The sequence below is a fragment of the Equus caballus genome, chromosome 9 (assembly GCF_041296265.1).
Source record: "Equus caballus isolate H_3958 breed thoroughbred chromosome 9, TB-T2T, whole genome shotgun sequence".
Taxonomy (NCBI): domain Eukaryota; kingdom Metazoa; phylum Chordata; class Mammalia; order Perissodactyla; family Equidae; genus Equus; species Equus caballus.
In genome coordinates, this window is record NC_091692.1 from 52,082,762 (window position 1) to 52,154,850 (window position 72,089).

Genomic DNA, 72,089 nt, shown 5'->3' on the forward strand with positions numbered 1-72,089 from the left:
GGGAGGTATTGGTGTGATATAGTGACAAACGGAAGAGAAGGAAGCCATTAAAGGGTGTGTTAAGTCACCACAGTGAGCAGCTAAGGCTAAATCCCACGGGGAAATGTTGTGAAACCGTATAAAATACAAGCCACGTGTGATAGCTAATTTTATGTGTCATCTTGGATAGGAAATTGGGTCCAGTTGTTTGGTCAAACACTAGTCTAGTTGTTGCTATGAAGGTATTTTCTAGATGTGATTAACATTTACAATCAGTAGACTTTCAGTAAAGCAGATGACCCTCCATAATGGGCATGGGCCTTATCTAATCAGTTGAAGACCTTAAGAACAAAGATTGAGGTTTCCTGAAGACAGAGCTCTGCCTCAAGACTGCCACACAGAAACCCTGCCAGAGTTTCTAGCCTGGTCTGCCCTGCAGATTTCAGACTCAAGATTACAATGTCAGCTCACCTGAATTTCCAGCCTGCTGGCCTGCCTCATAAATTACACACTTGCCAGTCTCTACGTAAGTCAATTCTTTAAAAGAAATATCTCTCTCTCTTTCTCTCCACATATATGACACAAGATTAAAGATATTTCATTACAGACACACCAACTCTCTCTAATCATTGATTGGGAGCTGTGCCCAGAAGTAGTAAAGCCCTGGTACTTCTAGCCTGTTGCACACACAAGCAGAACATCCTTTTTTTTTTTTCTTGCATATATACTTCTTTCCAGCTTTATTGGAATATATTGGACATATAACACTGTGTAAGTATGAAGTGTACACTGTGCTGATTTGATACACATATGTATTGTGAAATGTTTACCACAATAAGGTTAGTTAACTCTTCCTTTGCCTCACATAATTACCATTTTGTTGTTATGGTGAGAACATTAAAACTCCAGTCTCCTAGCAACTTCCAACTGTACACCACACTTTGGAAAAAGATTGGAAAGTCTTTAAGCACAGAAATGAAAATATTGGGGATTAGAAGTGGGCTGGAGCACACCAAAGTGGTGGGGTCTGAGGGATGTGAGTAAAGCACTAATTTGCCTGCTCAGTCCACTCCTTGTACCTGTTTGCTCAAAGTGATAGCTTGTCACAATTTCTAAAACTAAAACAAAAACAAACAAGCAAAAAAATCGAGAAGGTTTAGTTGGTTAAATTGCAGCCAATGTTGTTACAATTTGTACCTTCCCACTATCTCCTCTATATTCTTTCTCCCTCAGCCTGCTAGTCTTGGTTGCTTGCTTTCTGGGGTAGCCCAGACCTTCATGCCTGAGGGGTCTCTGCCCCTAGTTGTCAGGCCCTTGTTGGGTCGTGGTTGCTGCAATTACCCACTTAGGGTTTTTACTGAATATAGGAAGCAGCAAGAGATGCCACAGTGAATCTCCTGAGTTTCAGACATGTTCTACCCTGCCTCTGTTATTAGAGGCAACCCTATCTCTTCCTAATAATCAGGGTCCTTTCTCTGTTTGCTGATCTACTGGCACAAGGCTCCCAAAATGACCATGCAGCAGTTATTACTTCAGGTTTACTAAGATCCTTGCCTTGTTTGCAGGTGATATGATCTTATATACAGAAAATCCTAAAGACTCCACCAGAAAAAACTTAGAACTTATCAGAGAATTAAGTACTGTTGCAAGATACAAAGTTAACATACAGAAATCAGTTGTATTTCTGTACGCTAATAACAAAACTTCTGAAAAAGAAATAAAGAAAACAATCGTATTTACAATAGCATCAAAAACAATAAAGTACTTAGAAATAAATTTAACCCAGAAGATGGAAGCTCTGTACACTGAAAACTATAATATTTTGATGAAAGAAATTGAAGAAGAAACAAATGGAAAAATATCCTGTATTCATGGATCAGAAGAAATAATATTGTTAAAATATCCATATTACCCAAAGCCATCCATAGAGTCAATGCAATCCTTATCAAAATTCCAATGGCATTTTTCAAAGAAATAGAAAATAAAATCCTAAAATTGTATGGAACCATAAAAGACCCAAATAGCCAAAGCAGTCCTGAGAAAGAAGAACAAATCTAGAGGTATGACAATTCCTGACTTCAAACTATGCTACAAAGCTATAGTAATCAAACTAGGATGATACTCACATAAAAATAGACACATTGATCAATGGAACAGAAGCAAGAGCCCAGAAATAAACCCATGCATATACTGTCAACAATATTTGACAAGGGAACCAAGAATACTCAATGAGAAAAGAATAATCTCTTCAATAAATGGTGTTGGGAAAACTGGATAACCACATGCAGAAGAATGAAATTGGACCCTTATCTTACACCACTCATAAAAATTAACTCAAAGTAGATTAAAGACTTAAATGTAAAAACTGAAACCATAAAACTCCTGGAAGAAAACAGAGGAAAAAGCTCCTTGTTATTATTCTCAGCAACATTTTTTTAGATATGACACCAAAAGCACAAGCAACAAAAGCAAAAATTAATCAGTGGGACTATATCACACTAAAAAGCTTCTGCCCAGCAAGAGAAATAATCAATAAAATGAAAAGACAGCCTATGGGATGAGAGAAAATATTTTCAAATAATATATTTGAGAAGCAGCTAACGTTCAAAATATATAAACAACTCATGCAACTCAATAGCAAAAAATATATATTTATATACAATCTAGTTGAAAAATGGACAGAGGAATTGAATAGACGTTTTTCCAAAGAAGACATACAAATGACCAGCAGGTATATACAAAGGTGTTCGACTTCACTAATCATTAGGGAAATACAAACCAAAACTACAACAAGATTCACTTCGCACCTGTTACAATGAATATTGTCAAAAAACAAGAGATAACAGTTGGTAAGGATGTGGAGAAAAGGTAACCCTTGTGCACTGTTGGTAGGAATGTAAATTAGTCCAGCCACTATGGAAAACAGAATGGAGGTTTCTCAAAAAATTAAAAATAGAACTACCATATGATCTAGCTATCTCACTTTTGGGTATATATCTTATTTTCTTATTTGAAAATAAGATCTCAAAAGACATATGCACCCCATATTCATTTCAGCATTGTTTACAACAGCTAAGATACAGAAACAACCTAAGTGTCCATCAGTGGATGAATGGATAAAGAAGAAGTGTTATATACAATGGAATATTATTCAGCCATGAGAAAGAAGAAAATCCTGCCATGAGCAACAATGTGGATGAAACTTGAGGGCATTATGCTAAGTGAAATAAGTCAGATCAAGAAAGACAAATACTGTATGACATCACTTATATGTGGAGTCTAAAAAAGCCAAACTAAGAGAAACAGAGAGTAGAGTGGTGGTTACCAGGGGCTGAGGAAAATGGGGAAATGTAGGTCAAAGGGTACAAACTTCTAGTTATAAGATGAATAAGTTCTGGGGATTTAATGAACAGCATGGTGATCATGCTTAATAATACTGTTTTATATACTTGAACATTGCTAAGAAAGTACATCTTAAATGTTGTCACCACAGAAAAGATACAGTAATTACGTGAGGTGATGGGAGTGTTGGCTAATGCTATGGTGGTGATCATTTTCAATATATACGTGTATTAAATCAACATGGTGTACACCTTAAACTTACACAATGTTATGTGCCAATTATATCTCAATACAGCTGGAAAAAAATTTGGAAAATCTATTTTAAAAAGGAAAATAAAGTTACTAAATGTTCTCACTACACGCCAAAAAAATAAATAAATAAAAATAAAATAAAATACTTGCTTTTTCCCCAATAGGAGGAATCCTCTCAGTAACCAGGAGCTCTAGACCATCAGAAAATAAAGTTGAGGGAACAGGAAACACAAAGTCACTACGAGAGTCACTGCCTGAGAGGGGCCACCCTTGCTTCCAGCCCTTGGTTCCTAGGTCCATGTATTCCACTGATCAGAGATAGAGCACCATATAATAGCTGTTGCTTCAACATATATATCACATCCTGAAGGACAGTATCCCAAATCATAGGGTATCATCGCCAAGTTGGTGCCTTAGCTGAGCCTTCATGAAGCCATTTCAGTGTTTCATCAGGCTGACAGCTTAAGCGTTTCTGCTGTATGTCTATATAGTAGAACTAGTGGATCCTGTGATCATGTGCCCATTGTTGCGTCTTCTTCACTATAAAGTGGTTTCCTTGCTCAGAGGGAACATTCTACCAGACCTCATGACAATAAATCAGACACTCTGTGCACCTTTGGGTATGGGTGCTGGCCAAAGCACTGTAGCTGTCAAGGCAAATCATGAGGTTGACTTACTCCCCCTCCAGGATAGAAGGACTGTGATATGAACGTGCCACCAGTGGCTAGTTGGTCTTCTTGAGAGCTTATATCACACCTCCACAGGGAAGATGGTCTGATATAATCAACTTGCCATCGCTGGATGGTTAGAGTCCTAAAGGGATGGTACTTCAGAGAAAAGACATAAATGTGAGCTACACGGGTATAGGAGAGGTCAGTGACTTGGGGCTCTGTGATACCTCTGTCTGTGATTTCTTTGTGCCCTCCAGGCCTGCATGGTCTCCATCCCAAAGGTACCATTTCCACTGTGCAGTAGATTACTGCTGTACTCACTTTACCTTGTGACTTTGTTAGTCTAACAATACTCAGGATATGAGAAGCAGTTCTAATAGTGTAGTCACTTGATGTTCCATAGTCAAACATTTAGTATTCTATAACTAGAGAAACAACAGATAATGACTATTGTTTCAATGTATACACCACATTTGTAAAGGACTTGCCCCAAATATGCAGGATATCCTCACCAAAATAGTGCCTTAGTTAAGCCTTTATGAGGCCATTGCTCACAGGATATGGTACGAATTCTGTTGATTCACTTAATATATTGGCTCCTGGGGAAGGGGTAGTTTCAGGGTCTTCCATTCGGTTTTTCCTGATATTATAGCTTTTATTCCACTAGTCTGGGAACTAATGTGAGTGAACTGTCTACTGCTAAGTATATCCATCCCAATTATGCTTAGAAGGAGTTATGAAAATGATCCTTGAACCAACAGTAAGGCGTACTTGAACCAAGACTCCATATTTGAGCCAAGACTTCCACATGCCACATCTTAACAGGGAGCCACGCTGGGACCAACCCATCACTGTATATTCAGTGAGTGAAGGAATGGGACATTTTTTAAAACTTACTTCTATTTATTTAAATGTTTTTTACTTATTTAAAATTTTTAAATTTACTTTTTATTTTTATTTTATTTACTTTTATTTAGACCACAAGGAGCCATATCTGACCCTTATGAGAAGACTGTACATCACCTTGACTTTGAACTAGATGGTTGGATGCAATTTGGGACTGTCTCCATTAGAGAGTGGGTGTATAAATGAAGGAGGAAAAGTGAATCAGATACATTGTAAGGAGAAGGGAAGATTCTGGAATCTAGTCCTAGTGCTAGATGGCCATCAATTACATTTGGTCTTTCTGGAGACCCAGGAAAATTACATCTCCCAGCAAAGCTTTGATTTAGGTTGGGGTCACCAGATTGGGTTCTAATCAATGAAATGTGTACCATTTCCTGGCCTAGGCATTAAATATGTTCGGGATCTTATCCTCCCTCACTTTGCTTATTAACCAGTGGAAAGCAGACTATCCAAGGTCTCTGAGGAGGCTTTAGGAGATGGCAGTACTACAACATGGAAGGAGCTGAAGTCCCTGTCATGATGTGAACAGAGATATGAGCAATAAAGAAATTTTTATTGTGTTAAGCCATTGAAATTTTGGGGAGGACATATGTTGTAGCAGATAACACCAATTATGTAACTATAAGCCCTTTTTTGGACTATTTCTATTCATTACTTGGTTGTCTGAAGTCCTTTGTCTAATAATTTATTCAAAAAAAGTTTCATTGAAACTATACTACTTGTTTCCTGATGTATTTAAAAAATTTTATCTGTGGCTTTTATGCTTAAGTAGTAGTTTTATTGGGTATAAAATTCTCTGTTTGTTTATACTTTCTTTCCCTGAGAACTTTGCAGGCAGTACTAATTCTGTTCTGGCACTTAATGTCACTAGGGAGAAATCTGAGGCCAGTTTGAATTTTTATGCTTTTTGGATGAGTTGGTTTTTCTTTTATACTACAGGCAAAGAGATTATTCTTTTTAAGAGATGTGCAATTGACATATAATCATTGTACATGTTTAGGGTATACAAGTTGATGTTTTGATACATGTGCATTGGGAAATGATTACCACAATCAAGCTAATTAATATATCCATCACCTCCAAAGTTGCCATTTTCTTTTTCTTTTTTTGTGTGTGTGTGGCGAGAAGACTTAATTTAAAATTATCCTTGGGGCTGGCCCCGTGGCTGAGTGATTAAGTTCAAGCACTCCACTCCAGGATTTTGCCAGTTCAGATCCTGGGTGTGGACATGGCACCACTCATCAGGCCACGCTGAGGTGGCATCCTACATAGCACAACCTGAAGGACGTACAACTAGAATATACAACTATGTACTGGGAGGCTTTGGGGAGAAGAAGAAAAAGAACCAAAAAGAAGATTGGTAACAGATGTTAGCTCAGGTGCCAATTTCTCAAAAAATAAAACTATCCTCTTAGCAAATTTCAAATATATAATACAGCAATGTTAATTATAGTCACCATGCTGTATGTTAGATCTCAAGAACTTACTCATCTTGGATAGCTGACACTTTGTACTCTTTGACTAGCATCATCTCATTTCCCCCTCTCTCCAGCCCTTGGCAACCACCATTCTGTTCTCTGCTTCTACGAGTTTGTCTGTTTTAGATTCCACATGTAAGTGAAATTATGTAGTATTTGTCTTTTTCTGTCTGACTTATTTCACTTCGCATAATGTCTTCAAGGTTCATCCATGTTGTCACAAATGGCAGGATTTACTTCTTTTAAGAGGCTGAACAATATGCTACATTGTCTTTATCCATTCATCCATCAATGAACATTTAGGTTTTCCATACCTTAGCTATTGTGGATAGTGATGCTCTTTTTTTTTTTTTTTTTTTTTTTTTAGATTTTATTTTTTCCTTTTTATCCCCAAAGCCCCCCGGTACATAGTTGTGTATTCTTCGTTGTGGGTTCTTCTAGTTGTGGCATGTGGGACGCTGCCTCAGCGTGGTCTGATGAGCAGTGCCATGTCCGCGCCCAGGATTCGAACTAACGAAACACTGGGCCGCCTGCAGCGGAGCGCGCAAACTTAACCACTCGGCCACGGGGCCAGCCCCCGATGCTCTTTTTTTTTTGAAGGCCAGTATATTTCTAAGTTTTATGTCAATTTTTGTCATTCTGCAATTATTTATTTATTTGCTTGCTGTTAAGACATTTTTTAGAGCAGGTTTAGGTTCACAGTAAAATTGAAGGGGAATTACAGGGATTTCAAATATATCCCTGCTCTCACACATGCATAGCCTCTCCCATTATTAACATCCCCCACAGGGTGGTACATTTGTTATACTTGATGAACCTACACTGACACATGATAATCACCATAGTTTACATTACCATTCACTCTTGGTATTGTACAATTATGGGTTTAGACAAATGTACAATGACACGTATACATTATTATGGTATCTGCATTTATTTTTAAGGACAGTATGCCCTTTGAAGCTATAGGTTTAGTTCTTACTTTATTTTGGAGAAATTTTCTATAGTTATGTTTTTGTGGTAGGTAGGATTCTAAAAATCACCGCCCAATATTCCACATTCTAATCTCTGGATCCTGTGACTATGATGAGTTCTCTCTCCCATGATTATGTTACATTAAATGGCGTAGTTGATCTTACAATAAAGAGTTTATCTGACTAGGTCAAATCTAATCACATGAGCCCTTTTAAAAGTAGAGAGTTTTCTCAGATTAATAGCAGAAGAAGTTAGAGAAATTAGAAGCACAAGAATTTGATATGCTGTTGCTAGCTTTGAAGAGGGATGGGGCTACATGACAAGCAATTCTGACAGCCCATAAAAGGTGAGAATGACCCAAAGTTAACAGCCAGGAAACAGGGACCTCAGTCCTACAGCTGCAAAAAACTGAATTTTGCCATCAACCTGAATAAGCTTGGGAGCCGATTCTTTTCCAAATCATTCAGATAAGAGAACAGTAGTTCAACTGCTTGACTTCAGCCTTGTGAAACCCTAAGCAGAGAACCCAGTTGAGCCATACTGAATTTCTAATCTGCAGAACTATGAGATAACAAATGAGTGCTGTTTTAAGCTGCGAAGTTTGTGGAATTTGTTATGAAGCAATAGAAAATGATGACAATTTTAAAGTATTCCTCCTATGTTTTATAACCACCTATTACACTTGGGTTAAGTTTTCTTTGTGCCTAATATCTATCTTTCTCTCTATTTTCAAACCTTTGTTCATTAACATTTCATCTTGAACTATTTTCTCATCCTGTCAGTAGTGTCTAGTCTCCCTTATGCTACTTACAAAATGGTCTTTATAACTACAATGGCATTTATTTTCTTCTCCTTCATTCCTGGATTATAGCTGCTTCTGTTTACCTCCTTTGGTTGTCATCATATCTTCCCTACATTCCCAAATTTCCACTCTGAACTCATACTTGTAAAAGATTTGTATTTGTTTTATAATAATACCTTTGGTGTCAATTTTTATACACTCCTTAGTAACATTTTTCTAGTGAATGTTCTTCATTTGTCATTTGTTTTCCCTCTTCCTTCCTTCCTTTTTACTTGTAGTATTTTTGTATAGATCCTATGCTTTTATCTTGTTTATATCCTTGTTGAATGATAATAGTCCCCCTTGGACCAGCAATTTGGAAAAATTCTGTGTAGAGTAAGAGATCAAGTCAGAGTTCCAGGCCAGCAGAAATTCTCTCTGGTACACCCTGAGGTTTCTTTGAATAAAAGATTGTTCATGTGAGTGAACTGTTTTAGTTTTTAATTTTCCCCAGCAATAGATTCTCAGTATAAGGCTGCTACCAACTCAATGATGCCCTCTTCCACTCTGCCTTAACTACAAATTTCCTGCAAAGATGGAATGTCTGTTGGTCTCCTCACCATCCTCACCGCATCATCCCCATTCCCTCATTCCATCATCCCACCCAAATAGGACGGAAGCTCTCACCAGCAGCCCATTTGCCCATTTTTCTTGTTCCAAATAGGAGATTATTTCTTTTTTCTCTGAGATTATGCCTCCTACTTTATAGAGCTGTTTTCAAGTGGTTTGTCTGAGATCTACATCTTCCCATATGTTTTCTAGGCATTTTTCTAAGGTCTCTTTAATCTTAACTCTATTAAGCACATATTGTGGTTTGAGCCAAGCTTGTAAAATGAGTATGTGTGAGCAAAAAGAGGCTTTTACGAGGTTAGACAAATTTCAGACTATTAGAGTTTGGAGGAGGGATTGTTTGATCTCTTGATTTTTTTACGTGGGAGATACAGGGAATGGTCAAAGAAAACAGTATCTTTAAGATGCTAAAACAGTAATGGATAAGGTCTGTCTTTATGTAAGTGCATGTATCTATAGGGCAAAAAGAAAAGGAGGAATGATAGGGCTGTCTAATTGACTGGCACAAAGTTTTCTAGATGACAAACAATCTGGTCATATGTGCTTTTAACTATATTACTCATTATGGTATACAAAAGTAAAAACATCAACATTTTACCCTTTTCCAAAAACATAATATGAAGTATCCATAAGTGGACATCTGAAAACTATTCTATGATAGAGGAGAAGCAGAATATGAATGAGGATAAGAAAAACAGTTCAAAATGTACAGAAAAGAATCAGAAGAATAATTCAAAAGTATTATATTATAGACAGAATCTGTTGGCAAAAATTGCAGATGTTATGCCAACTATTCTCATGACCCTTAGAATAATTACTCTTGGATGTTAAATTTCAGAAAAATCAGTATGAAAGGGGTGGTAGCATTGCTTTCCTACTTACTGAAATTTCAGAAAGACTTTAAAATATCATTTTAGCAAGAGCTCTCACCCTAATCAAATATCTGTTATAACAAAGAATAAAATAACTGGTTTCTTTCCCTTCGCTGCATGAAGGTAAACAAATCAGTGGAAAGGAAAGATACAGAAACGTGCAAAACTCTGTCTAACCAAAAACCAACTGGCAAATGTGTTGTGTCACTTGGCTAGAAGAAGAAACCTGAACCAATTAGGTCAAAAGTAGAATTCCTATTTAAAACCTAAAGGTTCTGTGTATCTTCAGTATTTATCAGTAAGATCTTCCCTTGGGAACTTTGGGACGAAATACTGTAAAACCTCAAGTACCTGTCTTATTTACACAAAAATATCTCTACACAGTCTCCTCCAGCAATCACAGTGATCCATTCGCCAACAGCATGAAAGCTATTTAAAAAGTCATTTTTTTCTTTTTATCCCTTTCCATCATGTGATATATTTTTTTAAGAGTTTAACTAACTGTTCACTGTAGGCTAACCAGATGTTCTTTAGACTATCTATAAGCTCTTTTTAGAATTGTGTCTTAAAATCTTTTTCTTTTTGTTTTAATTTCTTTCTCCAACCAAAAATCTTCTCTTCTCTCCATTAGATTTTTTTTTTAAAGATTTTTTATTTTTTTCCCCAAAGCCCCCTGGTACATAGTTGTGTATTTTTAGCTGTGGGTCCCTCTAGTTGTGACACATGGGATACCGTCTCAGCACAGCCTGATGAGCGGTGCCATGTCAGCGCCCAGGATCCAAACCAGCGAAACCCTGGCCTGCCGAAGCAAAGCACACGAACTTAACCACTTGGCCACGGGGCCAGCACCAAGTTTTTGTCTGGAATTAATATATCAGTAATAATCTCATTCTGAGTTTCAAGAGCAGAAGAATTTTTTAAGTAATTCTTTGGGAAACTTCTAACGGCTTCCCACAGCCTTAGAAATAGTATTCTCCCTGACACATCTGCTAGAGTGTGCTTTAATCATTTGTTTTTTTAACACCATGAATGCAATGCAGTGTATCTCATTAAGTTGGGAGGTAGTAAGAACTAGAGTAATGTGATGATCTAGTTGAGCAGGGTAAAGAGAATTGAGGATAAAGGAGAGAAGGGCAGAAAGCAAGCACGTGTGTGTCAAATATTCAAATGGAGATTAACCCATCCCCTGTCCTTGAGGAAAAAGTCCCTTTTAGATTATTCAAGAACTAGAATCAAAGGAGCCAGAAGAGCAGAAACCCAGAAACCCAGGCTTCAATGAAAGATACAGAAAGTTCTAGAATAAGCCCATGTCTTGTTAAGTAAAGTGGTTCACTGACTTCACTCCCTCTTCCCAGAAGCCCTTTTGAAAGTAACAACAATGGGGTAACTATAATAGAGAGGTCAGAAGTGCTCCATCCAATGGAGTTCTGTCCCTAAAGGTCAGAGGTTAAATGAGACGATCTCTTCCATGTGGTCTCGCTATTTCAACAGGCATTCCAACAGCTGTCTCTAGGTTGACTCTCTTTGGAGTAATTGCCTATTAGAAGCATTTGGAATCTGGATAGTACCAAAGTCATTTGTGGAGGAGCACGGCACCATGGTCTCCTTCCAGGTGCCATTCTGCTCCCAGTCCCTTACAGGGCATTCTGTCTGTCCCTTCCAGTTAGAGTGTCTGATTTTTGTCCTCTGAGAAGACTCATTACTTTCCAGAATTATACTATTACTTAATCTCTAGGGCACCGGTAGCGCAGATCAAGAAATTGTAACAAAGGAGAAGTCTGACTTTGTCAAATAAATATTCTCTTTATCAGCCACTTGTGGTAAGAATTTAAGATAATTTGAAGTGAGAACCATGACAGTGAGATTATTAACTATTTAAAAGGAGGGGATGGAACTAAAATCACACTGAAATAGCAAAACTATTCAACAACATTACCCTAGTGTAACCCAAATTTCTGCAAGTGTTATCAGCTTATATATTTTAATGAATCGTGATAAGAACAACAAGTCAGATTTCACTGGCTTTTGTCACTAGGTACTCCTATAGGACCTTGGTTTCCTGGAAAGCCATCACCATCCCAGTAAAAGACCCCAGAGTATCAAATATGCTCATTCATCACGAGGTCTTTCCTTCCATGTGTTGTTGCTATTTCAACAGGCATTCCAACAGCTATCTCTAGGTTGACTCTCTTTGGAGTAATTGCCTATTAGAAGCATTTGGAATCTGGATAGTACCAAAGTCCTTTGTGGAGGAGCACGGCACCACGGTCTCCTTCTAGGTGCCACTCTGCTCCCAGTCCCTTACAGGGCATTCTGTCTGTCCCTCCCAGGTAGAGTGTCTGATTAAAAAAAATCAACACCCTCTAGAGAATTATAACAAATTCTAGATTCTATACAATATAGAGTCACAGTATTATATATGCTACCATTGGCATACCAAAAATAAAGCAACAACAACAAATGTGACAGATTTTCAAGAGAAAAGAAAATCACCAGATAGCAACCCTGAGATGACCCAGATGCTGGAGCTATAAGATAAGGATTTTAAAGCAGCTGTTAAAACTATGTTCAATGAGGTAATAGAATATACACTTGAAATAATGAAAAGATAGGCACTCAGCTGAGAAATGCAGACCATAAAAGACTAAATGGAAGTTTTAGAACTAAAAACATACAATATCTGAAATTAAAAAAAAAAATCTTACTGTGTAGGCTTAATAACAGAATGGAAATTTCAGAAGGAAGAATGAATGAAATTGAAGCTAGATATATAGGAGTTATCCAATCTGAAAAATAGAGAGAAAAAAGATTGAAAAAATGGACAAGCCTAAATAATCTGTGGAAAAATATCAAAAAGTCTAATATGAATGTAATTGGAGTTTCATGTAAAAGAGAGAAAGACTAAGGCACGGAAAGTATTTGAAAAGATAATGGCTGAAATTACCCCAGATTTATTAAAAGACATAAATTTGCAGGTTGAAGACACTCAAAATACCCAAAACAGGATGGGCTCAAAAAAAAATCACACCTTAGCACATCTCAAACAAATTGCTAGAAAACAAGGATGAATTTTTTAAAAACCTTAAAAGCAGCTAGAGAAAAATTGTAAGATACTTACTGGGGAACAACAATTAAAATGACCTTAGATTTCTCATTAAAAACCATAGAGGCCATGAGACAATATCTTTAGAAACAAAGAAACTGTCAACTCATATTTCTATATCCAGTGAAATTATCTTTTAAGATTAAAAGTAAAGACATTTTCAGATGAAGTAAAATTAAAGGCACGACTTGCCTATGACTTGCTCTACAAAAGATGCTAAAAGAAGTTCTTCAAGATGAAAGAAAATGATACCAGAGGAAAATTGGATCTTTAGGAATGGAGAAAGAGTAATAGAAGTGGTAGATAGTGGGGTGTTGTGGGTCGAATTGTGTCCCCCCCAAAAGATGTGGTGAAGTTCTAACCACTGGTACCTGTAAATGTTGGAAATCAAGTCTTTCCAGATGTAAGCTAAGATGGGGTCATACTGGAGTTGAGGGAGCCCTTAATCTAATATTACTGGTGTCTTTATAAGAAGAGGAGAAGGGACGCTGGGACAGATGGACACAGAGGGGAGGATGCCATGGGAAGACACAGGCACACAGAGGAAAGATGACCATCTGACAATGGAGGTCTAAAAACTCAAATTAAAATGCAAAAATTGACAGAGTAGATTTTAAAAAGTAAGATACTACTATGTTCTACCTACAGGAGAAACGCTTTAAAGGTAAGAAAGCAGACAGGTTGAAAGTAAATGGACAGAGTAAAATATACCATGAAATCAGTAAGCATAAAAAGACTAGAGTGGCTATTGTTTTTTTTTTTGAGAAAGATTAGCCCCAAGCTAACATCTGCTACCAGTCCTCTTTTCACTGAGGAAGATTGGCTCTGAGCTAACATCTGTGCCCATCTTCCTCCACTTTCTATGTGGGACACCTTCCATAGCATGGCTTGATAAGCAGTGCACAGGTCCACACTCAAGATCATAACCGGCAAACCCTGGGCCACTGAAGGGAGCACGCGAACCTAACTGCTACACCACTGGGCCAGCCCTGGAGTGGCTATTTTAATATCAATATAAAGGGATTTTAAGACAAAATATATTATCAAATATAAAGAAGAATAATTTTTAATGTAAAAAGAATAATTCATCAGAAAAAAATGATCAATATGTGTGCAATTAAAAATTATGCCTCGAATATATAAAGCATAAATTGACAGAATTAAAGGGACAATAGACAATACCAAGATCATAGCAGAAGATTTTAACACTCCTCTCTCAGACATTGAAACAACTAAACAAAAACTCAAAAAAGGGGCTGGCCCAGTGGCTAATGGTTAAGTTCACATGCGCCACTCAGGGCCAATCTTACTCACCAAAAAAATAAAAAGCAGAAAAGGCATGGAAAACTTGACAGCACTATCACTTGATCTAATTGACATTTATAGAGAGATAAGTACTATTATTATCAGCTCTCTCAAGAAGTTATATGACTCGCCCAAATTCACACAGTTATTAAGTAGCAGAGCTGGGAATCAAACCTAGGGATTTCAGGTTCAAAGTCTACATCCTAAGTGCCTTGCCTACTCATTGTTGGTCCAGTTATTAAACAAGATGATGGTCATGGGATTTTTAAAAATTCCCTGAAGAAAGTGCTAGGCTTTATAAAAATGTCCAGTTATTACATAAATTTAGCATCATTAGTTGAATTCATTGAGGTATAACATAAAGGGGATTGAGAAGATTATTCTTATCCTCAAAATATCAATAGATCCATTCCTAGATTCTTGGGCAGACATAATTAGAGAATCATTACATTGCCATAAGGTTACTTTTTCTCGATTATAGGGTAAGTGTTTTTAGGCATAACAAAACATTGATCTTATACTTTGTATTTTGTTATGAATGATTCTACACAACCTTCTCCTGAGTTTTGATTAAGAATGTAAAGAACTGTAGACAATTTTGACAGATTAGGCAACTGGAGTAAATTAGGAAAGAGTGAGAATACCTTTGGGTAGAAGAGAGGCAGAAAAAAATAAGTTTGGGATTTCCAGGAGTCTTTTCCTACTCAACAATTTGTCTTAGGACCAACTTTGAAGAAGGCAATTTTTTTTTATTAAACATTGCAAATAAAAATATAAACATTTTCTCTGTTGTATACATTGCAACTTTATTGCTTGATAAAAACACTGGAAACTAGATCCTAGTTAGGATTAGCAGGAGTTGCTGAAGATTCTTGGAATGATGACTAAAGTGGGTATACAGTTTGTTTGTGGACACTACCTGTTCTCCACGTCCTGCCTTTAACCTACGATCTGTCTTTTGCAAATCTTGGAAAAGTTTGCAATATGCACCCAGCATTCATACAGCGTTCACACTTCAGCCAATCACAGGTTTGCCAAGCTAATCTTTACTCAAATATTCAAAGATCTCCCCAGGCATTAACTCACCATTCTCTACAATAACTTGAAAATGAATAGTTGGGTGGCTAACTTTTCTACTGTACAAATGAAAAGATGGAGACTGACAGGCTCTGACCTAAACACTCCTGGCCAGAAATATAATGGGGAAATTTTCCTGAAAATCAATGTAACTTTAAAAATTAAGTGTAAAAGAGTTTCAGATATTTAGAAAGAGTTTCAGATATTTAAAAAGAGTTTAGGATATTTAAGAAAGTCCCTACTGTTCCCTATCTTAAGATTTCTTATTTATTAAAATAAAAAACTGAAAAAACAAGTATGATAAAATATTTAGAAGCAGGAGCCAACAGTGCAAAGGGAAAAGGAAAACAGAAATTCAAACCTTTCTAGAATCCTGTGCGACAATCAGGTAAAAACAGAAAAGCACATAAGAGAAAAATTTTGATGTGCACACACTGATAGTGTTAGCATGGTAAAATAATAATAATAATAGACCAAATTGTTCAAAAATAATATTTTGGGAGAACATCGTTCTATCATAGAGGAGGAAAACTAAAAATAAAACTCTTCCCTCTGTGCATACAAATCTGTAAGGAAATCAAGAACTAACAAATGAAAAAATATTAGTATATCCATTTTAAGAGGAGAAAATAAAGAAAGAAGAGATTTAAAAAAAAAAAAAAAAAAGAAAGAAAGATGGCATATGTGACCTCTGCCTCCATCCCTACTGAACTTACTTTCTTAAGTAATAGTAGCAGATTGGTGAACTGGTGAGCTTCCTTTGATTTAAGCCTCAAGAACTTTACCATTCCAATCATTTTTATTAAAATAAGTATTCTAGTGCTGCAAAGAGCAACAATGTTTACTGCTTGCTAATAAAGCAATTAAATTTATCACTATTTGATTGATATTCAAAGCTACCTTTTAGTAAACCACAATTTTACAGCCATCTGTCTTATAATGTAACATCCTAAGAAGCAGACGTATGGTGAGAGGACTTTTGATTTCCTTCACTGAGGTGGTTGTAGGGCTGGTCACACTCTCTATGGTCATGGTCCATCAATATGACATAAATTAACAATTTTATTCCTACGTTTATCAAACGTTTACTGAATATACAGAATATGTTCAGCTCCATATTAGATACAAGGGTCAAAACAAAACAGTGAATAAGAAGCTAACTTCCAGGAGCTTACCATCTGGTTTTCACTGGACTCCTGAGCAGACAATCCTAGTTTCATGTGATTGGTGCTATGAAGAGAATAGACAATGCTCCAAGTTTGTAGGAAAGGCTCATAGAAGTGATATCTTAGCAGAGACTGTACGGATGAAGAGATGCTATCCAAGCAAGTTAGAGAAAGATCGTTCTGGGCACAAGAAATGGTTTGTGCAAACCTGAGGAAAAACTGGAGTGTAGAATTTTCTTTAAATAGCCAGTTTATTAAAAACTTGAGCAAAGCAAGACCTTCAAAGCTACCCTCAAAATACATAGAAAAATAAGAAAGGTGTACTTTTCTCCCAAATGACTTAGAGCTTGAAGGAAGAGTACTTAAACTTAAGTCAGTTCCGTTCAATACGCATTTGAGCATCCCCATTTACCTAGAAGCAGAGTGTTAGGCAACTTGGAAATGCCTTGTGATTAGTGCTTTCCCCCAGAAAAGACTTAGGTACGTGAAACAATCCAAAGGTGGTACATGATACATGAAACAATATAGACTGCAATGAAGGTCAAAAGTAGAGATTCAGAAAACTCTGTGCAGTGACATCAGAAAAGGATCATTTTGGACTGGTACCCTGAGGGCTGGCCATGCAGAGGACAGGAGGTGTCTTCCAGGTTCCAGAGGATGCATCAGTGTTGGTCCAAGACCAGAAGAATGTCTGATGAAGATCATGAGACTGAAAAGCCATGCTTTTATCTTTTCTTGGGGAAACAGAGGTTTATACAGTTTTCAAAACAAATCATGGTAATGAAAGTACAAAACCAAGGGATGTCAGTGCAGTTATGGAAAGAGGGCTGAACTGAGATTGGGAAAAGGTGGGTCCCACCATTCACACAGTCACTAATGCACCGCATGGACCTAGTTGGGAGACTTAACCACTGGGGTGAGGGGGGGTCACAGTTTCTTTATCTATAACATAAAGGCAAAGAGATACATGGGCCTGAGGGGCTTCTTCTCATTTTGAAGAGCACTCATTCTCAGCTAAATTTAATGCTCAGTTGCAATAATCATGTTATACTAGGTTCCTCTGATTAATGTTGACACTTGAATGACAAATTTATGCAGAATGGGTAGAAAACAGCTAGTAATCCTCTGAGTAGCTTTCAAACAGATTAATATCTCCATCTCAATGGATCTACAAAACATAGGAGACTGCTGCTAGCAGTCACTTTATGCCTATTGTAGAACAATCCACATTCTTTTATTACTATCTGATTATGTGTCTGCTTTTCAGCAGATGATGAAATCCTTGATGGCAGGAACTGTGTGTTTTATGCATTTCTGTTTCTTTACTATCTAAGCTTAGAACTTGGCGTATAGTAATAATCATTTTGATGATCGTGATGATGATATGGCTAAATATTTTGAACTATTAATATATCACAGATACTTTGAAAAGTAGCATTCATTTAATCTGCCCCCAAACCCTATAGGTAGGTATTATGATTATCCTCACTTCACAGGTAAGGAAACTGGAGCATATATAGAAGTTAGGCAAATTGCCCAAGTTCACACAACTATTAGATCAGGCAGAGAGTACTCAAATCCAAGGCATCTGGCCCCAGAACTCATGATTTTCAGTACTTGGAGATGCTTGATTGATAGATGCTTGTTGAATAAATGAATGCAGCTTATTTATTACAAAGGGGAAGGGCATCTGACCCAGTGGTGGGAGGAAGTGGACTGAGGCTGGCAGCTGGGAGAAAGAGTATTAGAGTCAGAGGGGAGTGCCATAAGTAAAGGCCTGGAGGAAAGAGGCTGCACTATGATGGAGAAGAAGCAACAAGCAGTTTTGTGGTATTGGAGAAGATGAGAGGAAGGTTGTTGCTGAAGAGATAAACAAGGACCAAGTCACAGAGGGCCTTATATGCCTTGTGAGTAGTCTGGGAAACCAGGACCATTGACGGATCTGACAAGTATAGGCATTCTAATGAGGACAATGAGACAAAATATTTGAGAACAGGGCTGTTCTGAAAAGTCCTGACTATGCCCAAGTAGTTGCCCATGAAACTCTTCAAAATCCTTCCTTTGATTTTGTGTCTCTGCTCTTTCTTCTGCCTATAACATCCTTTCTCTTCTTATTTTTTCCTTACTCATTACTCCTGGATCTTTAAAATGCAGCTCAAATGTCATCTCCTCTAAGAAATTTCCTTTCTGTCCTTTTCCCCAGTTTCTACCCTACACAGCACCCTGTCATAATACTTATGACATTTTATTGTAATCATCTATTCACCCGCTTTTTCAGACTTTCTCCCAGGCTGTGGACACTTTGCAAGCCAGCATCATCCTTCATTCTCTTGTCTACCAGCTTTTGGAACAAGATAAGGACAAACTAAATGCTGTTTAGCCAATTAATTGTTAATCTTATTTTTAATCAATTTTAATAACTGTTAATCTAATTGTTAATCTATGGTTGCTTCACTGTGGTTCTCATACATAGTCTTGGTATAAGACATTGAAAATAACTTCCCTACGTTATGTCTACCTCAAGACTACCACTTATGATATCAAAATGTCTACACAGTACAAAATAAAGTACAAAGACAAGCAACTATTAGGCAAAAGTGCAGAACCTCCAAATTCAGTTTGAACAATTTAGCACAAACGGAAATAGCCCAGCCATCTAAGCTTTACTGCCCATCTCTTCTCTCTCCTTTTCTGATAACAGCTTATTTCCCGTCAATACATTCCAGTCTTAAAAAAAAGTCCTGCTCTTCCTTCTTTATTCAGCCCCCAACTGAGTCTACCACCCAGTTCTCCTCAGCCTAGTCAGTGAGAAATGTCTCCAAGGATCAGAATCACCTCAGCACATCCCTTCTAGTCAGCTCTCTTCCTGGGATCATTCCCAACCATTTCTCCAGGGCATTATTTGTTTACTATCCACTCATTTATTCAATGTTCGACAAATACTTACTGCTCGGTGTGCCAGGAACTGTGGTGAGAACTGGAGATATGAAGTGGACAAGTTAACCACAGACCCTAGCCTCATAGAATGTACACTCCTCAGGGGAGGTGTAGATATAGGACAGGAGAAGTACAGGGTGCCACAGGGGAGAGACAAGGTCATCTTGTCCTATATTCAGTTATCAGGGAAAGTTCTACTTTCTGAATGATAAATTCAATTTAGCTAGGAAAAGGGAAGGGATGAGATGATGGATGTGGGAAGAAAATGTAGGCAAAGGCAAGCAATACTTGAAGATTCAGAGGCAGATAGGATTGGCAAGCTAAGAAACTGAGGATAGTTCCACCAATTAGAGCCCAGATGCAGGGAATGTGGTTGGAGTGACCAGACTAGAGGCTCAAGAGGTAGCCAAGCCAGAACACACTGAGCTGTGTATAGTACACCAGATTGAAGGGTTTGTTTTTGTCCTTAGGGCAACCACAGCACAGGATTTAAACTGGGAAGTGACAGTTCAAGTTTTACTTTGGAAAGATTATTCTGGCCTCCTTCTAGAGGAGGGATTGGAACAGGACAAAGCTGAGGCAGAGATAGCAGCAAAGAGGCTGTGATAGTGATTCAAGTCAAGGCTTCTGATTCTCTACAGTTATGTTCATAAAGATGGACCAAAGAAAATCAAATGGCAGATGCTCAATACATGGAACACACTGGAATTGGTGAATAATTGGAAGCAAAGAATGAGAGAGGCTGGGGACAATGCCCTGGATCTTAATAACCTCTCTCCTGTTTGATTACCCCAGTCCAAACTGAATCTTCTCACTTCTGGGCTTCTAGAAACACCTCGCATGCTCTCCTCATTTGGTATGTGCCCTGAATTCTGTGCTTTAACCACACTTATCTGCTTATGTATATATTGCTAATTCCACCCTTGAAATCATATGAAATACTATGAGGATTGTGGTTGGATTTATTGGTTGTGTTTATTTCCTCTGTACTAGGATGTTTTAAGAGTTCTCTTTGAGCTGATCACTTCCTCTGTGAAGCCAGTCCTGACTCCTCTGGCGGACATAGGGTCTCTTTCTTCCAAGCTCTTATTGCATCATGCATACCTTCATCATTGCAACATTTCATTGCAATTGTCTGGATTCCCACTAGATTGTAAGATTTTAAAGATGATATCTTTTTATCTTGACATCTCCAGTGCCTGACAGAGTGCTAGAGAACATGGTGCAAACTTAATATGTGTTGATTTAGTATATTACCTAGTTTCATTGGGATTGCCATTGCAGTTTAGAAAATCTTTTTTCCTGACACAGTGAGGAACTCTGCTAGAGAAAATAGATGCTCTGTGTCTCTTAAGTCTATTAAGCATTTGTATTAATTTAAAATGAGAAAAACTATCATGGGAAATAATTCTAAACTGCTTCCCCAGCTATTTATTCTGCATGTTGACGGAACCAATAATATGAAGGACAATGAGTATGAGTAGGTTATGATTTCCTAATGTACCACACACCAATCAGATGACTCTCAATGCAAGCCATTTATAATGTCCTTCTCTTCATATTCAGGCATTGACAATCAGAAACTGAAGCTGAAATGCAATGATTCATTCAAAGTACACCTGACATCCAAACCTTTCCAAGTTGCTCACCTGCATAATTGTATGTGTTCATTTTCTCTCTCGCTCAGTCATTCCTCAATCTCTACCATAAAAAATGCCACTATAACACATTTGCCACCAGGGCCCCCAAAGCCTGAGAAATCAGAACTGGGGAGAGAGAGAACAACACAAATAAAAACATCCTGGTGGCAGCATTCACATCTTCATGTCGTTTCCTGACAGCCTGGCCTTCCATTTATGTCTGGGTGCTAGTTCTATCAAACTTCTCTCTTGTATCAATTTTTAGCAGCATGGATAATTTATTGCATCTAGGATGATAGAAAACCAGCTTTATACATCATTCAGCTTGCAAAAGATGTGTAGCTTCAGTTCCTTAATGGTGTCATTTTGGCTGAATGCTATTAACAGATTACCCCTGCCTAGGGCAGTGGAGCATGTGCGGCAGAAAGATAACCTTGTGTTCGTAATTTAATATTAACTGTTTTCTCCATAGTACCTCTTTCCAGTACATTAACAACAAACCAATATGGTCTTGTCCCCTGCGGTTGTATTCTTCAGCAAAAAAATGGATTACATGATAGCAAGTTCCTGAAGATTTCCAATGAAGTATTACAAATCACTCAACACCCGCTCTGGAGAAATGAAAAATAAACAGGCTTAGATTCAATCAAATTTAATTCCTCCAATTTAGTTTTACCGCACTTCAAAGGGTGCTCTTATTAATGTCTTGGTGAACAAATTTAACAGTCATTTTTCCTCCTTCTTATACGAAAGCCTCCAGTTGTGTTGAACATATAGTGAGATCAAGACTGTTTTATTTTATTTTATTTTTTTTAGTGAGTACTCTGTCACAGTTTGATATAAAAGTGTAAGCCATTTACAGAAAAGTCTTTATGGAATTTTTATCCTATTCCATTCCTGTGAGCTAAATTTATATCCTGCATTAGCTATCATAGCACTAGAGTATTAGTCTTCTCCCTTTGCAAGCAGTTCAGGGCAGTCGGAGGCCCTATCACTCGCCACCACTCACACGCACAGGCATTGTGAGTTTATCTCATCTTCTGCAGCAAGTACCAGGCCCAATTCATTCCTTTAGGCTACTTTACTAATAACCTATTCCTTATCAGGGCCTCTCCACCTCAGCTTGTGATCAAAGACCCAATTAATGGAATGGAGAAAGGTGAAGCATTCAAATAATGGAGACAGCTGTTTTTCTCTGTTAGAGAAAATCCATTTGTATTGTTATCGCTCTCGCAAGTTCTGCAGCTCCAATTTAATTCAGTCTCCCTCTATTTCTGCTGATGATAAAAAAAAAAGTCACAATGAACTCAGAAGAGAATGGCAGGAACATCACCGTGTTTCAACTCAGTCTGGGAGTTATCAAGTCGAAAGTGAAAATACAAGCAGATAAGAGGAGTAAATGTCCAACAAAGACCATATCAAAAATTTTTAAAGTTTTTTCAAGTAGCATTCTCTATTCATCATCCTGATTTTTTTTGTCCCTTTTCTGCGCTATACTGTATTGCTCAACTGTCTACCTCGGCGAAGCAGAGGTTGATAGTATCTGGAGTTCCACATCAGTTGAAAAGTAATTAAAGGCGGAAAGTAATCATAATTGGTTGGGGGGACATTTTTATGAACTTCATGCACTTATAGGCCCAGGAAACCTTATTAAAGCTCCGACTTGTTGAATATTCCTCCACAAGTCACACCATTTTCCCCAAACTGGTTTTTAAACTGTTTATTTTTTTCCCTTTAAAAATTTCAAGCATTTCCTGCCCTCAATGACATGCATAGTTTTCTTAACTGAGCCCCAACATGAAAAGATTATATCAGTGATTCTCAGAGACAAAGTCTGATCACGGCCCCATCATTCCTTCCTAAGAAATTTTACTTGTCTGTAAATGCTCTGTCCTCTCTGTCTGGTAATGGAGCAAGAAATACCTCTTGGTTTTAGAGTTAATGCTATACTGTTTATATTTTCCCTTAATAAAAGTGGGTCAGATTCAAAAGCTGGAAGAGAAACAAAGACAGTCCTTTGCTCTCACTTTGTGTGGGACATATTTCCTTGTAAGGGTCTAAATCCAGGGTTGTTTTCAGTTTTGTCAAATAAGAAGAGAAACATGTACATTGTTTTTCTCCCCTCAGGAGAATTCTCTTGGAAAGCAAGAATGAGAATCACATATTTGAATTCCTGCCTGAACACATATAACTAGCCAAATAAACACGTACAAAGCTACAATATATGCAACGAATAGAGACAGAAAGATCTTAAAGGGCTGTTCTCCCAGGCTGATAGCTCACAGGGGATTCCAGGATATGTGAGAGACAAAGTGGAAAAAAAAAGCATTCTGCATTTGCATGTAAGATGAACGTTTAAAAGATGATTTTATGGAAACAACGAATATTATTGCCTGGTAAACAAGTCGGGTCTTTCTATCATTTTTCCTTGACTTCAACCTTTAGAAACAAAAATTTTAAATTCTGTGTTGGAATAAAGTAAGCCTTATTTTCATGTCATAGATCTTTATATCCTTTTTATGTGGAACCTAGAGCAAATAAATATGAAATAAAAACAAATCACCTTTCTCAGGAAGACATAAAATAGTAAAATCAGAACTATCAATAATTTCCCTTAGGCAGACTAAAAGTATAGAGACACTGTTGGTGTCAATAGCATAGGAAAAAAAATTATGAAATGCAGCTTTAATCCTTCAAATGCAAAAGGAAAGATCTATAAACTTCTTAGCTTTCAGTGTGTTTTAACTTTATCTATGTAAAAGCAGTAACAGAGTCATATAGTAACTTGTCTCTAACGATCTCAGAATTATGAAAAAATATGCCTTTTTTTCTTTTGGCTAGAAGGACTTTGTCAGTCAGGATACACTAGATTATATTGTTAACAAACAACCACAAAAATCTCAGTGGTTTAAAACATTTATTTCTCATTCACACTATGTCCAATAGGGGTCAGCAGGGTCCACTGTCATCATAGGTGTTCAGGACACCAAATGACAAAGGCTCCATCATTTTATGGTGCCTCCTTTTCAACATGATGCTTCCGAATCTACCAAGGCAGGGATGAGAACGTGGAGAGCGTACCATCCACCACATACTTTGGCCTAGAAGTGATCTTCAGAAGCTCCACTCAAAGTTCATTGGCCAAAGCAAGTCACATGGCCACACCTAGTTCCCAGGAGAGCCAGAAATCTTGGTGAGCACTAATGTCTACCACAGGAACTATCTGTATTTGTGCCAGTGTTTAAGAAAGGACAGTGTACTTAGGGTAATGTTCTTTGTAAAATCCCCCATTATGAAAGATAGTATAATAACATGATGTCGAGAGAACCGTGTTCCAAGTTTGCTTTTTTAATTTTTTTAAAGTTATATATGTAAGAAGCAGGACTCTATGCAAAGTATAACTTAACCTGTGATGTAAAAAAGGCTTATGCTGGACTTTTGCCTTATTTTATAATATAAAGTCCTTGAGGGCACATGTGCAGAATTTTCCTGATCCAAATCTAGTAGGCTTACTGAATAAAAGCAGTTTTATGCTCTCTCTGATTTGTTGTTAGATTATACCTTCTGGCTGGATAGTCTCTAAGAAGAGTATTTTAGCCTGGAATACTTAAACCTATATTCTTTTCCTTCCTCCCTTCTTTCATTCAGTCACGTATCATTCTTTCATTCATTTATTTATTCTTATCCCATAAACAATACCGAAGACCTACTATAGCCAGGCACTTATCAGTTTTTCATATCCAAGGATCAGGAAGAAAATAGGTTCTTAGTCCTCAAGAAACCCAGTTTAGGACAAGAGTCAGAATATAAACTGCAGCTACACCATATGAGGAGAAAAGAAGGGAGCAATTACTTTTTTACTACTACTACTACTAATAGCTAAGAATTGTAAACATTTAATGTCAGGCACTACTTGTGCTACTCACTTTATTTTTATTATTAAAGTTGACAACAACTTGATTACCCGGAGAATACATGTGCAGCCACCTCTTCCGACTCAGGTCTATGGCTTCTTCTTCCAGCCTTCCCTGCTTCTCTGTGTTGCTCTACATGCGCCTACCTATTGGAGGTTCCCTCATCACCAGCCATACCACTTCTCATGGAATTAGCCTTGGGTGCTTGCCTGCCTTTGACTTTCGAAAGATCTCCTTCTCTTTCTCTGCTTCTTCAGTGCTCGAGTATGATTCCTTCTCTTCAGTCTCATTATGAGCTTTGAGCCCTCTAGAGTTTATTAAATTTTTGCTATTTGACCATTATACACATAAGAATGTCTCTATCCACTGACCAGACTTTCTTATAATCTTTGGTTGTCCAAAGGGAGGCCAAAGGTCCTTTGCCTCTTACTCTCACCATAGCATAACACTCAGTTGTGGACTCATACCCAAGTTCTATATCTGTATCTCTAGTTTCCTAAATATGCACTTGAATATATGAAATTCCCTGTGATAAATCAGCCCCGATCATCTTCCTTGAAACAAGATTCTTTCCTCAAAAGTCTTATTTTTGCTAATGCTACATCCAAGCATAAAACTTTTGACTCACCTCTTCACTTCTAAGTTAACCAACAAGTATTTTGAGACCCTTCCTATAAAATATACCCCTGACTTTTCTTCACTCTGCCAATTACTTCTATCCAGCTTTATTACTTCACTTCCGTATTTCTGCAAGAGCATCTTAACAGGTCTGATGGCTTCTCATCTGTCTTACCTGTAACAACTTAACCCAGTACCACAACTCAATTTTACTAAAGGGAAATTTGGGTTTTTAAAAAAATTTATTATGTTGCTCCTCTATTCAACAACTGTGATGGTTAATTTTTATGTGTCAACTTGACTGGGCCCGAAGACGCCCAGATATCTGGTTAAACATTATTTGTGAGTATGCGTGAGGATGTTTCTGGAAGAGATTGCATTTGAATCAGTAGACTGAATAAAGCAGATTGCCCTCTCCAGTATGGGTGGGCCTCATCCAATCTGTGGAGGGCCTAAAGAGAACAAAAAGGTGGAGGAAGGTTGAACTGGCTCTCTCTGCTTGTCTTTGAGGTGAGACATGGGTCTTCTTCTGCCCTTGAACTTACACCATCAGCATTTTTGGTTCTCAGGCCTTTGGCCCTAAACTGGAATTTACACTACCAGTTCTCCTGGTTCTTCAGCTTTCAGACAGCAGATCATGGGACTCCTCAGCCTCTATAACCACATGAGCCAATTCCTTATAATAAATTTCACTATATATATTATATTTTATTTTATTCATACATATAATGTTATAGATATATAGATATAAATTGTTTCTATTTATCTGGAGAACCTTGACTAATACAACAACTGAAAAAAATTTCTTGTCTGCAGAGTTAAGATCAAGGTCTATGCCCAGATTTTAAGGCACTCCACAATTTAGCACTTCCAATGCTCCCTTCATCCTCTCCCTCCCAGCTATCCAAATTTACAACACACACATCCTCTGTTCCACTTGAGTCGGTTGTTATAGAAATGGAGTCCATGCTTATTTCAGCCTACCAGTCACTGCTCCTGGTGTTTAATGACTTAAAAAATCCTACCTAGTCTAAAATATAGCTCAAATTCTACATCTCCCAAGAAATCCCCTCTACAGTTCAATTCACATTTGTTTCCTCTGTACCACTTGTAGACTGTACTACTCACTGTGGTTCGGGCAATACATTGGTGCTTTTTTATTTAACTACTCATTCTCTTGTTATTTCCATGTAAGCACGCCTCATCTCTCCTATTGCACTACAAGCTTCAAGTCAACATTGGGTCATATCTCTCACTTTTTTCCTACCTTTTACAATAGCCTCCAAAATGCTTCACATATGAGATGCTTAATAAGTCCCTGTTGAATGGATGAGTAAACAGATCTAAGATCTTTTTCAACACTTGACCCATATTGTCTCAAGTCATAATAAGTTCTGTTATTTTCAATTTTAGTTCAATTTATGTCTTTAAATAATTTTACAATCCTCTTGCATATTCTCCTAAGTATCACTTAATACCACAGTTATGTTGTATAATGTTAGAGGAGAGCATTAAATGAGAATAACAAATAAAGGAAACAACTACAGTGTGGTTTTAAAAGATTCTGGTAGGTAATGCTAGTATCACTTATAACGTGTAGGCAGAGAAATGTATTCCAAAGCACATGTTAATAAAGGGATCAGTCTGTTCTGGAAATAACCAAAAGCTGAGAAAGTTTTTTCCTATGGAATTGACTCCAAGTATTTGGAGATTCAGAGCTCCAGAATCACCTCTCCTTTCCTATGGTGACTAGAAGAGCCTCTTTATCACCCTGGTATAGCATCAATCAGGTATTTGTTTGCACAGGAAGTTGACAAGCCAGAGCACTTGGGAATGTGGACAATAAAGCTCATTCTGATCTAAAATATGGGAATTCGTGTGCTGCAGTAATTATGTTCATCTTCATTCAAATTTGACACAATTTTCTTTTCTTTTTTCTAGTTATTTCATGGAGTTATTTTCTTTCTTCCATTTCTAAGCAAAGTCTTTTTCTTCTGAAGAGCCTGAATTTATTCTATAGAATTTTATACCTGGGATACATTTCCACACACTTATCCAGAGTCATGTATCTATAAAGATATCATGCATTTGCAGTTGCTTGAATTTATCAAACAACATTGTGTTATTCGTATACACACATAAACCCATCCTATCTCACCTGATAACAGGTGCTGGAAGGTTTCCTTCCTATACCACCATCTCTCTGGTGTCAAGGATTCTACCCTCTGTTTAAGAGGCTTGTGTATGCTCTGGGCAGGTAATAGATTTCAACAAATCTCAGAGCCCGGGCAGACCTCACTACTACCAGATAATCTTTAGCTGTCAATCCACAGGCAGCTGTCAATGGATGGTTCTCACCAGACTGCAATGAAAAAACCAATCTGGTGGTTCATCAGCCCAGACCACATACAGATTTCACTCTAATGGCAACAGATGTTCCTGTTGCTGGCTTGGCTCCTGATGTCCTGGATGGGCTGACCTGGGCCATCTTTTTTTTCCCCCCCCCCAGTGATTTTATTGAGATCATAATGGTTTATAACATTGTGTAATTTGGGGTGTACATTATTATTTATCAATTTCTGAATAGACTTGATTGTGCTTACCACCAGTAGTCTAACTTTGTCTGTTACCATACATATGTGCCCCTTTACCCCTTTCGCCCACCCCCCAACTCCCTTCTCCTCTGGTAACCACTAATCTGTTCTCTTTATCCATATATTTATTATCTTCCACACATGAGGGAAATCATGCAGTATTTGTCTTTCTCTGTCTGGCTTATTTCCCTTAACATCAAATCCTCAAGGTCCACCAATGTTTTTGCAAATGGGATGATTTTGTCTTTTGATGCTGCCTTTCAGAGCCACCACTAGCCCATTTTGTGCCTTTGAGCAAACTGGAATAAGGCACTCTTCCTCAAGACAGCTTCCTCTCATCTCTCAGAAAACCATCATAATATCCTGATTTTGTTGGAACAAGATGGTTTCCTGCTATCTCCAGAAAATTGTCAAATCAAATACACAAATCCATGCTATCTTGTGAATGGCTCATTTTAGATGTGCCCCCTTGTGCAGGACATGTCTCACACCTGTATGTGGAATGTCCTGTTAACCCAGATCACCCAACCCATCATCTCATGCCTCATCAATCTTCTCCAACCTCCTGCTCCATCTAACACTCCTGTCTTTGGTGAACATCTTTGTCTTGTTCTTAATATTGATGAAAATTATTCTAGTGTTTCTTCATCAAGTCTGAGGCAGGCTTTGTTTTGAACGATCTATATTTTTCATCACAAATTTGAAATATCCATCTAGGCCTATTTGTTAACAGATCTTTTTTTAAAAGTCAGAAATAGGATTTTTTAGATCAGTAAAAGAGTACAAATCTATATAACTTCTTTTGGTTGCAATTTGGCAACATCTGCCAAAATTTTAAGTTTATATCCTTTAACTCAGCAATTCTAGTTTCTAGATATTTAACCTACAGATATGCAGGTATACAAAGATGTACATATAGGGATATTCAATATAAGAGGAAACACTCAAAAATTACCTAAGCATCCTTCAATAGGAGATTGATTAAATAAATTGTGGCATATACCTATGACAGAATAATAAGCAGGCGTTAGGAAGGATAAATTAGCAATATGTGTAAATCAGAAAAGATTTTTAAGATTCATTTATTCATCCATTTATTATTTCAACAAATATTTATTGAGTGCCTACTACGTGATAAGCAGTGTTCTACATGTAGCCATTCTACATGTAAATGAGATAAATATGATCCTTGCCCCATGGAGCTTATATACTAGGAAAAAATAGAAAATAAATTAATAAATAATATATAGTGATAAGGGCTAGAAGGAAAAATAATGCAGAGCAAGGGAATAGAGAGTGATGGAGGACATCAAATAGGATCAACAAATTGTATTCTATGAAATTTATACCAATTTAAACATTTACCTGCAATGTGTAAGTATTCCCATGACAGTATATACTCACCAACATGAAGGATTACAGATTTTGAAATAATTGATAATTTTACGTGTGCTGCCTTTTGTTGATTTAATTTGTATTTTAAAATTAAAAAACAGTTAAACTTTTGTGATATTCAATACTCCTTTTTACATATTTTCCAGATCCCAAATCATAACGTAACCATATTCATGTCTATTCTTTCTATGGCACTACAGGCTGTTCTACACTGTCATGCAGCAAATTGCTGACTGGTTCAGTGGTGTGCTGGAGCCAACTCATACTGGCGCATAAGACCCAAAAGAAAAATTGTCAGGAGTTTTGAAAGCCAGTTGTTAAACCATTGGTATCATGAAATTGACCATGGTGAAAGTATTCATACCAAGTAAACTGACAAATGCTACAAATCAAGGCTTTTTTTTTCCTTCCAAATATAGCCAGCTTACCAGCACACCATTAGCTTAAACAATCTCTTAAGTTACAAAATAATTAAGACAAAATTGTTGCCTCTGAGAATTACTTGAGGCATTCAAACCTCTACAGGGAGCTCAGTTCTTCCCACTAATCACTCTGAAAGAGATCCAGCCCATAATTAGCAAGGGTGGAAGTGATATTTTCCACAGGAGAAGCAAAGAGGTTAAAAGATCTTGGTTCAGAGGAGATGGGGCCATTGGAAGGTAATTAAGTCATGAGGATGGAAGACTCATGAATGGGATTAGTGCCCTTTTAAAAGAGACCCCAGAAAGCTCTCTAGTCCTCTTTCTGCTTTGTGAGGACACAGTGTAAAGATGGCCATCTATGAACCAGGAAGTAGTCTCTCACCAGGCACTGAATCTTCCAGTGCCTTGATCTTGGACTTCCCAACCTCCAGAAGTATGAGAAATAAATGTTTGTTGTTTAAGCCATACAATCTGTGGTATTTTGCTATAGCAGCCCATTTGGGTTAAGACAATCCTCCTGGTATATTTTCAGTGCAGTGATTGGCCAAAGATCCAGAGGTTTGGGAACTTGGCTATAGTGAGCAGACTTATGTCCTCTCAAAAGATGTGTCTAAGTCCTTACCCCTAGTACCTGTGAATATGACTTTGTTTGGAAATAGGGTCTTAGCAGATGTAATCAAGTTTAGATGAGATCATACTGAATTAGGATGGGCCCTAAATCCAATTACTGGTTTCTTTATAAGAGAAAAGAGGATATTTGAGTAGAGAGATACAGAGAAGACACATGGAGGAAGGCCATGTGACAGTAGAGGCAGCAATTGGAGTGAGGCAGCTACAAACTGAGGATTGCCAGCAACCACCAAAAAATTAGGAAAAGGCAAGAAAGCTTTTTTTCCTAGATCCTTCAGAGGGAACATGGCCCTGTGAATTTCAGACTTCAGGCCTCCAGAACAATGAGAGAATACATTTCTGTTGTTTAAAGCCACCAAATTTGTGGTACTTTATTATGGCAGCCTAGGACTACTAACACATTGACCATCTCTATGTCTTTTCTTCATGATGAAACTAATAAATTCCCAAATCTAAAACCATGGTTCATAACTATCCTCTTGCCTGTCCTTTATAAAGCAGAGCATTATCTTCTGAGGGAGTGCTTATGTGATATTATATTTTTATGAATAAGATTATTTTGAAAACTTCATATAAGTAACTAATAGTGTGGATACGCATACATTTATCAAGAGAACTTCTTAATAATTCCATGTTAATTGTCATTTTAACATCAGGAAGAATTGAGATAGAATAAAGAAATCATGAAAATGTAAACCCAGCACTGATTTCCTGAAAACAACAAACAGTGTGATCAAGATTTAGTAATAATTTACCAAAATAGTGGAAACATACTGAAAAATATTTCTGTAAAATTCAGAGGAATACAGAATAAGCAATAAACACCATGAGTTTATAACAACCAACCCATGCCAGAGGAATTTGATTGATTTCCTTTCAGTTTCATTACAAAATTAGAGCACAAAGAGAATCCTGTAGTAGACACTGTATATTTGAGCATTTGAAAAATACTTAATTGGATCTCATGAAATTGTGCTTTAAAATTGAAGTAAAATTGGCCTGCTCACAAACACATTCGCACAAATGGAAAACGGGTGAGAGGAATATAAACAAGGAATAATGATAAATAGCAACAGATGGAGTGTATGAAAGAGGTATCCAGTGGTGAGTCAAAAGAATCAGGCTTAGACTGAGTTCCATTTAACATCGACTGTAATACTCTGGAAGAATGGATTGCCCTCCATGTGGTCATTAAAATAGTACAGAATACTGATTAGTGGAGTCCTTGAACCCTATGGAGACTAGCAATCCAATGGGGTCACCACAGCACAAATATATAGGCAAGATGTAAAATAAATTTTTCCATGAAAAGAATGAATGATGATGGAGCTGGCCCCGTGGCCAAGTGATTAAGTTCGTGCATTCCACTTTGGCGACCCAGAGTTTTGCTTGTTCAGATGCTGGGCGCAGACCTAGCACTACTCATCAAGCCATGCTGGGGTGGCATCCCACATGGCAGAGCCAGAGGGACCTACAACTAGAATGTGCAGCTATGTACTGGGGGGCTTTGGGGAGAAGAAGAAGGAAAAAAAGAATAGTGGCAACAGATGTTAGCTCAGATGCCAATCTTGAAAAAAAAAAGAATGAAAGTTGAAGTTCTAGGAAGTAGGGATGATGGTAGGAGGGGTTAGAACATCCAAAGAATAAGGACACAATGATGAGTAAAACATGACACAATGGTGTGAAAGTCTAAACAAAAGACTTCATATTGATTTAGGGACTGGAGTACACTGTATTGTTGGAAAAGCTCATTTGGGTCTAAGACTTTGTAAATAAATGAAGTCAACTAAAAATTAATGAAGTCATTTCCCCCCACTGATTCGTGTCATGAAATTAAAAGTCAGTGAGAAATTTTACCAACTTCCTGGTAGAGATTCTCCGGCAGATTACAAAAGTAACTCTTACTGGCATATGTTTCAAAGTAATAGATCTGCTTCCTGGTATATAAGGGTGCTATTTACAATAAGAAAGATTGTGTGTATTGATTGAGACACAAGTGAATATTCATTCATTCATTAAATATTCACTGAGCAACTTAATACATGATAGACACTTATCTAGGGGTGGTGCCATTTATTAACAAACAAAAGTAAGGTCTGCTCTCATAAAGCTTGCATTCTAATGGAGATAACCAAAAAATAAACAAACACAAGGCAGAAAAACAAAGGAGAATAAGACAGAGTGTGACGGAGTAGAGAACATGTGCTACTTCGGGTAGAGTGGTCAGAGACGGCAACTGATAAGGAAAGTCCTGAGTGGAAAAGCAAACTGAGGAAGCAAACCATATAGATTTATATGGCAAGAATTGTCCAGTTAGAAATAATTAATTCAAAGGCCATGAGGCAGGAGACTATTCAGTGTGTGTTCAGGAAGCTGCAAGGAGCCAGCATGACAGGAGCAGATAAGCTAGCAGGACAGTGGTTCGTGATACAGCCCAGAACTAACCAGAGACTATATTCTATAGGGTCTTATTATAGCTGCAGCAGTCATGGAAAGACACCACTCAGATCTCCTGCTGCGTGGAGCATGGTTGCCTGACAGATCCAGCTGCTGTCCCACAGGATTCACCTTCACATTTGTGCCAAGACCACACTTCCCCTAAGCTGCCCAGTGAATGCCTGAGCACAGCAGAAGTACCAGTATATGCCCATTTCTGCCCAATGCAGGGCTTCTCTGAAAGTTGTCTTTTGGCTTGGAGACTTGAGAACCTGTCACTACGCTATCCATAGCTGTCCTCCATCAGTGACCACCACCACTGCCATCCTCACAACCATCACTGCCATCCTCCTGGCCTCCAGGGAGAGGACACCACTCACCTCCTGTCCACTTCTTCTGAAGTATGGGATGGGCCTTCCCCTAAAATCATCAAAAACTGTCATAAAACAAATTAGACAGTAGAATCATATGTGCATTTATCTTACATAAATCATGAATCAACTGTAATTACCCTACAACAAGAAGAGAGACGGGAGGTAGAGGGGAGAAAGAGAGAGATAACTGAGGTAATGAAGTATGGGGCATTCTACCCACAGTTTCTTTCAATGCAACTGTTCACCAGAGGTTATTCTCAGGTTCTCATGCCACTTATTATGAGAACATTTTGCAGCTCAGAGTATAGTTTAAAGACAAGTATTTTTGGAAAACGCTGTGCAAGGGAATCATAGATAAACATCGATAGTGCCACATGGTGCAAATGTAATTGGGAAAAAAATTTAGAATGAGAGAAGCAAAAGAGCATATGCATTGCACTGTTATTATTCTATAGCATAGGCCAGGCATGGGTCGTCAACACATACGCTGGCCAAGATTCTGAAAGAGAGGGGCAAGCTGGGCATGTCACAGAGAGCACACCAAGAGAGAATGAACCCTGCCCTACATCAAGGTACAGACTTACAGATTTGCCTAAGAGAGGCTAGGGAACAGCCAGTTTCTCTGTGTACCAAACAATATTTCAAGGAATCTCTTGGCCCAGGAACAATGCTAGTAATTTCACTTACTAAAGGCCAAAGTCTACACATGAGAGCTAGGAAGATCCTTGCTTGCTCCTAATGCTGACACCAGCTAAAGGCCTTACTATGTCTTTGCAAACTGGCTCAATCCAGCTGAGCTAGATCTCTGCTAAGCTACCAGAATGAAGCAGAAAATTGAGCTCCAGAGTCATTCAAATTTGTGTCTCATCAGTACACATGACCCATAAATGTAAGCCAACTACTACATCTGATAATCAGACAAACAGCAATTTGATGGGCTCTCATTTCTGTCTCAGTCATTTCTTTGTCTTTCCTTGAATCAAAATCACTTTCTTAGCTACTTTAATACCATATATATAAATAGTATAACTTCCATAAGCTTTGATATATATAGTAAGAAAGTGAAACTCAGAGATAAATGTTTGTCCTGAACTATTCTGCTAATAAGTCTACATTTTAGTTGTGACTCTATATTGAGATTTATTATTAAAAAAAACATTTCATTTAATTATAGGAGTTGTTATTTTTGTCATTTCACCAAAAAGGAAATTGAGACTAAAGTTATTAAATGATTTGTCCCAGATCCATGAGCCAGGATTTGAATTGAGGAATGTCTGAACCCAAATCTCAAACTCTTTTCATAAAATCCAAGACTGAGGCTCCAACCCATCTCATCCCAAAGCCCTCCTCCTTAGTAGCCACCAAAATCTTCGATATTCCACTCGAGACAAGTTTTGGAACAAGGAAGCATTCTTAAGCAAAGTTGTTTGTGATCAACTCTCTCAAAGAATTTCTGAAGATATTTTTGGTATTTGCCTTTGCAAATTTATTTATTTAATATTCGTGTAGTATGTGCTATGTGTAAATGTTTTACAGAGATAAGCTCATTTAATTCAATTCCTTAATAAACCTATGAGGTAGAAATCTGTATCTCCATTTTACGGAATCTTGCGTAAGTTCACATGGTTCCTAAGCAGGGAGCGAAGGTTTCACCTCAGGTGGTCTGTCTAGCTCCATGTCAATGCCCTTGACTACCAGGCTGTGCAGCCTCTCACAGGAAGCCTAGCAACAATTTTCTTCTAGAGTTCTTTTGGTGGGAAAATGATAGATGAATCCTTGCGGGAGAGAAAAGAATAGGGAGTCACTAGCAAATCAGTTTCTCAAGGAAGCATTCTCCAGCTCCTCCTTTCTTCCACAAGGCCAGATGGGGACCCCATCTCTGTGCTCCTTACCTGCCCTCCTCTCCCCGAGGCAGTGTAACCGAGAGCTGAAAGCATGGCCTCTGGAGTTATACAATACTGGGTTTGCATCTCCACTCTTCCACTTACCAGGTGAGTGAGTTTAGGGACGTATTTAGACTGCTTGCGCTTCAGTTTCATCATCTGGAAAATAGAGCAACAGTAGTAATTGTGATAAATATAGTAATAGAAATAGTAAACTTTACAAAAGCATCCTAGGTTTTTATGAAGTTTAAATTAAATAAGATAGAAAAGCATTTAACATGGGTGTAAGTGCTCAATAAATATTAGCATTTTTTATTATTGCTATCACTCTACTTTGTAATTACCTTTTTGCTGTTTATGTCTCCCAATATACAATAAGTTTCTTGTAGTCCCAGTGTGTGACACACACTCAACCTTCAGAAAATATTCATTAAATGATTGATCTTAATAATACTTTTAAACCAAGTCTCTAAACTGGGACAAGAAGATCTAAAAGAGACTCCTTCTTTCTTCCAGCCACTCACCATTTCCTGTTTCTCTCAGCTGACTCCCTGTCCTGTCCCATGGTTCAGTTTGTGGCCCTCTGGTGATCTTTAAAGAATGAAATGTGCAATCCTCCTAAACTCTACTAGTGCTTCAATTGACTTGTTCTCATTCTGGATCTCAAACAAGCACTGAAGAACAAGGTGTTTGATAGAGTACAGATCATTAACTCATCAATGACTTTACCTGGAGAAACCAATAAAGCTTCCAGTCTCCATTTCAGTGTGTTCACTCTTCTTACTGTTTCTGTCTGTATATATCCTTAGCTTTATGGTGAAAAATGTTTTTTAAGAAACTTTGTTCTTACTATCAAAGTATTCCTTTTAAACAGTTTTAATAGGTAGTATTTGCAAGGACTCCTTTAAAATTACACTGTTCCTGTCATCCTGTCTTTCTTTACAAAGTTAATATAAACCTTAGGCTTGATATGATCTAATTTAATTATTCCAAATTTTTGGACCTCTTGTATGGCAAATGGACACAATTCCTGGGTCATTTATGTGGCTCTTGAGAGGTAACTTGGCTAGAAGAGTCTCATCTTTACTGGGACTAGTTCCAAAGGAAGTTTTGATGTTTATAAGACACTAAAATTCAAAGACAGAAATAACTTGTGGCAATAATTAACCAGGATTTATATACCTTGAAAAATTAGTTTGCAGAAAGACTTTGTAAAAGATATTAAACATTTAGTACATGAATTTAGAGAACACAAGATGTACAAACAAAATCTGGCAAAACAAACAAAAATCTCTAAATTTCCTCCTTAGTTATATAACTTACATAAATAGTTCTTTCCACTACATAGGCAGTAAATAATTAGTTCTTTTCCATTGTTGCTAATAATTGAAGATGAAGCGAAGATTCCAAGTCACTTCAGGAAAATCTACCCATATCCTAAGATTTTCTTTATCACTCTAGATATAAAAGTCAGTACTAAGTTCTTCAATTTAGGCAGCATACCATCCCAAACAGCTACAGCCAAAAAGGGCAATTCCCAAAAGATTAGGAGTCAAAACATTAAGCTGAAGTAGCAGCAATCTATTTAAGCAACTGGAAACCTGCTGAAAAGTGATTAGTTAAAAACACTCCTTGGCACCACTGACTTGAAATCACCTGAGGGCATCTATTTGCATTACTTCCCCTTCTTTAGACCGTACAATGGCTCCTACGTGGTTCCTTATTGTATCTCATATCAAATCCAGACCTCAAACCTTCCTCTCCAAACTCATTTGGGTCTTTCTCTCCTAGCTCTTTAACGTCAGCCATGGTGGCCTTCCTTCAGTTCCTTGAACACCCCAAGTGTTTTTCCTTCAGTGCAGCTTGTATACATACTCTTTCCTCCACATATAATACTCCCCTACCCATCCCAAACACACACCTGCACCTTGCAACAAGACCCTACCTCATCACGGTTTTTACAGTCGTTCTTTAGTTTTCAGTTTAAATGTCACGACTTTAGACTTTCCCTAGCCACCCTATATAAAGTAGGTCTGCTGAATTCTTTATCACAGTATTCAACTCATTTCCATCAAAGCATTTATCATGATTTATAATTATATATGTATTTACTTTCCATTGTTTACCTTTTTTATTGTCTGGCCCTCCCCTGAACTTAAAGACTATGTCTGTTTCTCATTATATCTCCAAAGCCAAGTACAGCACGTGGCATACAATAGTCACTAGGTAAATTAATGTTGAAAGTACAACTAAATGAACAAATATGAAATAGGAATTGAAAAGGAGAAACAAAAAGAATGACATAACAATAAATCTGGTAGTAACCCTCTCCTAAGCATTTAAACATTTTACATTCAATGTCATTGTCCCATACCAGAGATCCTCAATCTTCTCAGCAAATGAGAATCACATGGGGAATATTTTTTAAAGTACTGGGTGCATAGGCTCCATCTCAAAGCAATTAAATCTGAATCTCTGGGAGGTGTATCCCATGTTTTGGTAGTTTTAAAAGTTCTCTAGGTAATTCAAATGTGCAATAACACTAGCCTATTTCAGTGGTTCTCAAGTGTGAACTGCATCAGAATCCTGGAGAGCTTTCTCCTAGGAGAAATCACCTAGATTTCTGGGTCCCACTCTTAGAGTTTCTAATGAGTCTACGTTTATAATGATTCCCAGGTGATGCTGCTGCTGCTGGACTGGGAATCACACTTCGAGAACTACTAGCTTATACTTTCATGTAGATTGCATTAGGCTGATTTTAAGAGGAGAGGAATGTTAGAAGGGCTATTTTATGGAGGGAAACAAAAAGACTTGAAATGAAAATAGCAGGATGCTTTAGGCATAGTTTCCAAGTTAATCACTTCCATGTTGCTCACAATTGAATAGAGATGCCAGAAATCACAGGATGCCATTCAGCTGAGAGATGGAGACAACAGGATAGTCAATACATTGGCAACACACTCTGCACCAATTGTATATAGAGAATCACGAGAAGAAAAACCCAAGGCATGCTAATGAAGAAAGATGATGCCATATGTCTCCAAATAGCCTATGACTTCTCCACCAACGCAATCATAAACTCAATTCTGGTAATAACACTATCTTTGAATAGACTGATTTCTATATGTGATTTTAAGAAATATCTTTACATCTGCGTGTAGTACGCAGCCTGTTGCCTTTTAGTAAGTTAACACACAGTTGGAGTAGCAATTAACTGCACCATTGCCTTAAAGTTTTCCTTAGCGCTTAATATTTGTGCTTCATCCTGAGTGTTCCAGCAATCTAAGAGGGTCAGTTTCCCGGGTAAAGGCAGGGGATGCAATGCATCTTGAAATGCAGCAAGGCTGATTTGCACACTTAAGAGCTTCAGTACATCATTTTGCAATCACACATCTCAGAATAATTTATACAATCAATTAAAGAGCATTATCAAGGGATGATTTGACAACTGTTGCCATGCCAACCAGTGAAGTAGACAGTGCCTCCGTGTTTAAAGGCTGCACCTGGTGATGGATGTAGCAGATTTTGAGGACTCAGACAGAATCACAGATGTCCCAAGGTGTGGAGGGAACATGATTTAAAGCTTTGATGTTGTGCCATTTTTACTGGCAAAAGAGTGTTGATGGCATGTTCACTTTCTCATTAAAATTCTGTCATTTTTCACAGTGTTCTGCATTCAGAGCTGAAAACTGAAGTGAGAATTCACTTTACAGACTGATAAAATATGATAGCAAAATGGATGATGTTCATTTGCAGGCTGAATTAATTTTTTTAAAAAAGTTAGTATCAGTGCATTTAAGAAAAGCCTGTTAATCAGACACAACTTTATCAGCATTAATCGGCATATCTTACACACTTTTACATTAAGATTCAAATTTTGGATGGCAATTGGTTTGCAGTTCATTGAACCAAAAAGTATTTGAAATGGGTCATGGTAGAACACAACAGAAGAAGAAAGTACTTTCTGATGTCCAGATGTTGCCTGATTTCTTGATGCCAATGGCCACCATGAAATCAACAACTATTAAAGGCTTTGCAAAACAGACTGGCCTTTTCCCTCACCGGATTATGCCAGAAACCAAGGGAGGTCCATGGGCACTCCCAAGTAGAGACCCTATATGGATAAGCAACAGAGTTAAGATTAGAGCTTATATCTATGGGATTGGCAAGCCAGTTCTCCTTTCAGCTTGCCAGAATTCCTTGCCCTATTAAATTATGCCTTTGATAAAACAATTGATTATATACTAATATGTGTAATAGATGCATTGTCCACAATTTTTTTAATAGTGTGTTGGTTATAAACTTAGAATCTAAAGACAGACTGTTTGAATCTCAACTCTCCCTCTTACTAAACATGCGACATTGGGCAAATTATTTGATCTCTTTCTGCCTCAATTTCCTCAACTGTAAAATGAGGATAATAGTGTCCACATCTTACGATTGTTGTGAGGATTAAATGAGTTACAACATGTAAAGCACTTCGAACAGCGCCTGAAGTGTTTACCCTCATGGTCATTACTATTACAATTATCATTATCATTACTATTTTATCTTTTAAGGCTCTTAGCCTTTCTATAAACAGTTGTTGAGGCAATCACTAATTTTTTGTTTTTTAGGTGAGGAAGATTGGCCCTGAGCTAACATCTGTTGCCAATCTTCCTCTTTTTGCTTGAAAAAGATTGCCACTGAGCTAACATCTGTGCCAATCTCCCTCTACTTTGTACGTGGGATGCCGCCACAACATGGCTTGATGAGCGATGTGTAGGTCCGCACCAAGGATCTGAACCTGCCAACCCTGGGCCACCGGTGCAGAGTGTGTGAACTTTTAACCACTAGCCACTGGGCCGGCCGCAAGGCAGTTACTAATTTTTGCTTTTCCATTCAAGAACATGAGGTGTTGTAACGTGGAGAGTAAATTGCAAAGTCCCATCAATTATTTACTGAATTGAATGATCACAGGAAAAGTTAAATTGAGATAAAATAACTTAATAGTAATAATGTGAAATAAAAGATGGTAGATATAGGCACAGGAGGCAGAAAAATGTGATGGTATCATCTAATGTTCTACAGCAAAGTTTGGTTTCCTACTGCCACCTCCTTCTTTCTGGGGTGTAACAAGATAGGCTAATAGAAGGGAGTCTTTTGTAGAACTTAAAAAGAATCAGAGACACTTTAAAGCAAAATAATCCTCCAAAGTTGTGCTCAGAGGCCATTTTATCAATAAAATGATTGTGTTTTAGAGGGTTTAATTTGAGACTGGATCCTGAAAGCCTGCTCTCCTTTATCCTCTACTCTCAGAGGCGGAAGGACACTCCTCTCTGCTTGAGGGAAACCAGATGAAACCAAAGATTGATGCTCTGGCTCGAGGCTGAAAGGAAAAAGAAATGGCACCTGACAGGTCTGGGCAAAAGGAGATGGTGAATTGTGAGGGACACCACACTCAGTAGATACTCCCTCCTGCCAATCCAAGGCGGAATTCCATGAAACTTTCAGTGAAGCAGGAAAAAAGTAAAGTGTTTTTAACTGGTTCTCTGGATTCTTGGTATGTGCTTGATCCTCTATTAATAGGATTTTTTTTCTGTGGTGAATTATGGCTTCCCACCCTTCCAACATTAAATGCATAAAAAAGGGGACAATTTACATAACTAAGAAACATTAAAAGCTAAATGATTATTTCAGCTAATGTGAGACAAAATAATGGTGAATTTAAGGGTGAAAAATGGGTACTCAGCAAACTTTGATTTCAGTAGCCTCAGCTCTTAGAGTCAAAATCTGGTGTCCAAATCCAAAAAATAAGCTAGGTACTGTTGCTAATAGGAAAGACCCAATTCATAAGTGCCTTAGGAAGGCATTGGAACTGCCTTTCAAAGTGTGTTAATGCTGTGGTTGATTCTGAATGTCACTAAATAACTCTCTAAAACTGGATACAACCAAACATTTGTAGATAGATGTACCCATCTGCAAGTGGACAGGTTTCCATGTAAGGCCAATTATATACAACAAATTAAGACATGAAGCACCATAAATATGTATGAACATGTAAGTAAATACCATTGATTTGCATACGTGATTATTGCCACCTGAAGATTTCATTTGCAGCATTAGTTCTTGGCTCTTCCTCTTGGTTTTCAGCTTTCCTAAAATGAGATTAGAAAAATATGAGAATCCCTGTATACACAGACACATACCCACTGTATAAAAAAGTATTACGTATGTGATAAAACATATAATAGTCTCTGCTTTAAGGAGCTTACAATAGAGTTGGAAAGAGAAAAACATATGAAAAATTAGAGAAGACACTGAAATAATAAGTACCAAAAGGTGATTTATACTTATTTGTCAAATAATTAGTGTGAAAGATATAGAGAGTAAGGTTAATATTTCCCTAGAAATAAGAGCTTTTTCTCTTGGGCTTTCCACTAATTTCATTTCCCTCTTCTCTTCACCTTGATTTTAAGAAGTTTATTTCCAATTTTATTTAAAGTATGCAAGATTTATTTTTGCCCTTCATATACATAACAGAAATGTCAATATCTGATTATTTACACATGTTCTTCAGTATCTTGGAAACAGTATAAGGTTTCTATATTTAGAGCCCTTGGAAAGAGTTTGCCTTCTAAATATTGGTTTCAGTTCTTTCTATGATAATTGTCAATACCTTTTTGCGTGGAAAAAGAAAGTTCACTCATTCATTTAGCAAGTAAGAATTTACTGAAAGCTTAGTGTGTGCCAGGCACCAACGTTACAAAGAAAAAAATATAAGCCATGATTTCTGCCCTTGAAGAAAGACTTTTTTAAATGAAAATAAACGATGAGAGCTAACCAGCTGTCAATCGGCAGGGGCCACTGAACAGTGCAAAAATTTTGAAGGTTTAAAATCTTCCAAAAATCTCTCAACTTGCTTGATCTCTATGTTGGTCAAACTTTGTATTTGAAGGGGGCAATTTTTCTGACTATTGTCATTTGTTTGTCAGTATCTCCTCAGATACCTTGGTAACAGTCCGGAAGTTTACAGCATCCTGGGAACTGGAGACAGGGCACTCTGCATAATTCTGTACTCCTTTCTTTCTGCCTCCTTTCTGCCTTCTTACTGCCTTTCTTTTGGTCCTTTCCTGGAGCCATTAAACTTACCTCTTATCTTTTGGAAAAAAGAGGGAAGAAAAGTAGCAGTCAAGACACATAGAGTAAGATGCACAGGTTTATAAAGTCTATACCATGAGAAGGACGATGGATGCATTCTTGCAAAGAACTGAATATTTCTGAGTTGAATCTTTAACCTACATTATTCACCAGTCACTGTTCAAGACACTGGGGACATATCTCTGTCTAAAAGAGAAGTTAGAGGGTGTGTGGGAGGCTCTTCCTAAACAAACGTGAAAGCTTTGGGCAAAAGGATTTCAAAACCAGTGGTTAAAGGAAATGAAATACACATGGAAAGACAGAGAGAGAGAAAATGTGAATTTAGTTCAAAGTTACTTTACGACATACAGATGACTTAAAACGAGCTGAAACACAAATTATGAATTTGCTCACAAGACAAAAATATGCTAAAACACTGCTAAGATTAGCCTTATGTGGAATAAAGGCTTTTATCTCCCACCCCTTGGATCTATCTCCTTCAAACTTCAAGTACAAACACTTTGAAAAGAAAGATTGCATATGTTGATTTCAAGGTCAACCTATGGAATTTTATTTATTTATTTTTTTTTTGAGGAAGACTGGCCCTGAGCTAACATCTGTGCCCATCTTCCTCTATTTTATATGTGGGACGCCTGCCACTGCATGACTGATCAGTGGTGCATAGTTCCACGCCAGGGATCTGAACCAGTGAACCCGGGGCCACCAAAGCGGTGCGCGCATACCCAACCACTCTGCCACTGGGCCAGACCCAACCTACAGAACTTTTGTTTGTTTTTTCTCCTCAGATTTTTAATGTCACAAGGGCAAGAGAGATTAATTGATTTTAAATCCCACAATACCAAGTGCATTCAGGGAGCACTAAATAAGTGATTTTTATTTTTACAATGGCTCAAATATTGAGTGGAAATCATGACTTTACAAATTTGACTCATTTTAAAAACGCATTTTGTATTCTTCATTCTGTTATTGTGAAACCAGTGTTCCTCAGTCATGGAACTTAGGTCTGATGTCTGATGGATGAGTAATAGTAACAATAATTTTAATTAATTTAAATAGTACAAAATTTTTTCATTTTTAAAATTCTGTCTCCTCAATTGTTTTACTTGATCTCTCCAACAAGCCCTTTCAGCTTGACAAATGAGCTAGATGGACAAGATAAAGAAAAGGAACTAACATATATTGATCATTTATTTAAAGTGTGCCATGCCCTGTGCTGGGTGCATTACGCATGTGGCCTTATTAAATCCTTAGAGTAAACCTGTGAAGGAGCTTTGATCAAGTCACTTACTTGCTGTGTGACTTCATTTATCTGAAAAATGAAGGTGATAATAGTATTGACTTAGAAGATTTTCATAAAGTTTAAGTGAGTTAATATATGTAAAGTTTTAGAACAATGACTAGGGCATTTTAAGTATATGATCAGTGTTACTATTATTATTGTTGCCATTTTATAATATCTCCACTTTATAGATGAATAAACTGAGGCTTTTGGAAATTAAATAAGATATATTAACTAAATAGTTGAGGAGAAATTTGAGTCCATATCTATCTGACTCCAATATCCATATTATTGCACCTTCCAAGATCACTGCAGAGGATGATGTTTATCCTTTAGTTTGATTAATAGTTATTGAGTTCTTAACTTTGTCCCTATTACCAAAATGGGCACTTTAGGTGATAAAAGGAAGTATAAAAATACTCTCTTAGGGGCCGGCCCAGTGGTGGAGTGGTTCAGTTCGCGCGCTCCACTTCAGTGGCCCAGGGTTTTGCCGGTTCAGATCCCGGATGCGGATATGGCACCACTCATCAAACCACGCTGAGGCAGCGTCCACATGCCACAACTAGAAGGACCTACAACCTAGAATATACAACTATGTACCAGGGGACTTTGGGGAGAAGAACATTGGCAACAGTTGTTAGCTCAGGTGCCAATCTTTAAAAAAAAAACCCTCTCAGGAGACACACCCACAAAGGTAAATAGTAATAATACTAACACATGTTCAGCAACAGTAAAATGATATGAGATCCAGGTCACAGGGCAGGATGAGCTTTAACTCCAAAAGAGCAACAGAGACAATAAGTGTTTTTTGCTTTGTGTGTACAAGGCAGCACTCTGCGTGGAGGTGGTTAGCAACAATGCAGTAGGGAATGCTGGAATCAGCCTGGACTGTTGAAAACAAATTTTTAAAAAGGAAGAAGAATTAAAATAATGATCCTGGTTCTAGGAGATATAACCACAATACAAGCATGTCAATACTAGCATAAACTAACATGTTATTTTATTCCAGAGATTATTAGAAACAGAATTCTTATCATATATATAAAACTCAGAGGCAATAATAAAGAAAAAACAGAGAACACTGGAATAAAGTATATGTCATAAAGTATACATGCTGAGGGAGTATGAATTTCTTACAGAAATCACTGCCACGGAAAGTGGGTACACATGGCACATCCCACTTTTCACATACCTGACAGCCTCCTTAGATAGCAATCGCAGTAGCAAGAAACACGGAAACTGTGAGAAAGTGGAATAGCGGGCGTTCAGTAATGGGGTGCTCCTGGCAAAGACTAGAATGAGAGGTCACCTAAGGTGCCAGAGAGGGGGCTAATGGCCATGGATGTGAAAATAGGGCCCATCCTCTCTATGGAAGTTTCCTCGAATTTCTGTCAAAGAAATGTATCTGGTCAGGATGCCTGCTTACCAGTTCTATTTCATTAACAGCCATGCAGCAAGAAGCCTGTAAGATCTAGTCAGAACTGCCTACTATTTGTGTACATAGGTGTCCCACAGGCACCTCAAATTCACTATGTTTTAAGTAGAATTCATCAGGCTGGCACAAATTCAATACCTTCTCCTCCTCAACATAAACCTAGAATACACACTTTCTTTCATCTTGCCCCATTTCCTCCAACAGCCAACCAATTCTGTCAATTCCATTTCCTTACAGTTTTTCCTCCCTGTTCCTTTCTCTTTATCTTCTTAGATATTGCCTTAATTCAGGTACTAATCATCTCCCACTCAGATTTTTACATAAGTATCTTAGATAGATATACTTTCCTCTGGTCTCTTTCCCCAGCTCACCCCCCAATCAGTCATCCATCAAGCCACTAAAATAGTTTTTCTAAAAGGCAAATATCATGTTATCATCTCTATTGTTTTTGGAATAAAGTCCTAGGTCTCCGTGGCCTACGAAGCCCTCCACTGGGCCTCTCTAGGTCCATCTCCCACTTACAGTACCAGTCACGCCAAAACCCTGGGCATGCTCCAAGTGGGCTAGGAGTTTTCACTCTCACCCCTCTCTTCATCTGGCTCCCTCAGCCTAGACAGACCTGCTGCTGTCTGCATGGTGAAGATCGACTCATTTTTAAGACCCAGCTCTGTCAGCTACTGTTAGAAGTCTCTCCCTCCTTGTCCCTGGAGAGTTGAAAACACCAACTTTCAGTCTGCAATATATTCCTATTGTTTTACTTTATTATAGCTTTTTATTAACTTATTTTCTCAACTACTGTGCTTTCAACTCCTTGAAGTCAGAATTTTTGTCTTTTTCAAATTTGCACCCTGATATCTTCGATAGTTCCTGGACTATTGTAAGTGTTAATAAAAATCTGTTGAAATGCTAAAAGAATGAGAAAATTAGACACAGTCTATATTTACACACACATACACATACATGTATATATATATATACATATATTTATATACATACAGTAAGTGTGCGCTCATGTCTCATCTTATAGCCAAAGAAACCTCCTCTTTTAGAATTATTCAGGGAAAAAAGCCAAAAGTAAAATATTATAACATTGAGGGGAAAATATGAATTTGGTAAAGCATATGTGGGGATGACCGGCCACAGCAACCTACCCATTTTAGAGAACTATCTGAAAATCTTAGTATATTATAATCATCAAGATTAACCACAAACAGGAATATCCACAGACTAATTAAACTGCAGAAATAGTAAGAATACTGCCTGAGAAACACAGGAGGGCATTAAGACCTTCTCAAACATAATGGAAGATAATTTAAGATCCAATGACTTTCTATAGGACAGAACCATTTCTGGTCACTAGAATGATATATGGGCACTATCAGCAGGTCTGTAGTGGTTTCGGCTACTTTCCCTCATGACACGTAATGAAAGAGGTCCCCTTCCAACTGGGACTCTTTCCAGAAAAGTACTTGACTTCAGGGAACTAAGTCTCACTTAAAGAAAATGGATCAGGGTTGATCCTGTCACGTTAGGGAAAAGGCTACAGGACTTACTTGCCCTTTTCCAGCTCTGGTTTCTCTGACTTCCTATGTCTAAGAAACAGGGTTCTTTTTAAAGGCTTATAAAAAAAAGACGTGAGGATTTTTAGTCATTGAATAGCTCTTATGAAACAATACCATGATGAGTTAAGTGAAAATTAGTCACATGCCTAAAATTTCCCTGAAAAATACACATATCCTTTTAAAATGAAGGAGGAAAGTGCCAGGAAAAAAGTATGTTTTTAATTTGTTTGAGTTGAAAACATTTGAAACATATTTTTAGACATTTGCCAAAGATTTTCCAAAAACCTTTGGATTTCTCATAACCCCTAAAAGATGTCTTTCTTTTGAGGAAGGGCAGGGGGCAACTGACTCATTTACTAATTCAAAGTCCTATCTCCCATGGCTTTTGACCATTAGTAGCTTTTTTTCTCACTTTTAAGTTTCCTATTTTGGGTCAAATATAAGATATTCATGATTATCTCTTTAGGGGAAGAAAGGAAAATATTTCACGTTCCTATCTTTTCATTAGGAAAGAAAATGTTAATGACCCTAAGGTATTTGACATGAGTGTTGGAGCTACATGTAAGTAAAGTTGGTGACCATCTTTATAATTTAGATCATCAAGGGGTAGTGACACGGCCAAATGCTGCCTGCTGTCAGAGATCTCCATAATGGTCACAGTTAAGTTTTTGAACTTTTTCTACATGATTTGAAATTTATATGAGGAGAACCACAAATGCACTGAGTAACAATTCAAAAGGGATTTTCTACAGAGAAATTGCTCATATGACAACTGTTAATGGGCCTTCATCTTCTCCATTAGTTATTAGAGCAAATTAGTTTATCAGACGTACTGCTTGACGACTTGGTCCTGAGGAGAAATTTATAGAATCTTTAAGTTGCAAATCTACATGGTTCCACCATGCCAGAGAATGTAGAACTCTAGGCATGGACCATTGTAAGGTGTGGCCTTGAGTGTGTGTGTGTGCATGTGTGTGTATGTGTGTGTGAGAGAGAGAAGAAAGGAGGGAGAGAAGAGAAAGAGAGAGAGAATGTGTTTGTGTGAGTGTATGTGAGTATAAGCATGTATATATGGGTGGAAAGGAAGAGAAATGACTTACATGACCAAGGGTAACTCATTTTCCTATGTCAGAGGAAGCTGTGATGTAATGAAGAGTCCTATGCCTAAACCTGGGGAGTCAGAACTCAAATTCTGTTTTTATCTAATTATGAGGCCTGGGGAAAGTGCTGAATGTCTCTATCATAATTCCTGTCCCACACACATTTTCCTCAAAGGGAAGCTGCCCCTAACCAAAGACCCTGGTGGCTAAGCAGCAGTATTGAACTTCGTAAAGTCCCTCTCCCTAAATGCCCCTGATTGGACCAGAAGTGCTCACCTAATCCAAGGGCAACCAATCACTAGGCAATTCAGTGACCTGTGAGCCTAACTCAAAGCAATGAGATGAGCTAATCAGACTCTCTCTGTCTCTGTCTCTTTCTCTCTCTCTCTCATTCTCTTCAAAATCTGACAGTCAGTGCTGGGAGCCATTACTAGAAGTCATGATGTATAGCTGGAGCTGAAAAGGACATGATGGCCTAAAACATGAAATCATGATTTTCAAAGGAAGCATCTTGTAGCAGGACAGAAAGAAGGAGACAAACAAAGAGTAATTGTATCACATTAGTGACAAAGCACTAGGGGCTGGTGCATGCCTCTGACATCCCTTGACATCCAGAATGATGCCTTGGCTCCATCTTCATGACTTAGAACCTTTTGAGTCTTGTGTTCTTGGCTCTTCTCAAGATTTTTCTTTTCACTCCATGTAGATCCCAACAATAACCTGCTGTAATCAAGTTTTTTCGGAGAGGTGATAGTGCTTCTTTACCACTCGTACCCAGGTACCTAAATAGGTCATTGGATGACTATGTACCTCATAATGGAAACTCTCTTAGGTGACAAAAATCTGGCTGAGTTTTTATAAGATTCCTTGTAAGCAATGAGATAAAGTTCCATCTCCTACATCAGTCTTTTTTGGGAGATGGGTTTCTTGCAGCTATAACATTGAACCAGGCTAACCAGAACAGGCAGATCTTGGGTAGTGTCCTGAAATCTTAAACCCAGTTTGGATATTTAGCTAGTGGGCTCACATTTTATTTCTCCACATAAGTCTCATCTCTCCTATTCTTCTCTTCAGGACCTCTTGTGAGCTCATCTTTTTCTGAGATTACTGTCAAATAAAGAATCTCTGGCTTTTCTCTTATGTTCATAATCCCTCTCCAACCAACCCTGAGCATCATGGCCTCTCTGGATCTGTTCCCTACCCACTCTTTCCATCCACTGGTTCTTTCAAGAAAATGAAAAAAAGGAGAAGAGATCATCATAAGCACTAGGTACCCATTCAGAGTTTGCCTGGAAGTACCTATTCAGATGTTGCATAAAAGGCAATACAGCTACCTCTGTTTAAAAATTAGAATTTGGTACAAAAGTGCTAGACACAGAGTCCTTGGCCTGAATATGTGAGTAAAGATCAGAGAAAATCATAGAATTGTTTTAATGCAAGAATTTTAACAACAGCAACAACCACTTCTAATTATTTTTGTGTTAATATGCATAAGCCACTTTATATATCACTTGTATCGCTTATTATCACTTAGGTTTTTACAACAATCTTGTTAGGAAAGTATTCTTCTCATACTAATCTTATTCTAACATGAGAAAGGTAAAAAAGAAAAATGCTTGAAGTCACAAAGTAGGACTTGGCAATCCTGGACTATTAAACATGGTGTAATTCCAAATTCCTTGCTTTTTTGCCCTACACATAATTGATTCCTTTTACCTTGCTTCCTCTTTTAAAAGCAAACCCACTTCTTCAAGCCTTGTTGACACCAGCTGTTAGTGGCAGAGGTTGCCATAAACAGTCAGTTCATTTGCTCAAGCAGGCCCCCTAACCTGACTCCCAGGGTCCATAAGCAGGAATAAGTTTCCGGTCCCTTGTACCTTTGGCATTCTGACAAAACCTGACCATTTTTTCTAAAACCAACCCCTGAGCTAAGCTTGAAGTGCCTATGCTGTGACTTTAATAATAATAGTCTGCTTAATCAGAGACTCACTCAACAAACACTGTACCAAGCCCACACACGATACAAAAGGGACTGTTGGGCTAACTGAGGTTGGGTATCCATGTGTCTTCTGATTTTGAACTTCTAGAAACTGAGCTTTTTGAAAACATTGGGATAAGGAAGAAAAATCTTAGTATAGTGCTTTATAACAGTGGCCTCCAACTGTACCGTTCATTGGAATCACCTGGAAATCTCTTAAAACTACTGACACTTGGCTCCCACCCCCAGAATTGTGACTGAATTGTCACCTGAGCATTGGGATTTTTTTTTGAAGCTTCCCAGGTGATTCTAACATGTAGCAATTTGAATAAAAAGTGGTTTATATTGTCTCTACTCCAGTGACAGAGAGATGAATGCAAGCAGGTACTGTTCCATCTTATAGTTGAATTAGCTGAACAAAATGCACAGGCTCCATAGTCAGATAATCTGCACTTGCTGGATTTATAAACCTTGGCAAGGTCTCTTATCTATAAGATGGGGATAATAATAGTATCTCTCTGTTGGGAGTGTTTGGAAGTTTAAACAAAATCTGGCTTAAAAACCACTTTGAACATTAAGCATTTTATAAAGTGTTAATTATTATTATTATTATCATTGTTATTATTATTATATGGCTCAGTTATGTCACAAATCACATTATGTCTTGGTCATTTATTTACTCTCTGTTTTCCTCATTAGCTTTACAAACTCCAGACAGACAGGACCATGACTTTCATCTTTCTATTCCTAGTGTCTAGTATAGGGTTTTGTCCACTGAAGAAAGCCAATCAGAATTTGTTGAGCAGATAAATGGATAGATGAACCTAAATTAGCAGCATAGTGGGATGGAAAGGATAGTGGAAATAAAAACCAAAGCCTAGGGTTTGAACTACGCCCCTGTTACTAATTAGCTGTGTGGAGATGGGAAATTCCTTACCTATTTGAGAGCTTGATTTTTCTGCCTGTAGCCATTAGCCAATAGTTTTGATTACTCAATATGTGCCCTGGTCTATGCTAGGCATTGGGGATACAAAGACGAATAAGGCACAGGCCCCCTCTCAAGCTGCTTCCACGTCATGGAAAGGAAAGCTTATTTCCTTCCTCTCTTCCTTTCTTGGGCTGAGAATTGGCTCGATAGTAGTTAAATAATAACAATTATAATAAGACAATAGCATCTCACTTCAAGAGCTCCTACTGTCATACCCTTACTACTCAAATCTTTTTTTCCCTTAAATAATAGTATAAGTTGTTAGAAGTGGCACAATCAGAAACTTAGCAAGATGCATATCATTGTTAAACCAAACCTGTGAATAAATAGTAGTTTTTGACAATATCTACCACTTTGATTTCATCTGAAAAAACATTCAGTTTTTAATAACATTCTGTGAAGAATAGGTCAGAAATAAGACAGTAAAACCTTTACAAAATTTCACGTGAAGAGTTTCTTTGAGTTTATAAACAGTCTATGTATTCAAAGGAAAGACTTTAAAATGTCTAAAGCTTCCGCTCCAAGCATTTTTCATCTGAAGTGAATAGGTATTTGATATGGTATGACTTACCCAGAAAACGATCTAAATTACTGAAGTCACATAAAGGAGAAAAAGGTCATCCCTTTTAACCTTTTCATGTGAACCCTGTAAATATTTTTCAATCTTTTTCTGCATGTGCTCTTTGTTTGCCACCAACAGAGTCAAGGCATGGGCATATGGGTTTTTCCCTCTTTGTTTAGTTAATGTACTCTCAACACGGCATTTTAGAAAAAACATAGACAGAGTCAGGTTTGAATCTAGCCTCTTCTACCTACTGGCTGTGTTATCTTGGGTATGCTACGTTAAGTAAGCAATATCATCCTGTTTACTCACTGGTTAATGGAGATATTAGGACTCACTTTGTTAGGATATTGTGAGGATTTCATCATTTAATTAATTATATATCATGAAATTTATTATAATTTATTTAATTGTATAATTAATTTAATTATATATCATGTGAAAACATTTGAATACAGACGCTCCATAAACATAGACCTTCCCTTCGAGAACAAGCTCCTTCCACTCCTACCAACAAACAAGCTTCGCAATGTCAAATGGTCTACTCACATTAACATCCCTTCCTGAGAGCAGTGTTCTTCAGAAGTGAAGGGATCCAGAATATACCACTGTGGAGTTTTGTTTCTGCTTTTTTTTTTCCTGAACTCCCCTTATCTGCCTGAAAGCAGAGCCATCAAAGTAATTCATCTGTCATAAGTCCCCTCCCCAGAAATTTGAAAACCAAGAAAGATCAGCTCCTATCACTGGAAACCAGAAGTTGGCACCAGGATAAGAAATTACCTAAACAGACTGTCACAAAACTATGCTATCCTCCGAAGGGCCCATTTATCTTTCATAAAAGTCATTTGTTTGCCCATAAGTGCCCTTCTCCCCTCCTCTTTGTAAGATGTTATGTAAGCCCCAAATTCTAACTGCCTCCTTGAGTCACATTTTTTCTGTGAATACACTGTTAAGTACATGAGTAAAAATCTGTCTTTTCTCTTGCTTAAAAAAAAAAAGAAAAATCTCCTTAAGCACAATTCTCACTACGCCAACCACTGAATTAAAAAAAGACATGGTTTGCCCGTTGCCTATGTAATGAATTCCACACTCGTTAGCAGGTAGACTTTCCCACATCTGGTCCCAAACCATAAGACTTTAATCTCACAGCCTTCTCCTACTCAGATACCTGCCATCTCTGCAAGCACACCAGATCCCTGCCCCATCCTCCAAACACAGTCCCACTTTCCACCATCCGTGCTTGTGCTCTCTCTTTTCCCTTCACCTCCCACAGCAGTTTTTTACTTCTTGTATAAGACTAAAAATATTTTACCTAATACAAAATTTTTTTGTACAAATATCTATCTTCCTAACAGTATCATAGATTTCTTGAAGGCAAAAATGGTGTCTTACTTCTCTTTGCAGTCTTTCTGGCACTTAGCAGACAGCCTCACTCATAATGAATGCATACTAGGAGCTTGTGGAATTGAAATTACTTATTTGACATTAAGTAGACACAGCAATAAGTGAAATATGTTTTTCCACTTTTCAACTGAGTATGATGAGAGATATTAACATGGGCTCCAAAGCAACTGCACTCAAAATTAACAGAACTCAAAACATTTTCCCACTTTCAAAGCAGCTGAGGTAATATGGCCAGGTGGTAAAAGAAAGACAAAGAGAGTCTTGAAAGAAGTTGCACAAACTGAGCTCATTGAGTGGCCCTGTTTTCTAAGGAGCATGAAGACATCAGGGATAGGAGGCAACATAGACAGTAGTTGGGTACAAGAATTTTGAAACCACACCACCCAGGTTTGAACTCTCACTCTACCAGTTACTGCCTCAGGGGCCCTGGGCAAGTAACTGGACCTCTATATACATCATCGGCAAGTTAAAGATGAGCTTTTCGTGAGGAGCAAATGTGTTGATATATGTGAGGCATGTAGGATAGTGCCAGACACACTGTAAGTACTTTATCAGTGTTTATAAACAAATAAAGGACATGTGTCTTACAGAAACTCTCTAGGAAAGGGAGAAGACAAAAGAGGTGATGATTGATGAAACAAAGATCTAGAACAGTGTTTTTGCGTACAGTCATATATCGATTAACGACAGAGATATGTCTTGAGAAATGCATTGTTAGGTAATTTCCTTGTTGTGTGAACATCCTAGAGTATACTTACACAAACCTAGATGGTATAGCCTACGACACACCTAGGCTATATGGTACTAATCTTGTGGGACCATGGTCATTTATGTGGTCCATTGTTGACCGTAACATCATTATGTGGGGCATGATGATAGCATAATTCCAAACAATCTATGTCAGAATCTTCTACAGGCTTAGTAAATGCAGGTTTCTGGGCCCTGTACCAGAACTATTGATTAGACTTTATCAGAAGGATGGAGGAATCCAGGAACTTGCATTTTAAACATTCCCAGGTGGTTCTGATGCAGTGTAAGAGCTACTTGTCTAGATCCTGATGCTCAAATTGTGGTCCAAGGAGCAACATCAACATCACCTGGGAACTTGTTAGAAATGCATAATCTCAAGCCCCACCTCAGACCCACTGGAGCCGAATCTTCATTTTCATAAACTCCAGGTGATTCATAAGCATATTAAAACTTGAGAAGCCTTGGTTCTAGAAGATGGATACTTGGGAAATAAAATCTGCCCATTAGGAGGGAATTTTTTTCACAACAGAAGGGGGCCTCTTCCTTTAAGACTAGAGAGAAATAAACGATGAAAGTTCTACATATATATTCATTTATTGACACGACGAGTATGTGTTAGGCACATACCACATGTCAGACACAGCTGTGGTGCTAAAGAACAAGACAGACATGGTCTCCACCCTATGGATTGTATCAGCTAAAGCAATAACATAACAGATAAACTTGAAATCTCACAGACTTAATCCCATAGCAGTTTATTTCTCAATAAAAATCAAGGATATTTCTTGTTGGCAGGTGGAATTCCATGGCATCATTCAGGAACACAGGCTCCCTCTGTGATTCTGCCCTACTTGGGTGCCAGAGTCCTCTCTGTATCCTCTGCATATAGCTGGTTGGTAGAAGAGCAGAGAGTTCGGGGCTGGCCCCGTGGCCGAGTGGTTAAGTTCGCGCGCTCCGCTGCTGGCGGCCCAGTGTTTCGTTAGTTCGAATCCTGGGCGCGGACATGGCACTGCTCATCAGACCACGCTGAGGCAGCGTCCCACATGCCACAACTAGAAGAACCCACAACGAAGAATACGCAACTATGTACCGGGGGGCGTTGGGGAGAAAAAGGAAAAAATAAAATCTTTAAAAAAAAAAAAAAAAGAAGAGCAGAGAGTTCAGAGGATCTCATGGGAGGTATTCATAGGCCCTGACTAGAAGTGGCGTGGATCCTTTCTGCCCACATGTTGTTGGCTGCAGCTCAGACGCTTGACAACCCTAATTGTAAGTCTAGGAAATGCAGCTTGATGTGTGGCCAGCATGGAAAGGACAATGGGGTTTTGGTGAACACATGGCAGCCTCTGCCATGTTGAACTTACCATCTAAAAGCTGATGATGCAGACTACAAGGGAGAGAAATAAAGGACCAGAAAGAATAAAGTTAGCATTGGGAGCCAAGAAAGAAACCTCAGTTAGAAGAGATATTTGGTTCACAAGTCATATTCAGGCAGGCTACTTTTAGAGTAACAGTGAGATTTTACTAAATTTAAGAAAATGTAAGCTCCATGTTAATTCATCTAATCTTGGGAATAACTCTATAAGGTAAGTACCAGTACTTTCTCCACTTCACAGATGGGCAAACTGAGGCACAGAGAGATTAAGTAACTTGCCCAAATTAGTAAGTAGAGGAGTCAGGATTCAAGTTTAGGAGCCCATGTGCTTAACCACTAGGCAACACTGCCTTGTCTTGGCTGGCCTCACACAGGCTGGGTTCTAAGAGCGTGAGGAGTCATGTGGAAGCTGATAACACAGCAGACAGCATTATTTTTATACAGATAGAACTTACACTGAGGTATAGTGTTTAAACCAATAATCAGAAAATGGCAAATTATCACCTTGGAAAAATATGTACATTTGCTTTGGTTAGCACATACAGCCCAATTCATGAGATTTTTTTCAGTTGCTAGCAACAAAAAGCAATCCTGATTAATTTAAACAGATAATAGAGTCTTTGAAATGATACCAAGTAGCTCATGGAATAACAAGAAGGCTAGCGATACTAGACCCTTCCTCTTAGTGCTATTGTTAATCTTGAGTTAGATCATTTCTGTGTCTTAGCCTAGTTTTTTGTGAAAGCAGAGCCTAGGACAAAGGCTAATGAACAGGCAGAATATTTGGGAAGTGATCTCAGAGAAATAGGGAAAGCCAATACTAGAATAAGTTATTGAGTTGGCCACCACTATTGATAACTTTGAGGAATCTTATAAAATCCTCTCAAAGAGGTCAGATATAAGGACAGTACATCATCTTCCATCCTCCTCTTGTCAAGAGTGGTCCTGTGAGTGTTAACTTCCCTTTCACTTTGTAGTTCTGAGAAAATCCCACATCAGCGAAGCCCCAGGTCAGGAAGCAAGCAGTACACCTGCAGGCCTGAGGGAAGGAGATGTCAGGTTGAACTCGGTAGGAAAAGTGGAAGCCCCAGAACTGTTATTGAAGCAGTGGCCGGAGGAAGAAGTGAGGCTGAGGATACAAAGCAGCTGATACTGTATGCAGCCTGCTTGGCATACTATTTCTTGACACATAGTAAGTACTGAGTACCAGCTGTCAAGCAGCACGACTGGTTCTGAGTATGCACAGGGAAGAAAAGAGACTCAGGTGATTCTACTGTGGTGGCAGGAGGCATTTTCAATGGCACTCAAGAGCCAGCTAAGTGATCTGGTCCTTGGAGATGAACCATGATTCCTTACTACTAAATGTCCTCTCCTCCCACAGCACTTCAATTTACATGAATGTTAATTACTAAAAATTTAGTCCTATAATGATAATCAAATAGGCAGTCCTCAGCTCTGAGTAGATAAAATGAATTGCCCTTTTTTCAAAATCACTCGTATCCAATGTCTACATTTTCCCCTTGATTGGAAGGCTCACACGAACAAGTGCAAATCATGACGCAAAGCCGTACACGTGCATAATGCATGTAGTTTCTTTAAATTAAGGGTGCTTGATTAAAGGAGGATGGCAAGAAAGATTAAAGTGGGGCAAGAATCTCTGGAGCATCTTTTAAAAGTCTGCTGGTCAGAGATAATCCCTTGCAACTTCCCATTTCAGGGTAGCAAGACCTTACAAACTGATTTCACGAAGAAAACGTGCTCTTGTTAAACCATCGTTGAGTACATCTGAAAATCAAAACTTAGAAGGGAAGAAGAACAGGCATTTTCTCATCTTTGTCTCTTGTTACCGTTTTTGTTTTCAAGTCTATTTTGTCTGATATAAGTATTGCTACCCCCACTTTCTTTTCTTTGCCGTTTGCATGGACTATTTTTTTCTATCCTTTCACTTTCAGTTTGTGAGTGTCTTTGGGTCTGAAGTGTGTCTCTTGTATGCAGCATATACATGGGTCTTGTTTTTTTATCCACTTGGCCACCCTATGGCATTTGATTGGAGCATTTAGTCCATTGACGTTTAAAGTAACTATTGATAAATATGTATTTGTTGCCATTTTGTTACTTTTTTTTTCTGAGTGTTTCAGTGGCTCTTCTCTGTTCCTTTCTTCTTCTCTTGCTCTCTTCCCTTGTGATTTGATGGCTTTCTTTAGTAATACATTTGATTTCTTTGTCTTACTTTTTTGCTTACTTATTATAGGTTTCTGATTTGTGATGACCATGAAGATCCTATTTTATATTCTATGTATATAACAGTCTATATCGAGTTGATAGACTCTTTAGCTTAACCTCTTTCTAAAACCTCTACATTTTCACTCCCCTCCTCCCACATTTTATGTTTTTCAAATCATGTATAGTCTCTTGTTTAGTGTGTGTCTATCCATTACCCTCTTATCATTGAAATAGATGATTTTAGTATATTTGTTTTTTAACCTTCATATTATCTTCACAGGTAGTTGATCTGCTACCTTTACTATATTTTTACCTTTACCAGTGATGTTATTGCCTGGTTTTTTGGGGGGGCTTTTTTTGATAATTTTTTTAATCTCTATTTGTGGTCATAGCTTTCCCACTTAAATAAGTCCCTTCAGCATTTCCTGTAGAATTGGTTTCTTGGTGATAAACTCCTTTAATTTTTGCTTGTGTGGGAAGCTCTTTATCTCTCTGTTCTGAATGACAAACTTGATGGATAGAATATTCTTGGCTGTAGGCTTTTTCCTTTTAGTGCTTTAAATAGTCATGCCATTCTCTTCTCGCCTGTAGGGTCTCAGCTGAGAAGTCCGCTGATAGGCTTATGGGCTTTCCTTTGTATGTCACTTGTGGCCTTTCTCTTGCTGCTTTTAGGATTCTCTCTTTATTTTTAATTTTGGACATTTTAACTATAATGTGTCTTGGTGTGGGCCTCTTTGGGCTTATCTAGTTTGGAGCTCTCTGTGCTTCCTGTACTTGGATGTCTGTTTCCTTCCTTAGGTTAGGAAAATTTTCAGCTATTATTTCTTCAAATAGATTTTCCCCTTTGTCTCTCTCATCTCATTCTGCGACATCTATAATCTGAATGTTAGCATGCTTGATATTGTCCCAGAGTTCCCTTACACTGTTCTCATTCTGTCTAATTCTTTTTTCTGTTCAGCTTGTGTGATTTCCTCCAGTTTTTCGTCTAGCTCGCTGATCTGTTCTTCTGCATCCTCTACTCTGCTATTGAGTCCCTCTACTGAATTTTTCATTTACAATATTGTATTCTTCATTTCTGATTGGTTCTTTTTTATATTTTCCAGTTCTTTGCTGATGAGCAACTGTGTTCACCCAGTCTTCTCCCACTATCTGTGAGCATCCTTATGATCTTTTGTTTGAACTCCTTGTCAAGTAGGTCACTAATTTCTGTTTCATTTAGCCCTTTTTCTGAGGTTTTGTTCTGTTCCCTTGCTTGGAAAGTATTCCTTTGTCTCCTCATTATGCCTCTTTCTCTGTGCTTATTTCTATGTACTAGGTGAGTAGGCTATGTCTGCTGATCTTGGAGAAGTGGCCTTATGTATGAGATGCCTTATGAGGCCCAGCAGTGTGCTTCCCTGTCGTCACCAGTCCAGAAGACCCAGGAGTGACCCCTTTGTGGGCTACTTGTGTCTTTCTGCTATGGCAGGGTTGCTCCCACTGCAGGTACCCAGGGAGTCTAGTCTTTCCTTCCCTGGCCAGCTGTTTGTAACTCTGGTTTGGGGAACCTCAGCACCATTGGCTACAAAGTCTATCAGCACACTCCTATTGCAGTTTTCCTCTTAATTGGGTTGGTACCCAGTGTAGCTGGTTGCTAGGCTCAGGGGCTTAACAGCTGTGATAGGCCTCAGGCCTACAAGGCTGTTGTCAGTTCTCTTAGGAGTGCAGCTCAGTGGGGCTGGCCCTAGGCACAGGAACACTCAGTTGTTTCAGGCTTTGGAAGCTGGGGCTGATTCCTTTTATGGCTATTTGTGAAGCACAGGTCTTCTGCTGCTGATAAGCCTCACCTCCCCCCCAGGTCCACACACACTGTCAACACAGTCCTGGTCTGTGCACACTTCCCAACTCCCTGGAGTGTACCCTGATGCCCCACTGCAGAGGTCCCCACCTCTCCACCAGTGTCCCCCACAGTTCACCTGGCCCTCACACAGGCCCTGCCCCACAGAGGCGGACACACTCACCTGCCTGCAGAGGATCAAATCACTCAGTCAATGCAAGAGGAAAAGTAGCCTGAGGGCTTGCTGTTAGGTGGGGCCGGTCCCTAGGGCAGGCTGCCTGCCCTGGCTGAACTGGATTAAATCTGTGCTCTAGTAGGCGTGGCAGACCCCTGGGCTAACAGGCCAAGGGATGAACCTCAATGGCATGGTGCCCACCAGGGTCTCTGTCAGCATGCCTGGACCAGTTCAGAACAATGGCCCCCACCAATGTCTCAGTCTCCAGAGAGGTCCCTCCTCTCACCAAGGTGCCCCCAGAGTGCAGCAGGTGGGTCTTGTTTCACCAAAGGACTGTCAGCCTTCTCTCTAGTGATTGTAGGTTGCTGCAGTGAGTGAGTTTGTGCGTGGGCCTTTTAAGACCCGGTTCTTTTCGACTTTAGGCCGATAGCTTTTCTGGGGTTATCCTCGCTGCAGTTAATAACCAGTGAAACCAGACAGTAAGACCCTCGTCTCAGTTGGGCTGAGTCTGAAGGATGCCTATAGCAGTATCGGCCCCTGCTCCTGACCTCACTCCTCCAGGGAGGGCTGCGTACCTTAGCGTCGATCCTGCCTGGCCAGCTGAGAAACTCCACTGCTCCTGAAGGTGGTTTTTTTTCTCTCCAGCAGAAATCTTTGCCTCTTCCGCCTTAGTCCGGACTGTCTCTTGTGGGGGTTCTTTTTATCCAGTTTTCAGTATTCTCTCCATAGTAATTTTTCCAAAAATAGTTGTAACCTGGTTGTGTTCATGGGAGGAGATGAGTTCAGACTCTGCTTACGCCGCCATCCTAACGAGATCTCCAGGCATTTTCTCTTAAAAGAAACCATTAAAAAGTTTCTTCACGCAAGCTGGAGGAAAAAAGGGGGAAGAAGAAGATATTGATCAATTTTAATGGTCTTTCCTCTGGACAGTTGAAACAGGTCATATCACAGAGCTTCTTGCTTTCTTCACCTCTCCCAGCTTGGTATATTTGACTAGAAGAAACCAAGTTCCTGGTCCTGGGAGTTCAGATTTTTGGAGAATTCATTTTGCAATGAGAGGGAAAACTGAGAAATAATCATTCCCATGCTTGATATGGATTTATTTTGCCATGAAAAATCTGGGTAAGAAAGAACAGTTATGAAATGCAAATTGTTTCAACAAATTTGGATTAGGATGCCTGACTTTGGCAAATCACAGGCACTACCTGGTTTCTGTAAAGAGTCAATTGGGCAGGAAACAGATGTTTGTTTCAATTCTCACTGGGCTGCCAAAGAAAGGATTGTTTCAATTGATCTTGCTGTATTAACTACAGAATCATAAAGGCCATAACAATTTCAAACTACTTTTCTCAGAGATTAAAATGGTCTGATTAAATAATTAAATTAGTTTCTTGAATGGCAAAGGCAACCTCCTCATGAAGAAAACTGTATGCATGCCCTGCACATTAGGAATAATATAAGAAGGTACTGCAAAGGGTAAAACTCTCTACTGCTCTGTATGTCTTCAATTGGATCATTTATATACTTGTCTTATGTAATTTTAGCATCTCACCCCAGCATTTGGTCCCACATATAGTATGAATAAAGTAATGTATCTAAAAAATGACTACATTAATGTAAACCACTATGTAGAGGTAGGCAGTGGCCCTTTACCACATTCTTCTTTTGTGCCCAAAAGAAAAACACAAATGATAAATCTTAGCCTCAGAAAGATTAGAAATACTACAAGTCAGCTAGAAATAGCTGTTCCTATTTCCCTGAACTAACATGGGTGGCAGCCCCTGGCAACACGCCATGCACAGCCTGCCTGGCTTTCTGCAGCAGCCTTGGAATATGAGACCTGGTCAGAGAGGCAGGGAGGAGCCAGATCAAGGAGAGGAAGAGCATCCAAGAGCCAGACCTGGTAGGCCTTGTAGGGTTTCAGAGATTTCCTTTTGCAGATTACCGTAGAAAACCACTAGAATTTTAAGTAGAGGGGTGACACGACATGATTAATCTTCTTTAAATGGTTGTTCTGTTTGCTGTCTGGAGAATGGAATTGGGGGAGCAAAGATTGGAAGCTAGGAGTAGCTAGAATGAGCATGATGGCAGACCACATTGGAATCTGTGCATCATTTTGCTTAACACTTTTCTTAAAGGGATTTCATTTTTCTGGAATTAGTGAATCAAGTTACAGATGCATTTATTTCTCGCTTTGCCATCTATATATATATGAGGAATATATATGATGGCCAATATTAGAAACACAACTGTTGTGTGGTTTAGAAGAAAGGAGGTTTATTTGTCTCATATTGCACAAAGTCCAGACATACTTCATGGTTGATTGATGTATGCTGTACTCCCATTTCTCTTGATCACATTCCAGGTAGGAATAAGGACAGAGGGGAAAGAATAGAAGGACTCTCTCTCTTAACAAGGGTTTGACCTTTAATCCAAAAAGGTCAGGAAAGTATTTCTACCAAAAAATCATTTGCCAGAACTATGTCACGTGGCCAAACCTAAACTACAATGAAGGCTGAGAGATCAAGTATTTTTATCCAGGCATTTTGCCATCCCAAACAAAACCAGAATTCTCTTAGTAGGAAAAAAGGAAGAGTGGCTAATAGAGAGGGACAAGCAGGGTCTGCCACTTTACTAGTGGTACTCTCTATCCTGTATGGTATACATTTACCTAAAACATAGCAATCAGCCACAACATGAAAACCATTAACACATTTGCAGATACCACTTGAAAATCCTGACACTGAGGATGTGCTCATCATCTGTGAAATGTATATTTAGTTTGAGAATAGAATCTTCAAAATAATAACCTATTGCTCTTGTACTTGGAGTGCGCTTCCCAGGTAATGGAGTATCTCAGCATCCATTATATTGTGTTTTTTAATCAACTCGCAATGGGATTGCCATTGTTAATCCAAATGTGGACATTTTGGTTACTCACTTTTGGTGCTATTATTTTCTCTTATCTTGGGATTCTGTGATTAAGATCAAGGTTGTACTAAGTAAAGTCATCCAAAGGAGGCTAGAGGGCTGAAGTGATAAGAAAAGTTTTACAAAAATTAAAAAGACAAACTAAAATGTAAAGCTAGATTTAAGTTAGTTTAAAACTGGTGAAAAACAGTCAAATTTCCAAGTCTATAAAAATTGCTACAACCAGCGGAAGAGGGGGGCCCAAGAGGTGAAGGAGAGCACTTACGTGGTGACAGACAAGAAAAAAAGTACAACTGAAATTTCACAATGACGTAAACTATTATGAACTCAAAAAAATTGCTAAAATGAGCAAAATAAGTCACGTTTATTTGAGAGCTAGAGTATTTCTTGTGTTAACAATTTTATGCTATTGTTAAATGCTTAGTAAGAAGTTATCTTTTACAAATATATATAGAGATATATATATGTTTTATGCTTGCATATTCTCTGTTAGATTTTTTTCACTTTTATGGAACTGTTTTTCAACTAAAGGCCTCTCCACTTTTATAACAAAGTTATCGGGAAAATAGAATTCAATTTACTGCAAGAGTCTCCTCTAGACTGCCTAAAAGGTATAGGGTTGATCTATGTGAGTTCTGAGATTCTAACTCTAGGACTCCATATTTCCACTAACTAGAGATATTTCTACCTTTTGTGAAAGTGGAACAACTAACGTGTGTCTGACCTAAAGTATGTATGTACTTGACTTGGATAGAAGTGAGGAGGAAAAAAGAGAAGTTGACTGTTTCTGTGACTCCTAATGAGGACACCACTGTTATAGCAAGTCTCTGAAGATGATCAGCCTGATGAATGACACTTCCTGATATGCAAATCTATGCATAGTTCCCCCCCCCCCGGAGTCCAGGCTGACCCTATAACTCACCTGTGACTGACCAATAGAATGTAATGGAAGTACTGCTACATGACATCCGAGGCTATTATGTAGAAAGTCTTGCAGCTTCTACTGGGGTCTCTTTGGAACATTTGCTCTAAGGGAAGACATTACATTTGCCACAAAGGAGAGTGACTACCCTAAGATTCCCATGTTCTGAGTCAGCCAAGATAGACATAGGCCACAGAGAGAGACAGAGACAGAGAAGGCCCCGCCTGAGCTGTTCCAGCCATCCTAGACCAAGCACCAGACACGTGAGTGAAGAAGCCATTTTGGCTATCCAGCCCAGCTGAGCCTTCATATGACTCCAGCGCAGCCGGCATCTGACCATAAACATGTGTGAGACTCCAAATGAGGACTGACCATCAGAACAGAAACAGAAATTAAAACAACAGAAATTTATCGTCTCACAGTTCTAGAGGCTAGAAGTCTAAAATCAAAGTGTCAGCAGGGTCATGCTCTCTCTGAGAGCTCTAGAGAAGGATCCTTCCTTGCCTCTTCCTAGTTTCTGTGGCTGCTGGTAATCCTTAGCATTCCTTGGCTTGTTGATGCATTGCTCCAATCTCACCCCCCATCTTCACATGGTGTTCCCCTCTCTGTCCGTGACAAATTTTCCTCTTCTTATAAGAACACCAGTCATTGGATTAGGGACCCTGCTAATCCAGTATGACCTCACCTTAGCTTGATTACATCTGCAAGAACCCTATTTTCAAATAAGGTCGTATTCACAGTCCTACCAGGTGTTAAGACTTCACCCCATATTTTTGAGGGACACAATTCAACCCAGAACACCCCCTAATGCCTTCTTTACTCAAAGTCACTACAAATGGTCTCACACACTTTTCCTCCATTCTGTCTCTAAATTATCTCAGAATGCTCACTCTGTTTCCCTGTCTTACAGAGCACACTCTCTCCTCAGGCCCCTTGAACCTACTCTGCTCCTTTTTCCTTGTACCCCCTTTCCTGAGACACCTCCTCTCCACCCTCCATCCTCTTTCAGATCCTTAGTCACCTCCTCAGCAAGGCCTTCCTTGACTTCCCTATTTAAAATTCCTTCGCTACCCCTCCACCCTTCTAACACTCTCTATCCCTTTACTTGGCACCATTTTTCTCCTCTTAGGGGGTTACAGCTCTCATTATCCCCATTTCACAGTAAGCTGAAGTATCTTGCTAGGGCTAGGAAATGGGGAAGCCAACTCCCTGCATGCACATTCCACGGCTTGCGCACTGACTTAGTGTTCAATGAAGTCTCTTAATGACTATTTTCTTTAGTTAATTCATTACCCACCTAGCTAGGATGTAAAAGGCCCAGGCTTAGTGACAATTAAAAGATGCCTTATGAAGGACAAACTGTACCTAGCCTTGTTTTTAAATCTTTTTGGCCAACATTCATAAAAGTCTGGTTTTCAGTGAAAGATTCAGGGTGGAAATTCTGAGCATGAGGGTATAAACCAATATTTTTATTTTCTTTGACCAGTGATCCAGAAGGCTGACTGAGCAATAAATCAAGGAGAGTATATATTTTATTGAATTGCCCTCATGTCTATAACACTGGGGGTTTCTGGGGCCTAAAGAACACCACAGACCCATAGTCAAACAATTTATTTCACCAAACAATACTGTTTATACAAATCAATCAAGAATAATTTTCAATGGCAGTACTTCTAAACAAAGCCTTCTTTATTGGTATGATGTCACATAGACACAATTGTTTATTTGCATGATGTCACAAGCACACACATACATTTGTTTAGTTTATTTGCCCGCTATCACACCAAGAAAAGGATCACCCATGGCTGAAGAGGTTTCTGGCAATTATCTATAGCTATAATAATATTCATAATAATAGTTACCACTCATTGAACACTGCATAGGTGCCAGTCACTGTAGAGTGTGCTTTTGATTTATTGCTAATTTAATTTCTATAACAACACTGAAGAAGGTATTTTATCTCTGCTTTCCAGATGAAGAAACTGAGCATCTGGGAGATTCAATAACCTTGCCCAAAGTCAGCCAAAAAGTCAGGATATGAAAATAGTTCTATAAAATTACAAAGCAATACTATATAAAGATTGTGCAGTACATTTATTATTTACAGTGAAAAATATTCACAGAGCAGCCAAGAATATTCATGTTAGCTAGCTACACACAATATCTCCCCTTTAAGAATGTCTATACTGGTTGATGCCACTCATAAGTAGAAGATAAAAACAACGACAGACAAACACATAGCAACAGAGATTGGATTGGTGGTTACCAGAGGGGAAGGGGGGAGGGAAAAAGGGGTGATTAGCCTCACATGTGAGCTGATGGACTATAATTAGTTTTTGTGTGTTGAACATGATGTAATCTACACAAAAATATATTTTGATGTACATCTGAAAGCTATATAATGCTATAATCCAATGTTACTGCAATTAATAATAAAAAATTTAAAAAGAATGTCTATACTGGTAACTGTGTTAGTATCAGACATGGTGTTTATAAGCATAAGGACATTGCTATTTTGAGCAGTTCTCAAAAGACACACAAAATCTTTTGTCTTTTATTTTCTGTATTTCATGCAAATCATCATCTTTCCATTATTTTGCTATTTACCTCAGACTCTTTCCACTACAGTTGTGAAGATGATAGTTTTCTTTCTATTGATTGAAATACATTAATGCTTTCCAGGAAGATGCTGGCCATCTTGATTGAATTTCGAAGCACCTGGCCCCTTGCTAAGCCACTTGTGAAATATCCTTCCTTTCCTCTCTGACTCAGGGTCACAAGCCAGTGTAGCCACCGCTGACTGGTGCGGGTGGCTAATCTCGTCAGATTTGTATTGATTCTGATTAGCAGCAAAGCAAATCATTTAGTTTATGATACCTGTATCTCAAATATCTGGGGTGCACTTTTTTAGGGACTATAGGTTTCATGTACCGACTACACGTCTCATAAAAAAGAGTCATATCTTTGGTATGTGAAAAAAACTAATCAAAATATGCTAACAGGTCTGAATTCTGCTGGGCACTGTTTTATAACATGGATTTACAAATAGTTTTCCTTTTACTGAAGGAAGAGAAAATAAACTTCTTCAAAGATTTACTATCGTTTAAAACTCATAGTTTAGCTACCAGGGTTTCTTCAATAAATGTGGGCTCCCCCAGGATTAGGTCCTAGTAACATTATTCATCATTATATTTTCCACACCTATCAATGGAGTTGGCACTTAGGTGGTTCTCAATGCACACTTAGTGAGTAAATGGAATTCACGCTAGACCCTGTCCATACCAGCCATGTGGAATTACTCCCCACTCCTTGCAACCATCAGGAGACCAAGCACAGGCAGGCAGAGAGATGATGCTAATGAAGTATACCCAGGGATATATTTTTTTAAATCTCTATAATGAAAAGGAAAGAAAAGTGTTATACAAGGCTGGACAGAATTGCTGTCTTAAAATGAAGTGCCTAAGATTGTTAAGCCCCCACATCTCAATAGCCATCTTGCATGAATTATTTTACTTGAGATAGGTATGGAAAGTATTTAATTGCCATTTTATAGAAAACTAGAAAAATACCAAATTTAACCAATTTGACTAAAGTCATGCAACTAGTTGGTCACATTGCTAGGACTAGAAACCAGGTCTCTGCCTATTGTTGCTTTTTTCATGATGAGCAAGAGAAGGATGAGCAGAACATGTGGAAGAGAAGCAATGGATCTCCTTATATTACTCAAGGTCTGAGCACACTTTGGGTACAAAGCTCTTGCCGTTAGTAGCATGTGGTTGGCTCATCCTGTTAACTGATAGAAGGAACTCACTCAACAATTCAACAATCCAACATAACTGAAACTTGTTCTTTTCTCCCTTTACAGAACATATTTCTGAGGTAATCTACAAAATATCATCTGGGAAAAAAATATACCTTTTTAGATTTTAGACAATTCCTGCAAGAGTCTCTTGTTATCTCTATGAAAGAACTGGGCTTCTAAGAAAGATTACAAAGTAAAATCCTGCATTGATTGAGAACTTACTAAATGCCAGGTATAGTCTAGACATATTACATATATGACCTCATGTAGCTTTCACAAGAACCAAGAGGCGAGTACTATTCTTAATCTCACTTAACAAATGAGTAGAATTAAGCCAGAGAGAGCTAAGATTTGAGCCCTGAAACTCTGGCTCCAGAGCCTATATTCTTGAACATTACAGTAGAGTACCTGTCAGTTAGGCTACTACTCTTAGTTCAATCTTCCTGTTGTATTCTTATTTGCAATCCATGCCTTTTCCCTAGAGAAAGACATGTATGAGTCTTTTGAGAGCATTCATCCCTTCATGTGCTCAGTCTTTTAATAAGCTCTTCATTTATTTGTTCAATAAACATTTCTGAGAAAGTGGCATACTCTCGGGTAGATTCTGGGGATATAAAACAGATTGGACATTGCCCTTTGCCTAAAAAAGCATACAACCTGCAGGTGAGATGGACAAATAGTGTCGATACAGGGTGATATTGTGCTTTGTTACTAAGGAAGCACCCAGGAGAAACATGAACCCCAGAGTAAGGGAAGAAGAAGTAAGGATTCAGAATGAGCCAGCATCTGAGCTGAGTCTTAGAGGAAATATCATAATTTTGTGGATGAAAAAGATTAACAAAGGTACCCCAAGCACAAAATAAAAACAAGAAAAAGCAAAATAGCCTTATGTATTTATAGAGCTGTGATAGTTCAGTACAAGTTAGTGATAGAATCAACAAGTCTCAGTGAACAGTTAGATGTGGTGGACAAGGATGGTAAACCGATTGGGCAACGTACCATTCATTGACATGGCATGGGGGCCCAGCATAAAGATGAAAACTTTAGTGTTTTATATTGTTGGGTTTGGGATTCCAAAAGAAGAGTTGAGTGATTTTCTCCTGCACAGCCAGCATCAAAAAAAATATTGGCATTTGGGTGGCCAAATTCATAATTGAGAGTTTGCAGGGCAGGTAAGGGAGAGAGGGCCTAGTGTGCTGGTCATAAAAGGAGGAAAGTGGTAGAACGATTACACTATCAAGGCCACTAGAGAATGAAATGGGCACTAAAGTGGGAGAAAGGGGAGGGCTTGAGGAACTGGAGGTCTCTGAGAAAAATCATTTGTACTTACACTTGTGAGTGAACCACTGAGAAAGCTTGAAAAGTAAGAGGCTTTGTTTGAAGATTGATACTTTGTGGTTTAAAATTTCCAGAGTTGTAGACGTGATGGTGACTTTCCTAGTGGAGAAGTGTATGCCATTACCAAATATACTTCTATTGGCTCATTCTCTGGTAGTTGACAAAAGGCTGAGTGCTTTTTAGAGAAAGGTACATGAAATCCATTCTTTGTTTTCTACAAGGATATCTTAAAAAGTGGCCTTTGTGATCAATTAATGTGTAATTTCTCTTACTTCCAGCTATTTGCTATTAAACTATTTAATAGTAATCTCCTCTAGAAGTACTGAACAGATAAATCCATCTATGCAATATATTAATCAATAATGTAATTTGTTCTTGAGCCAGCCCTAGTGGCTTAGTGGTTAAGTTCAGCACTCTCCACTTCAGCAGCCTGGGTTTGGTTCCTGGGTGCAGACCTACACCGCTGTTAGTGGCCATGCTGTGCTGGTGGCCCACATACTAAAAAATAGAGGAAGATTTGCATGGATGTTAGCTTATGGCAAATCTTCCTCAGCAAAAAAAAAACAAAAATCTAATTTGTTCTTTCACTCACCATATGTAAAGTACAGTAGAGTATATCATTTCCCGGATGCATTATATTTTCATCTGTTTCATTTTTCTTTTCTTGAAGGGTCTTCTGACACATAAAGACATCAACCCTCAGTTAAGTTCTGGCCTGTTCTGGCTCTTATATCCCTAAAGACAAGTTATGTACAAGACAAGAATCATCTCTTGAGAATGCTCTGTGGAGATTCAGAATGTGAGAGCTTTGCCAAACAGTTGCTGAAAGGCAAACAGTTGATCTACCCCAATATTTTTAATACAAAGCAACTTTCTCTGAAACGCCAAATTTGGATGACAATCAACTCATTGAAAACTCATATAATAATTGTAATTTCCTTTGGGAGCAATTTCAAGGAAAATACTGCTTATTAAAATGAAGATAACTATGAAATCAGAGATCAAGATGTATCATAGATAACATAAATCCAATTCTCGGTACACTGTACTCATATTTTTCTGGTAAAATTATCACAGACATATCTTGAACAGAAGTAGGTAACCACTTCAACCAACAGAAAACCAATACCATTCACTATTTAAAAGAGAGAACATACATGATTTAACAAATAATTTTGCTTTAAATGTCTATAATCCAGTATACCATGTTTAAATTTATTACTTGGAGATTCTTACAAACCATAAACTATTAAGGCAGTAAAATCTTTAACATTAACTTTAAATTTTTTGAAAACTTCTTGAAATAATTATTAAGAAATGCTTTCTTCTAAAAAGACTACATCAGACACGACATGTGTACTAAACTTGGGAAACGTTCTTCCTGTTCTCCTACCCTCAGTTTCCTCGTGTGAACAATGAGTCTATGCACTGAGAATTAAATGTGTTAATATGTGTAAAATATCCTACATGAAGATCCTAAATGGAAGCGCATAAAATAAATCTGGGGGTAATTTTCTTTGAGTCACTTCCTCATGGACCAATATTGTAGACTATATTAAGGTTATCCTCTTTGTTTACCAACACATTTAGGATGGCTATTTGAGAACAAGTAGAACACAATAGTGGTCCCTTCACTAATCCTCGAGAGGGATATACTATACTGTTTTATTCATAAGGCTGGATTGGTACGATTTAAAATGTTTAGGAAAATAGAATAGAATGAGAATTTTTAAAATTCCATTAGTGACCTTCTAAGACTGGGAACTTTTAAAAACTCTATCATTGATGTCTCAGTGTATTAGTCTTTTCAGGATGCTATAAAAGAATACCATAGGCTGGGTGGTTTATAAACAACAGAAATTTCTTTTTTTTTTTTTTAAAGATTTTATTTTTTCCCTTCTTCTCCCCAAAGCCCCCCGGTACATAGTTGTATATTCTTCATTGCGGGTCCTTCTAGTTGTGGCATGTGGGACGCTGCCTCAGCGTGGTCTGACGAGCAGTGCCATGTCCGCGCCCAGGATTCGAACCAACGAAACACTGGGCCGCCTGCAGCAGAGCGCACGAACTTAACCACTCGGCCACGGGGCCAGCCCCCAACAGAAATTTCTTACTCACAGTTCTGGAGGCTTAAAATTCCAAGATCAAGGTGCCTGGCAGATTTGGTGGCTGGTGAGAACCCATTTCCTGGTTCACTGATAGTTGTCTTTTTGCTGTGTCCTCACATGACTGAAGGGGTAAGAGAGCTCTCTGGGGTCTCTTTTATAAGGGCACTAATTCTGTTCATAAGGGCTCCATCCTCATAACCTAATCACATATCAAAGACCCCAGTTCCTAAAACCATTGCACTGGGGATTAGGTTTCAACATATGAATTTGGGGCGTGGCAGGGGAACACCACAAACATTGAGTCTATAGCACTCAGTACACAAAATCTCCCAACTAATGTTGTATCAGCATATTGTTGGTAAACTAAAACTGGTGCATATACTACGAGAATTGTTGATTATGGGACTCACCCTCCTTGTCCTTTGTTTGAAGAAGACCACTAAGAAGCTAAACTAGCTCTTGACCAGGTAGGAGGAGTAACACGGGAGATAGAATTTGGAAATAGACACATAGGTGCTTATTTCATTTAAATTGTACTGTAAGCTCTTTACAGCTCTTATAAAATTCAAATGTAATAATCCTGATAGTAAGACATGATTTGGGTAATTAGAAATGAATGAGGTCAGATTCTAGGATATATTTTCCCTTGGTATGAATTTGGCAAACAGTGAACACAGTTATAGAAGTGACAATCCTGGTTGGCACCTAGAAAGGCTGTTTTTCTCAGGAAGGAAATGGCAGTGTTTTGTAGAATCCCTGTCTTTCTGTTACTGGAATTTCATTAGGTTTATTCGTTTTGGTGAGTCCTGATCATTGACTCTTCATTTTCTCTTGTTGACTCTGTGGGTGTGACCCCCAATTCTACCCTGTAGGAGCTCAAAGCAGAAACTATCACTTTTCTAAAAGAAGAAAATACTATCCAGCAATTCCACTTTTGGGTTATATTCTAAGGAAGCAAAATCACTATGTCAAAGAGATATCTGCACCCCCATCTTCATTGCAGCATTGTTTACAGTAGCCAAGACACGAAAACCATCAACAGATAAATGGATAAAAATATAAATAGGGGGGCTGGCCCCGTGGCCGAGCGGTTAAGTTCGCGCGCTCCGCTGCAGGCGGCCCAGTGTTTCGTTGGTTTGAATCCTGGGCGCGGACATGGCACTGCTCATCAGACCACGCTGAGGCAGCGTCCCACATACCACAACTAGAAGGACCCACAACGAAGAATACACAACTATGTACCAGGGGGCTTTGGGGAGAAAAAGGAAATAATAAAAATCTTTAAAAAAAAATATATATATATATATAGGGGCAGGCCCCATGGCCAAGTGGTTAGGTTCGTGCACTCTGCTTCAGTGGCTCAGAGTTTCACTGGTTCAGATCCTGGGCGCAGACATGGCACCACTCATTGGGCCATGCTGGGGAGGCGTCCCACATGCCACAACTAGAATGACCCACAACTGAAATATACAACTGTGTACTGGGGGGATTTGGAGATAAAAAGCATAAAAAAAAGAAACAAAGATTGGCAATAGTTGTTAGCTCAGGGCCAATCTTTATAAAAAATATATATATGTGTGTGTGTATGTGTGTATATATGTATGTGTGTACACATACATATATACACACACACACAATGGAATACTATTTGGCCATAAAAAAATGAAGGAAATTCTGCCATTTGCAAAAAAATGGATGGACACTGAGAGCATTATGCTAAGTGAAATAAGCCAGATAGAGAAAGACAAATACTGTATGATCTCACTTACATGTGAAATATAAAAACAACAACAACAAAATAATAATAGAAAAAGAGGTCAGATTTGTGGT

The 72,089-nt window shown here is 38.3% G+C and overlaps 1 long non-coding RNA gene across 1 annotated transcript; it reads right to left on the minus strand.

Annotated features, from left to right (window-relative positions):
* Nucleotides 1-35,403: 35,403 nt before the first annotated feature.
* LOC138915635 (uncharacterized) lies at nucleotides 35,404-52,103 on the minus strand. The gene is made up of 3 exons (XR_011421730.1): nucleotides 51,974-52,103; nucleotides 41,432-41,517; nucleotides 35,404-35,539 (listed from the first exon to the last, which is right to left on the minus strand). It is a non-coding gene; the product is annotated as an uncharacterized lncRNA (long non-coding RNA).
* Nucleotides 52,104-72,089: the final 19,986 nt, after the last annotated feature.